This window comes from Electrophorus electricus, chromosome 7, assembly GCF_041902795.1.
Source record: "Electrophorus electricus isolate QZ-2024a chromosome 7, ASM4190279v1, whole genome shotgun sequence".
Lineage (NCBI taxonomy): Eukaryota > Metazoa > Chordata > Actinopteri > Gymnotiformes > Gymnotidae > Electrophorus > Electrophorus electricus.
In genome coordinates, this window is record NC_137503.1 from 3420089 (window position 1) to 3488428 (window position 68340).

Sequence of the window (68340 nt, forward strand, 5' to 3'; positions counted from 1 at the left end):
CGCACGGCAGGTACACACAGCACAGTAACACACGCACGCACGGCAGGTACACACAGCACAGTAACACACGCACGCACGGCAGGTACACACAGCACAGTAACATACACACACACGTAAGGCAGGTATACACAGCACAGTAACGCACGCATGGCAGGTACACACAGCACAGTAACACACACACGCACACACGGCAGGTACACACAGCACAGTAACACGCACGCACGGTAGGTACACACAGCACAGTAACACACGCACGCACGGCAGGTACACAGCACAGTAACACACACAAGCACGTACGGCAGGTACACACAGCACAGTAACACACACAAGCACGTACGGCAGGTACACACAGCACAGTAAAACGCACGCACGGCAGGTACACACAGCACAGTAACACACAGACACGTACGGCAGGTACACACAGTACAGTAAAACGCACGCACGGCAGGTACACACAGCACAGTAACACACAGACACGTACGGCAGGTACACACAGCACAGTAACACACACACGCACGTACGGCAGGTACACACAGCACAGTAACACACACAAGCACGTACGGCAGGTACACACAGCACAGTAACACACACAAGCACGTACGGCAGGTACACACAGCACAGTAAAACGCACGCACAGCAGGTACACACAGCACAGTAACACACACACGTACGGCAGGTACACACAGTACAGTAACACACACACGCACGTACGGCAGGTACACACAGCACAGTAACACACACAAGCACGTACGGCAGGTACACACAGCACAGTAAAACGCACGCACGGCAGGTACACACAGCACAGTAACACACAGACACGTACGGCAGGTACACACAGTACAGTAACACACACACGCACGTACGGCAGGTACACACAGCACAGTAACACACGCACGCACGTACGGCAGGTACACACAGCACAGTAACACATGCACGCACGTACGGCAGGTACACCACACACAGCACACATGACAGCTATGCAACATGTATAAGCAAGTCCTCCCCTGCTGGTTTCTCTCTCTCTCTCTCTCTTTCTCTATCTCTCTGTCTTTCTCTCTCTGCGTTTTCACCCATTAATCCAATCAACTACTGTTAACACCAGCTGTAAGACAGCAACACTGTTTTTTGAATTCTTTTCAAACTGGCCTGCACGTGCTGTGCTGCAGATGTGAGGCGGAGCTACAGGCTGTAGAGGCTCGCATGCAGGCGAGCTCCTCCCACTACGAGCGTCAGATCCAGACCCTCCTCAAGCAGCTGGAGGCGCTATCCGTCCCCTCTCCTCACCGTGCCGACGGCCAGCCGGGCGAGAGCAGGCCTCCTGTCTCCCCTCTACCCTCGCCCTCGTCCTCTGGCTCCTCATCTTCCTCGGCCGATGGAGGACAGCGGAGAGCAGCACTGCGTGGCACTGCGGCTCGGGAGGAGAAAGCACCTGCCTCGGGACCTGCTGGAGACCCCATCTCTGTGGTCAGCCACACACACACACACACACACACACACACACACACACACACACAGAGGGGAGAATATTCCACACATAATTAAGGTGCAGGTGTGGATGTATTCTACGTGATCATCTGCTTCCTTTTCTCCCATGTGTGTGTGCGCGTGTTCCGTAGGAGCGCTGTGCTGCCTCTCCGGATGTGTCTGTAGCTTCCCGCTTCCTGGAGGAGGAGTCGTTGCGCTCCGAGGAGCTCCTCCAGAGGCTGGACTCCCACATCCAGAGCATGAAGCAAGAGAACGCCGAGACTGTCCATAAGTACCTGGGCAAGGACAGCAGCCCCCAAAGTGCACACTGATGCGCACACACACACACACACGCACACACACAGAGGTGCCTTTTAAGACTAGTCTAAATGGATGCATTTGCATTTTATAGTACCGAGGTGAGAATGTTTTCCCAGTGTTACTGGTGGGGAAAAAAAAAAAGAAAAGATTAAAGGTCAAAGCCAAAAAGACTGAGAATCCGACTCAGGGCTCAGACTGTAACTGCAGGATGTGCAGGGACCCCTGGAGCACAATAAGGACCACCTCAGCCATGCTGTGGTTGGTGCGGTAGTGTTGGAGCCCTGTAACCTCCACACACGCAGAGCCCAGCCGCACACATCCTTCCTGCCTCTTCGTCTGTGTCTTTTGTAGTCTCCGGTCCCTTTTGTAGAGCACTTTATTAATGTTAATGCCACTCACTCCTTCTGTTTGATCCAACCTATTTTTGAGTACAGTTGACAGTCATGTGAAAGTTTAAACATGTGAACATGTGACATGTGAAGAGTTTGTTGTGATGGGAGAATAAAACAATCTTGTTTTTAAGGGCTTTGCTGTTCTGCTAGTGGGAGGGGACATGTTTATGTGGATACTTTATTCTCTGTCACTGTTGCCTTTGGAAGGGAGGCCAGCGTTCATATGAACCCAGAGACGCATGGCTGACATCAGGCACATTGTGTGTGTGTGTGTGCGCCCGCCCACATGCAATCCCACTTCAGTGCCCTTTTCTGGGTGCTCCTGGTCACGTGACCTGAGCGTCTGCCCCAGGAATGCAGAGGACGTGCCAATGCTGTCATGTCGTCCCAAACACCGCTGTCTATCATGACAGCACTCACGGTATGTTAATAGCATCCATGTGGGATCCCGCGACTGGAAACACCAGCAATCATGCGGCGTTGGCTGCTGTGCAGAGGGGAGGAGTCGTATTTCACCGCAGGAGCGATACAGGAGGGACAGGGAGGAGAAAACACTCCTACATTCAGAATGACTTACAACTGTGGAGGGAAAATGAATATTCCAGATCTAATTTGTTTTGATATGTGCCTGTTCCTTCTCTTCTTTCCCTCATTCTTCCTTGACTTGGATTACTAAACCCTGAAAGTATGTTTAGCTAGGCTTGGGTCCAAGGGTTTTTGCCATCGGTATTCTGTATCCCTAGTTACCAGAGCAGTGAGGCCAAACAAACAATGCTGAGGAATTTTGGCAGTGTGGAAGTTTACTCTTTTGCAAGCAGAAGGTGGAACGATTTTGATTTGCAGCGTTTGCGAGCCGCACGGCCAATTAAGCGATGAATCTCTGGAATGAAGGCCAACTTGACAGCAGGTCCCAACCGTGTGCCCGAACTTAGTTTATGTCGTTTCATTTCAAGGAATGTTTGAAATTTAAAAAAAAAAAAAAAAAACATGGTGAAAAGAGTGCCATTTGGTTTCAATTTAAGACGAATTGGTTGAACTATCTTCTGGAATGGCTCTTGGGTCCTAGAGTGTAGGTAGTGTGATACAGGCCTTTGGTGTGTAATATAATCTTCCCTTTTGGGATTTTCAGGGTTTCTTTTCCTCTTTTTTTTTTTCTTCTCCCCCTTCATTCCACTTTTTCATGCTATTGCCGACAGAGGGCACTGTGATGATTCCCAAATGTCTTTTCTCTGAGGCCGTGCTGCTGTTAAGCACGTGCTGTGCCTATAACACTAATCACAAACGCAGGACTTCAGAGTGCAACTTGAAAATCTGAAAGTGAAAGTCTTTGCGCTTTCAGATAGTGCTGGTGCAGACTTTGATAATCATCATCTTTGAGCGGTCTCTAATTCCAGCAGACCTGTTTCTATGGGAGGGTACCTGCTGTCATGTTTTTGTGGTAGCAGTCATTTGTTAGTGTATCTCACAGGTTTCAGCGGTTGAGACCAGACTCCTGTCCTGTACGGTTGGAGCTGTCAGTGGTCACTCTGGTCTGTTTGACATGTTCGGCAGAACCAAGCACTCGCGTGGCTGCTCCAGTGTCTTCACCTTCTTTTTCATGCTCGCCTTACGCTTTTGTTTTTTCTCGGCCGATCTCTGAGCCCATCTGGTCGGATGGATATTCCCTGCGGATTCCAGCGCTCCGACCGCTCTGGTCCGCTGCACGGGGGCCCATTGTTGTGACCGAAGGCGCCAGCCTCGTGCAGCACAAACCCACTCCCTTCCTTGGACTACGTGGATGAAAACACGCTGCCTCTCCGACAGCAGCCAAAAACAACAGACCTCTGTACTCTTTGTGCATGCGGTCTCGCCGTCGTTTGCATGGTAAAATGCAGTTATTCCACATTCAGGACAAAGGCAGTTGATATCGAGCTGGTTGTAAAACAAATACTGTCAAAGCGAAAGCGATTTAACTGTGAAGATGTGGAGGGTCTGCTTTGATTCTCAATGCAACAAGAAAGTTTTCAAGAAAGAGTGAAATTTAAAAGCAACATACCAGCATGCAAAAGTGGTATTAAGTGAGCAAACTGAGTTGCACAGAAAGCTTCCTGTTTGACAGATTATATCTGTAGTTAATCAGTGTAGCTGAGGGTTTGATGGCCAGATGCAACCCTGCTCTTTTAAGAATAGTGACTACTACTGTAATCTTTAATCTATAATCTTGAGATATACTGCAGGGGAAAAGGGAGAATTCCAGACATTTCAAACATATTCCAAACATCCCGCTAATCATTCGGCTCAGACAGGGCTATACATCTACATAAAGGAGAGGCATGTTGCTGTCTGAGAGACGGTCTTTTTTCCTGCACGAGGAACTATTTCCCTGTAACAAGCATGAGAACAGATGGGAGGCACGACGTTCGCACAGCGGAACGTCAGGGTGTAGAAGTCCTGTCAAAATCTAGGGCTGCACCCCACAGAGCAGCATGGCGCCAGAGAACGCACAACCCTGGGAAGGGAAGAGAGGTCAGAGACACACTGGGATATCGGAGGAGTTCGGCCAGAAACGAACAGGGTCTTATCACGATCCGCACATCTTCCCTCACTGTGGTGGTCCGTGGGATCTCATGCTCCAGGTTTTTCCCATTCCAGGCTTTCGCAGTGACCACCATCAGAAACTGTGACCACCAATCAGAATGTCCAGCAGTGTACCTACATACTTTTCTGGCTTTTCAGTGTTGCACTGTAAAGACTTAAAAGTGTCACATTTTTAGACAAAGTACTACAAGTCTAGGATTAAACTCCACGGTCTGTTGTAATTTCTCCATAGAAAGTTCTGAATTATAAACGAACCATGTAAACTCTATAAGTCCAAAGCACGTTTTTTTCCCCAGGTTTTTACACAGTTCCGTGTACTACATTGTTTAGAAAATGTTCATGTACACGCCTTTCACATGCCTGGCTAAACCTCTACTCCTCGTGCGGTTTCTTACTGCGATGTGGTTTTGCACTTACGTTGGTGTCTAAATAGCAGTAATATTAGTCTGCAAAGCATGGTGTCAGGCTTTGGAATTAAAACGATGGGTCATTCTCTGTTCCTGTCTTTCCTATAAATATTTTCCTCTGCCTCATCCTCTGTCAGCAGAACGCATCCGCGGCAATGGAAATACTGCAGCGTATTTGTGCTCTTGGATGGCAAGCTGACATTCCTCGGCGAGATAAGAGGGGAGGGATAAGTGCTTTCCCACGATTGTTGCTGGCGTGCACACGGCACACACGCCTGGAACGTTTGTACCATGGCTTGACTAGGCCTCTGGGGGGCAGTAGGCCTCACGCCGAGGATCTGAGCCCCACTTCCAACCGTGTGTGTGTGTGTGTGTGTGTGTGTGTGTGTGTTCATTGTTTATTCCTGCTAAATGAGGGAGCGAGTGGGGACTCCCCCCCACACACACACACACACACACACACACAGAGTCTGCTCAAGTGCTCTGCTTATTCCTCTGATGTCCAGTCCCTTTTGACCCAATGATGATTCTGTTCCCTTATCTGTCAGTCCAGGGGAAGGTCATGTATGCATCAGTTAGCAAGCTCCTTTTGTGGTAACCTCTTATCTGAGTGTTGCACGTAGCTGAGACGGACAAGATGCTTTTTGCATTTGACTGACCGTTGGTTTAACATCCACAATGTTCAAACACTTGAATTACATCTTACAATAATGGGGTGATATACTGGGCATCGTTCTCCCCCCCCCCTTTCAGATCCGATCCTAGACACAGCTCGGGTTTCCCATGGGAACTGAGTTGGTGCTTGATGCTAGCCTGTGTCGTGCAAGAAGCCTGCAGTAGCTGTGGCAATGGCTGGTGTACTATCTGATCTGAGCCTTGCAGAGGCAGGCCACGGCATGGTGGTGGTATGTGATGGGAGCGTGTAGAAGAATCGCAGAGCTTTCTCCTCATCCTCTCTTTGGCGCCCATCTGTGATGAGGTAAAGATGTGTATCGGTGTGGCTGGACAAACATTCCCCATAAGCAGTATCCTGGCTTTTCAGTCCCCCCAAAACCAGAACACCCCCCCCCCCCTTTACTTTAACGGTGTTGCTTGGGTTTTGGTACGGTTTGAAGCCAACTGTTAACTCCAAAGTCTTTCTCTCACCATTCCCCATGGCAGTGAGCCGTTTTCCTCTCCTCAGGCCATCTTGAGAATACCACAGGATGTATCTAATTTGACTGTAAGCTTTCACCAGTGGTTGGCAGAAGCCTCTGTTATGTAAAAATGTATTGTGTCCCTCTCCCTTTGAACACTAATGAAGGCAACCAATCGGAAACTAGCCTTAATTTTATTGGACTGCCCTGTGACCGCTAGCATGCTAACCCTGCTGCTCGATTGACACTCAGTCCTGCTTTTGTGTGCGCACGTTCTAATACAGAACTTTGGTTTAAACGCCAGTTTGAACCTCTGTGCTGAATGTCATAGGTTTGTGTATGAGCGTGGTGGCTTGACTTGGGAAAATGAATAGAATAGCTGGCCCCTGACCCCTACCCTGCATTGTTTTGAGCAATGACTACGGTAACAGATGAAGATTGGAGTTTGCTCATTTGTAAATCAATGGCTGCTCCTCAGGACCAGGGCTACAGGCAGCTATTCATATTCAAGCCACCTGATAACAGCTGACTGGCCTCTCTAGGATTCAAAGTCCTGCTAGATGCCTCACTGCTCTCTCTGTACCATTGTTTTAGTTTGGCAAAGGTTTTTTGCTCCAGGGAGAACTCTTCACACTAACAGGAAAACCGCATTTCAAATGAAGAGTCCATGACTTTGACCGGCCGTATGAACTTTTGAGATGCACAGACACTTTTTTTCCAGGAGGGGAAATAGTCATCGTTCCTGAATCCTTGCGCCACAAATTCCTCCTTAATAGTTAACAGACTTACTTGGCGGCCATGCCGGTTACTTGGTCCTTGTGAATGGTCTACCAGACTTTCACATGCTGCACAAACCAATCTTGTTGTGACTGACCAGCAGTCAGCAAGTGAGGGTAAGCCTGTGCAACTCTGCAAGGCTGCAGCCTTATCTTAATGAGCAAACACTAGTGTGCATTCCTCCCCGCCAAGGGCTTGTGACCCCATGCTGGATTCTTGTTCGCTCTGCACAGGAACCGTGGAAAGGAAGTGCAGCTGTATGGAGGAATGTGAAAGGGGCTGGGTCACACCGTGCCAAGCTCGGCGGGTGGAGGAAACATACACATTTGCACGGGCACATCTGATCTTTGTACATGCACAGGGGACCAGAGCCCACAGGGACAGACTACCTGTTTACATTCTTGCTTGGGGAGGGATTTACGCAAACACTATTAATGTTTTAACTTCTTAATCCTTTCTATAGCAGTAGTGCGGTGGCAGCAGTGATCAGTAGGAGTAGTGTAAAGTTGCAGCTGTACTCAGTAGTAGTAGTAGTGCAGAGTGGCAGCTGTAGTCAGGAGGAGTAGTGCAAAGTGGCAGCTGTAGTCAGTAGTAATTGTATTTGTACAGAATGGCAGCTGTAGTCAGTAGGAGTAGTGCAGAGTGGCAGCTGTAGTCAGTAGTAGTTGTATTTGTACAGAATGGCAGCTGTAGTCAGTAGGAGTAGTGCAGAGTGGCAGCTGTAGTCAGTAGGAGTAGTGCTTGTGGCAGCTGTAGTCAGTAGTTTTTGTAGTGCAGAGTGGTAGCTGTAGTCAGGAGGAGTAGTGCAGAGTGGTAGCTGTAGTCAGGAGGAGTAGTGCTTGCGGCAGCTGTAGTCAGTAGTAGTTGTATTTGTACCATGTGGCAGCTGTAGTCAGTAGGAGTAGTGCAGAGTGGCAGCTGTAGTCAGTAGTTTTTGTAGTACTTGTGGCAGCTGTAGTCAGTAGTTGTTGTAGTGAGAGTGGCAGCTGTAGTCAGTAGTTGTTGTAGTGAGAGTGGCAGCTGTAGTCAGTAGTTGTTGTAGTGCAGAGTGGCAGCTGTAGTCAGGAGGAGTAGTGCAGAGTGGTAGCTGTAGTCAGGAGGAGTAGTGCTTAGTGGCAGCTGTAGTCAGTAGTAGTATTTGTACAGAGTTGCAGCTGTAGTCAGTAGGAGTAGTGACGAGTGGCAGCTGTAGTCGGAGTAGTGCAGAGTGGCAGCTGTAGTCAGGAGGAGTAGTGCAGAGTGGTAGCTGTAGTCAGGAGGAGTAGTGCTTAGTGGCAGCTGTAGTCAGTATTAGTTGTATTTGTACAGAGTTGCAGCTGTAGTCAGTAGGAGTAGTGCAGAGTGGCAGCTGTAGTCGGATTAGTGATATGTGGCAGCTGTAGTCAGTATTTTTTGTAGTACTTGTGGCAGCTGTAGTCAGTAGTTGTAGTGCCTAGTGGCAGCTGTAGTCAGTAGTTTTTGTAGTACTTGTCTCATTAAAGTTATCCTCTTTCTTAGGCATTGTTTAAGTGGTACAGTGTAACTAAACCATACCAGTTGTTCCTAGGCAGTTTTAATGCTGATGTCTCTTTTAGTCTAATAGCTCAGTAAAACCATCGTTATGTCCATCATAAAGTGATGAGTGGCCTTGGGGGCGGGTAAGAGAGTGATCACATGCAGGAGGAGCTCCCCCAAGGAGCAGCGTCGTAAATCGGCACGGCCTCTCTGATCCCCCCCCATGGCAGACTGGCTCTCTCGGGCTCTTGCTCAGTTTCTTAGCCCCTGCTGTCTGAGAATTAGGCAGAACACAATTTCCATGCTGTGAAATAATCGCACTGGAAACTGTGGTCAGTTTAATTGTGTAATCCAGAACACGTGACCGTTAGGAGGAGACCGACCCCCTTGAAGGGTGAGCTCAGCCGATGCGGTTCACTGTATTTTGAATTGGACTACATATTGAGATGTGGAGGGGACATACACAAGGACGACACCATCGGGTCCCTGCTGGGACAACGTGTAAATGGAGAGAGACAGGAAGCATAGGACACACTGTGCCTGAGAAGTAATGGCTTGTACAGAATGCTTCAAAAGCCCTTAGGGAGATTTTCATTATAGATGGTCCATATGGTGAAGGTGGTTGTACAACAGCTTGTTAGCCATCCAAAGAAACTTTGGGGAACATCTTTATTACCTCTTATTACCTTTATTACAATTTTATTACCTCTTATTTCCAAGAGAGTTTGCAGTTTCAGCTTTAGAAATTTGAGTAAGGGTGTTTGGAACACAGACAGACATTACACAACAGAGAAGAACCAATCTCGACCCCGTGTTCATATAAGAGGGAGTGTACAGTGGGATACTTGTTCTACCAATCAAAGGTGAACAGTGCTGTTTTATGTTTGTTTTATGGTGCTGATTGCTTCTGAGAAACTGTGACTTAAATTGTTGACTTGCGGCACATCTATGTAGTAAAGTCAGTCTGTGAAGGGAAAAAAAAGATTTATGTTGGTATGGTGTTCCAAGTAGCACAAATCATATGCCAGTTGTGTTAATTTCCAGACATATGAGGTTGCCAGCTAAGGAATTCTGTTAGATACCACAAGCAAGATAAATGGAGGTTCTCATACCTCAGTCCTGGATGTTTATAAATTTCTTCATATTCTGAGCAGAGATGATTCACCGAGCACACTTCATCCTGTCTCGCCCATTTGTGAGCAGGAAATCATGGCACTTTGCCTCTGAGAAGCTCTGGGGAGAGCCAGAGGAATCCTAGGAATTTCGATCCCCAGCAGGACATCATGGAATTGCAGTGAGAATGGTAATGAGCGCTCACACGCGGGAACCAGAGCACGCAGACTCCTACCGAGAGCTTTTATTCCCTCGTCTTTATAGTGCTCCAACAGATGTGCAGAGACGTTTACGTGATGTAATCATACACCAACCAGGCTGAAGAACATGTCTAATCTCATATGGTTATATCTCATGATTTGTTGTTCTTCTGGGTAGAAGTCAGGAGGTGTATTTTCAGTTATCTTGGGCCCTTTCCCACACCCTCTTACTCCCGATCTCGCGCTTTCTTTTCCACTTCTCTCTCTCTCTCTCTCTCTCTCTCTCTACCCTCCCAAAGCAGTATTGTAGAAAAACAACAGGAGTGATCATTTGTGATATTTAGGAAATTGTTATTGTCAATGTTTCATGTTAATAATAATTAACATGAAGGAACTATCTGGCATGAATTAATACTTGAAGTCAAGATGAGAAAGGAAAAACTGAAAAGAAAGAAATTAAATGGTAAGGAGAGAAGGAAGAAATGTGTAAATATATGAAATGAATACATAGATAAATGCATATAGGTGTTCACATGGCAACACAGCAACATGTGTGTTGTGTTATGGTGGGCCATTCACTGTCCCTCATGTTATGGCAGGCAGATGTGTATTGCCCAGCTAAAGTGCTGCTGTCTTTTTAGGGCAGTTTGTCAGTTTTAGACATCTACAGTTGAGGTTTATCATCTCAAATTTAGTAAAGTAAATTTGATGAGAAACTTGTGAACGTTTCTGTGTTTCACTGAGTCTGTACTTTGTCAACGTGGTTCTATGTTTAATATCAGTCACTGTGAACAGGTAGTCTCTTTCTGTGTGTGTATGTGTGTGTGTATGTGTGTGTGTGTGTATATGTGTGTGTGTGTGTGTGTGTGCGTGAGAGAAAGAGCCCGGGCCATTGAAGGTGAGGCTTATCTGTCCGGCACTGATGCACTGCCTGAGAAATCTCCAAGCCTGCACATGACATCCGTCGCTCGCAGTCCCCTGCACCTTCCTCTCCTGCTCCCACGGTGCTGGTGGGCACCAGGCATCATCCGCATCTTCACCCTCACACCCACACTATTGCACACAAGAGGACGTCACGGGCCCGGGTTCCCCCATGAGCACTAGATGGGCAGCTCTGAGATGTTTGCTCAGTCGGCCCTGTGCTGTTTGCACTGGCTGGAGGGGGTTCACAAACTCTTGAAGAGGCGAAGCAGTATGATGAAGGGAGTCTGACGGATCCGAGCTATGGTTGCTTTCAGTCTGGCAGTGATTCTTTTTGGGGTTGAACAGAGTCTAATTACCTTACTGACATCTTTTCTTTGCCTGTCTGGAAGACACACAGCAGTGCTTCATGTTTTCCGATGCCTAAATCTGCTCCTAATGATTTTAATGCGTCCATGTTCTTCAGAGCTTTTTTACCCCACCAATTCCACTGGTCTTCCATAAGTCATTTTTCTGTAGTTCACAGTAATGTTTGTGGCGTGCACGTACACCTGAATGCACTGTGTTGGGGCTGAGCTGCCACGTCCTGGTTACTGCGCCCGTGCGTGGCATGAACCCTCTGGCCTGAAAAATTTAGCCAACGCTACGTGTTGGAGCGGAGCCCACCGCAGAGCGGCGAACACGCCGACCGCGTGTCTCCGGCCCTGTGTCTCAGCTTCCCCCTTTAGACTCCACGCCGCAGGCTTGGAATGCCGGGGAATATGCAGACGCAATTAGCGTACGTCCAGAATAGTCCGGGAGAAAGCGCCGCCCAGCAGATCGAGACTGGCCCGTGGGCGGGAGGGGATAAATTTGGCCACTCTGTAGTGGACTTGCCATCTCTGGGTGAGGACACAGCTCTCTCCTTTGTGTTCTCTTCCCTGCTGTGTGGGCCACTATTTGGGTGCCTGTTTTTACAGAGGTGGGATGGCAGGTGTCTACCGTCATATAGATCCAGCACTGGGAAACCAACTGAGGTCACCTACGCCTAAGTCTGGAGCACCTTCAGCAGCAGAGAAAGAATGTGGAAATTCAGGTTAAATTCTGCGTAGTCAAGACAGCGGGAGATTTGTATAGACATTGACAGGAATGTAGAAAACAAAATATTTTGAAAAGTACATTATAAGACATGATGGTTTGCATGCCATGGAATTTTACAGTGAGAATGTGTACTAATCGTCTATACTAAGGTAGCTGTGTACTATTGTAAGACTTCAGCATTCAATATTAGTTTATACATGCGTAGGCTACACTATTGTTTCAAGAGAAGCCATACTTTCATTTGGATACGTGGGGTGATGGCGAGACCTGACATGGTTATTGTAAAGATGGAAACAGTGGCATCGAGTTACATTGACTGTACAGTAATCCACAAAGTAACAGGAGTACAGTGTTGAACGGAATGCCTTAATGTTACGCGTTTAAGGCCGCGATATTCAGTCCAGTCCTCTGACCATACCAGGTTTTTCTTGTGTTCCACCTCCTATACCTGAATAAGGCAGAGCTTTTGATTACCAGGCTAGGGTGGGCTAGAACAGAGCAAAAACCTGGAGTTTCAGAGACCACCCAAGACAGGATTCAGTACCTGGGCTGAGTGGTATCTTACACCAAAAGGTTTTTCCAGCTTTTCTCTTTAAATGTTATATTTTTTTCATTACCTAAGGACACCTCACAATGCTGTTGCTCTACCTTTCCCTCCTTCACTGCAAGATCACTCACTATTCACTACTCTCCGGTCTAGCCAGGCCTCCGGGGTCTATGGTGGCAACCCCCCTGTTTTGCTTCTTCTGCCTGCTCCGTTTCCCGTTACTTTGTCACAACACCTGATTTACAACCAACCAATCGGCTGTTGCTTAATAAAGATTACGTCTGTGACATCCATTGTTAACATGTGCGCCGGCCGACCGTGTCACCGTGTGGCGGAATGCTTCGTATTATGACGCATTCGTCTGCTGACTAGCCAGTGGCTGGCCGCGATGCCTTTGTTATTCCCGAACGCCATGTGGTGGTGAGCTGAGTGACAGCGTGGCATGTTCTAGAGTTTCTAGTAATTGGGTTGTGGTTTTTGTGATTTTGGGGGGGGGGGGGGGGGGGGGGTTGTGAGTTCCGCTATGCTGCAAGCGCGTTTCAGATGTGCGATGGAGCAACGTCAGGCCCACAGTTCTCAGCAAGCTCCTGCATTCCACAGTGGATGTCACGGCTGAAAAAAAAAAAAAAAAGGGTGCAAAACAGAGGGAAGCAGCACTGTGTTTGCCTGGGAAGGTCGTGCTCGCACGGCTCTGTTTGCTGATAGTGATCACGACCGCAGTGGCCTGCGCGTAGGTCAAGTGCGATAGTGCATCCTGCCTACCGCCTGTAGCGTCTGTATCTCAGCCTCAGCTGTTTAATTTGAAAAGCGTTCGAAGGGATTCTGCAGTATTGGCAGGGCATGGAGATGCATGCCTGTTTGTGTACATCTTTCTCTCTCTCTCTCTCTATCTACCCTCGCTCTCCCCGGATCCCTCCTTCTCATTTTCTGCCCGCGAGCTGAGGCTGGAAAGTCCTCAGGAGTGGGCTTCATGTGATCGCAAGTAACGTCAGGGCGACGGCGAGCTTGCCATGACCCCTCCCTGCTGCTGCGGCGGAAGTGGGGGGTTCCCCCTCCCCTCCGCCAGGCCTGCTGAACAGTCCCACGTCCTCCTGCTCACCCAAATGATAATTAACCTCTTTAATGTTAGAAGGTGAGATGCCTTTTGTTCAGGAGCACTCACACTGGCGGAGTAATTACAAGGGAGAGGAAATAAAGGCGGGTTTTATGGGCTCTGAACGTCACGTTCTGTATGTGGTCGGGGCCGGCAAAGGAAAGTTGCTCTGGCTGTACTGGTGTTCGGCAGGCCACCGTTACATTTCAGAAGACCTGTGGCATGTAAAGAACTGATCCCATGTGAACGTATTCGGGACTCACGTCAGTTCGACAGGCATGCAGCACATTCCACAGCGTGTTGATCATTAACGAGCTGTTCGTCTCTTCCCCGGCATCTGGAATACAATGTGTCCCTGTGTAGGATTTTGGCTCCTGGGTGCTTGTTTTAAAAGGCATCCGTGTCGCTTCCATGATGGGGTGGGCGTGTGTGTCTGTGTGTGTTTGCCAGCGTGCACGCATGTGTGCATGTGCACGTGTGTTCTGCACTGAACGTCTATAGGGCCGGAAGTCCTTGTTCCAGACGCCTAGCTGGAAGAAGGCAGGAATCATGCTCCAAAATCCCAGGAAACATCCGTAATTTTTTTGTCTGCATTCTTTTGCGGTTGACCGGGCTCCCTCAGCCTGCGCGCCTCCTAGCAGGAAGTGCAGAACAATGGGATCAGAGTGGCAGAAACAGGCAGACAGACAGGCGGCTCAGGGCCTGAAGGGGGGGGGGGGGGGGCACCAGGCAAGGACCCCCCCGCTCCAGCTTCCGTCGACCACCACTCAGGGACCGCAAGCATGCTGGACCACTCACAGCAGAAGACAATGACTGGGTCCGCAAGTTAGCCTGTGTGTGTGTGTGTGTGTGTGTGTGTGCGCGTGTGTGTGTGTTTGTGCAGATAAAATGTGGCAGTATGGGGTCTTTTTCTGGAATCTTTCAGGAAAGGTTTGTGTGTGTTGGTACTTGTGACATATCTAACAATTCCCATAATCTCATATCGATAAACACATCATATCTATATAAAAATACTTGTTAAGAATTGATTTGTCCCTGCTCATCTTCAGTGATGTTTTTAAGGAGGCATGGTTTCTCATGTGTCTGTTACGCACCATGGTACTGAACACCCGTGCATGTTTACGTGTGCATGACGGCACTACCCTTTAACGTTGAACCAGCTAGAACAGCCAAATTCAAATGATTCACACACGCATAAGGGAACAACAAGCCACTGAAAATATAACATCATAATTTTGCATAAATACAGCATATTCCAAAAGCTCTTTGGTGAAGTGTTCCAAGCAAAGGCATATTTGTGTAACAGATGTAGAAAAAAAATCTCTATATGTATTATCCCTGTTGTTCTGTTAATTCTGTTAATCTGTCTTTTTTTTGTTTTTTTTATTATGGTATTTCTCATTTGTTTCTATGGCCAGTGGGAGTACAGGTATATTTTGTCCTTTCGGCGCACCCAGAGTTTGGTTGCATAATTATTCTGTAACACGATTTTTACCTCCGAGCCAGAGGAGGGTGAAGTTAGAGGAAATGTTTTCATTCAATTTGGTTTTAATTTCCTGAATTCCAAGGAAGAGAGTGATCCATGCAAGTGCTGAAACCAACGTTCAGTGTCCCGAGTCTTAAACTCTTCACAAAGCATAGAAAGGACCACCATGGGGACAGACACATAGACGTGCCCATCAGCCAATAAGAAAACACCCCTATAGTGCTGTACACTGGAGAAGGCAGGTGCTGGAACCATGTAAAGGGACTGCACCAAGCAGCTGGGCAGCGAGAGACGCCACCCAACCTCTCAGACCACTTCCCCCACCTGGTGTGTGTGTGTGTGTGTGTGTGTGTGTGTGTGTGTGTGTGTGTGTGTGTGTGTGTGTGTGTGTGTGTGTGTGTGTGTGTGTGTGTGTGTGTGTGTGTGTGTGTGTGTGTGTGTGTGTGTGTGTGTGAGTGAGTGAGCCCATGTGGACATACGCTATCTCTAGGCTGCAGGCTAAAAAGCATTTGTCTCATTTCAATGGTTGATGACGCGCTCAAAGCTCTCCAGTCAGTATGGCCTTGGGAGACAACTTTATCTGCTCTGGAAGTGAACGCTTAATGGGCCATCTGCTCTGTTGGGTGTGTGTGTGTCTGGTTGTGAGGGAGAGAGATGGCAGAGAAAGGAAACCCATCTTTTTTTTGTTCTCGGTTCCCTCCCACTGAGGACGATACCAAATGTTACCATTTAAAAATGATGTTTTGCTTTCCGAATCATCTCACGCCATGAAAGTTCCGAACGTCCCCTGTGTGGCTGGTCTTGTTAATACGGCGCTCTTTTGTTTGGCCTCAGATTTGATTCTGTTCCGACCCCTTCTGTTAGCTTTTTCTCCTCTAACGTTGCGAAGCTGGGGGCATTCAGAAAAAAGAAAATAAAATCACAAATGACCCTCCCTAAACCCGTCCCTGTTTCCCGCATGCCGCGCAGTGAGGTGTGCAGGCTGCAGTGGGCTCCCAGGCAGATATGCATGTTTGGAGCAAATGGTACATTCTACTGGGGCCTGGTTTACAAACTGGTCCTGTTAAAATGACATAAAGCATCCCTGGAGTGGACTAGTATGGACAAGGCAAAAGGAACAGAAATCATGTTTGTTTTCAGGTGATAAACACAATGCTATGCCAGAAAAAAAAAAAAAGGAATGAAAACAGATCAATCAGTATCCGATTTTGTCCCTTTTTCATGCCGTTTTTTTTCCGGGGGGTCGGCCCTTTCTGCTGACTTTCAGATGCGCATTATATGCATATTAGTCCCTGTCCACAACACAGACTTAAGCCCAACGCGGTGCGTTTCCATAGAGATGCCTGCATCACAATGGCCCCTTATGCTGCGGGAGAGCGGCTAAGTGTCGGTCTCTCCCGACACCTGCTCCTGCCGTAATGGCCCTGTGGAATGTGGGGTGAAAGTGAGAGCATACGGATCGCCGGTGGTGTCAACGCAGAGGGGCACAGGTGTGGCCAGGGAGGCGAATGACGCAGCTGAGTTTAGCTGGGAGGTGGTGGACATCTCTCCTCACCTCCCTCTTCACACCTGGGAACCTTTCTAGCTGATACCTTACCGTAGCCGTGAAAAATAATTGCGCCCGTAAAAATGTGTGTTTGTCTCTCTCTCTCTCTCTCTCTATCTATATATATATATATATATATTTGTTAGTGTGCTGCGTGTGTCTTTCCGCTTTGTATATAATAACTGGCACTAATATTTTAGGGTGTTTTGTCTCTGAAAGGTTGCTTGCATGATTGTATGTTGGGGGGGCTGTGAATGTGAGTGTTTTTTCTGCACATGCATCTATGAGAAATGGAGGAGGGGCTCTGTGCTTTCCTCTCATACACCATTTGGTGCTGGAGAAAGAACAGGTGCCACTTCTCCAGAAGGACCCCCCCCCCCCCAACACACACAAAGACACAGACCAGTCATCTGCCCCATATCTCATATCTCGGACGTAAAGAGACCTGAAAGACTCTCGGTCAGTAAAGGACTATTGTATGAACTTTGGTATACACTTTACAAACTTATGCATTTCTGTATGGGTCTGCACAACAAAAGAAACCGTGTACTATGTCTAAACTAAGTCACTCTTTACTTCATTCGTATGTCCAAATAGTGCAAGCTAGTTAGGCCTTCAAAGTACAGTCCTGCTCTTTACAAAGAGGGCAAACTGTGTCCTTCACAAAACAAATGAGTCCCGAGTTTACTAAACAGTACTTGATGAGGGTTTAATGTTGTCTGCAAATAGCAGTAAACAAACCCTGGAAAACTGGAATAACATCCCTCCTTAAAGATCCCGTGTTTATGGTCCAAACAAGATTTCTTTATTTTGCGAATGCTACAAACGGCGAGAACAGGGTTCTCGCTGAGTCGCAATGCTTAAGCGCAACATTGATATGGTGGAATGTCGGCGCTGCTGTGGGTAGAGAGAGGGCAAGTCCCAGCACGGCCCTTCTCTGTTCTCAGCACCCAAGTTGTTCCATTGTTGTACTGATAACACAAAAGTTTGTTTTTTTCCTTTACCTTGAGGTGGAACAGAAAACCCGAAAGAGTATTGTAACTGTCAACACACACACACACACACACACACACACACACACACACACACACACACACACACATACACATACACATACACATTTGTGTATGTGTGTATATATATATATATATATATATATATATATATATATATATATATATATATATATATATATATATATATATATATATATATATATATATATATATGGCCTAACAGCACAGTGCCTTGTGTTGACAGTAACTGTACTCTTTTAGGTTTTCTGTTCCATATTGTATTTCTTATATGTTGTACCATATTGTTTTCTCTTCCTTTTAATTATGTTTAATGAAAAGTGGATTCAACTGCTGATTCTGTCTAGTGTGTGTGCTTGGTGTGTTTTCTTGGTAAATGTCAGCAGGTAAAGTGTACTGATTGAAGTCTCGAGGCTTAGACACAAACGCTTGCTTTGTTCTTTGTGTGCACTCCGAGACACTGGCCAAAGCTCCGACTGAGTTCTTAACAGCTACGGAGAAAGCCGTAACCTGCCTTTGAAGGTGGCTGTCGGAGAGACATTTGGAGTTAATTTTAGAATTGAAAGAACAGACGTCACAAAGCAAAGGGAAATCGCTCAGCGCGGTGTGGATTGCGCACCTGGATAGTGGATACTGTTAACATTTCGGGTCCTAGTGAGCTGTTCTGTTGTTTAAAGTACACACCGGGTTACGTGAATGACACCACCTGCTGATTCACTCTTCAGCAGGTGCAGTAGGGAACTGCTGGACATCTAAACCAGTTGTGATGTCTGCATCACAAAATGCAGCTTAAACCTTCCTCGTCACGTTATTCATAGTCATGACGCCTGATGCCGACCTGGCGATAAGTGGAAAATGTGATGCTGTTTGAAACGTGAGCCGCGGAAAGGTGAGCGGACAGCTGAAAGCCTTGCTGATCACCCGGCTAGAGGCAAGGACAATGGAGGGCAGTGATGTAGAGTGTCACACACAATTACACATAACTCAGAGATGGGTGCAGCTGTCTTGTCTGCTTCTTTGTGTGTGCTGTGCAAGCAAATAAGCAAAGTGCTGTGTGTGTGTGTGTGTGTGTGTGTGTGGTGGGGGAGATTGGTTATTGAGCCACTGCAGTAACCCTCTGGCCAGGATGAATTTGGTTAGGCAAATGAGCGGTGAACTGAAAGGTCAAATGACCTGATAAGGATCTCCTCTCCTCTAGCTGCTCCGCTCAGAGCCTTGATGAGTCTTCTGACCCCTGGGTGTTCCATAACCCCTCACTGATGGGTCTGGCAGTGGATGGCCACACTGAGTGTGAAGGGACATGCGTGTGGTTTAAATATGATGGTGTTTGGAATAAATGTTTGCAAGATAAGTGGTTGCCTTAGTAGTTTTTTGTGTACAATTAATAATCAATTAATCAATAAATTGGTCCTTGCTGGAGCTGAGCCCAGGTGGCTGTGTGCCTCTCTCTTTAAAGTGCTAGATGGTTCGTTTGTTCTTGGTGCTTTGGTGAGGAATTCCCTGTGCAGGCAGGTGCTCTCTGGAGTCATTCAGGAGCACACGCTCATGTAAACATGGTTTAAGACCAGTTGTTTCACACACTCCTGACGCCACACTCATGTTTGTTGTTTGTCTCTCGCTGCCTTTCAGACCACGAGCAAAGTGTTTGTTTAAGATGAACACATTCATTTTCAACATTTTCAACTGGGACTTTAAAAAAAAAAAAACAACAAAAAAAAACTTACTGTCAGGATATACTAGAAAGTAAATGTTAGTTAATATTTTCTTCTCTGTTCTTTATTTTGTTCTGCACTAAAGCATTTCTAGTATAGATTAATTATAGCTTTTTGTCCTAGTTGTCAAAAACATGTCATCTTTGTAACTGATACTGTGCAGGAGTTGTTTCTTATGCAAATATTACTTTTCTGCACATGTATGTATATTTTCATTTAGGGTTGTTAGGTACTCGCTAGACTGTTGGGTCAAAATTCTGACAACAGACACAGCAGCGTGCACAACTGGCCCTGTGCTGTGTATGTGGGGGGGGGGGGGGGGGGGGTGCACAGACATGTTGTTTACAAAGAAAGGCTTAATTAAGGAGCAAAAAACGCAGGCACCCCCCCCCCCCCGCCACACACACACACACACCTTACTGGTGCTAATGTATGGAATGCGGCCATTTCCTCTCTCTGGAGGAACAGAAAGAGAAGCGGAACCGAGTCTCTCTCTCTCTCTCGCTGACCTTTGCTGAACTGTCTTATGTGGCACGAAGCTTTGTTCTGATGTAACCAATATCTAATTCATTTCCTATTCATTATTAAGTATTCTGGGATTTGTCATTACCAACTCGGTGCTTACAGAGAGGATCTGACCAATCTGGTCTACATATTTCTGAAGGTTGTTTCACGTTATTCTATTGCGTATGTTTCAGGAGTTGAGGTATTATTTTAGTGCCACACTACAGGGTCAGTTATACCAATTCCACTGAACAGGTGCACCAAGATTTCTCTCCAGCACAACATGGCCCAAATTCAGCACTGTATAAACAGTACAGGCCTTAGGCAAACGCATATATGTTCCATCAAGATCCAAATACTCAAACGTACCTTCCAGCTTTGCCCCATGAACGTTCCTCTTTTTTTTCGGTCTAGCCCTTTGGACAGGCTTTGTGTGCCGAGCCTGGAAGGCAGAGAGCCGAAACGGATCGGCGCATGGGTGCCACTCGCCCCAACTACACATTCACAAGCCAAGACTTGCTCTCTGCACGCTTGGCACACACCAGCCCATTTTGGGTTCGGTTCACGTTTACATGTGCAGTTCCCACATGTTCACCCGTGGAGTTCACTGGCCATCGGACGTATTCTGTTCAACTGAGAACAGGGTAATCCACCATCTGACACAGCTCCTACGTTCTGTGCTGCGACAGGATGCTCTTAAAGGGTATGTGAGAGCACGCTCTTAAAGGGTACGTGCACGCGGGCCAGGGAGGAAGCATCTAGGTACGGTAAAGTGAGAGAAAGGGGAGTTGATCTCTTGAAAGGTGCCTGTGCTCATTCTAAATGCGTCTGGGTGTGTACTGCAGGTGGAGATTATACGACAAACAAAATCACAAGAAGAAACAGGATAGGACAGTGGTCCTTCATCAGCTGCGCGCGTGCGCGTGTGCGTGTGCGTGTGTGTGTGTGAAGTGTGTCAGATTGTAGTGAGGTCGGGGCTGGAGTGTTCAGTGAGCAGATGGCAGATCTCTCCCAGTAATGTCTGCTGTAGGGTACAACAATATGTCTCTCTAAAACCGTATTAAGGAGGGGGGGACGCTGCCCTCCATGGACAGCTGGCAGGCAGCATGCCTGAAACACACATGCACACACTCTCACACACGCACACACACACATATTCAACAATGAACTGGCACAGGCCAGGGCTTAAATATTCACCAGCTGAAAGCAAACAAAGAACTTAAAATCAATTCCTTATGAGTTTTGACAGTCACTGTGTAGCATCTGTGCTCCTGTTTGAAATCTAGCAGTTGAAATTATGGGAGTTTTTTTTTCCCCCATTTGTGTTAGTTGGTTTCTCTACCAGCAAGAGAAAAACAAAGAAAGATGTAAGTAAAAGACTAAGCAAAATTTGTGAAACGTGAGGACAGATGAGTCAATGCACTGGGAACGGGGCACCACTCTAATATCGTTTTATACTTTAAAATAATAAGAAAAAGTTCGGGTGAACTTTTCTTTTTATGTTTTTTTTTTAAATGTTTTTTTATGTGGTTCTTTCATAACACGCGACGCAGAAAGTCAGTAAATCCAGCTCATGGAACTACCAAAGAAAAGGCGAAGCGCCCGCCGTTCTCATCCGCCTCCGCACTCCTCACGCAGCATAATCATTAATTGCATGAAACCGACAGCTGTTTACAGAAGATTCCCCGTCCACACGGGCAGGACGCGGCAGCGCTCGTCCTGCGCCCCCTCCCCCGTTCCCTCCGCGCTCAGCAGTCCCGCGTTTGATCCCCGGGGGACCCGGAGCCTCGCGCATTCCGCGCATTCCGCGCGCGACGAACAATCGGCCCCCGGTCGTTTATCAGCGGCGCCCGCCCCTCGGCGCGCACTCCGTCGTGGGAGCTCTCCGGGCGCACTTACGCGTCCTCGGCCAAGCGCACATGGGAATATAAACGCCCGTGCGGCGTTATTGGGATTACAAGAGACGTGCGATCCGTCATGCGACTTTGATTTGGTGAGTTTAAAGATTTCTCACCAAATCGTCGGGATGAAGGAAGTTTTTTTTCTGTTGCGGGTGGTGTGTGTGTGTTTGTGTGTGTATGTATGTGTGTGTGTGTGTATATATATATATATATATATATATATATATATATATATATATATATATATATATATATATATATATATATATAAATAAATATAAATATATAAATCTCTCTACCCCGTGAGTGTGCGAGGATCCCGGCTAATGTAAGGGCTGTGGAAGAAACCAACCTCCACTTTCTCGCGTATTTCCTACAACATCTGGATCGGGACGTGCTTGCGTACATGCCAGTATAAAGACATGCGCTGCGTTGTGACTCAGAGCCGAATCCTCTGTGTGTACATTCTCCAGCCACTGTCGTGTAATCGGTGGGTTACTGGTGGAACATTTGAGTGGGTTTTTCGTGTAAATAGTACGCTACTGACTTTAGCATTTCACTGGAAAAGTTACGAGAGGACGAGCCAATGGAAGCGCGCTCGCAAACCCAGGAAACAAGTGACGCAAGTAATGGTGTAACCGTACTCATCCTTCAGTCGTTTCCTCCGGTCCGCAGCGGGGGAAGGTTACGTTTCGAGGCGTAAGCGGTCGCTCGGTGTAATGTGGCACGGTCTCGGACTCGGATGGTATGTGCATACGCTTCGTGCGGGGTCTCGCGGAATGCAAGAGGGGGGGGGGGGGGGGGGGCTCGTGTAGCACAGTTCCAGCGGGGTACTTACAGGCTGACGTGGTGTTGCCACGAGCAGAGGCGCGGAGCGGAGAGGCATGTGAAGTGAGGGAGGGGATCCACCGAGCGGGCTATTTGCTGCTTCTGGAGCAATTTAATGTTTCAACTGATGCATTCGATTTAACTAGGATTTTTTTTTTAAACATCCAACAAAACTGCCTATACGTTACCGCATGCAAATTATTATTGTTGTCGTTGTTATGTTAGGCTGATTTGTTGTTTTTTAACCACTGTAATTTCAGGTCCAACAGTCAAGACAGAAGATTTCTCGTTATATAAAGCATCGTTTTTAATTGGCTATTGTGCTTCAGCGTTGTCCTGAGATGAGAACCGCGGAGGATTCCTCAGGCACGGTTCTTCACCGGCTCATCCAGGAGCAGCTACGCTATGGGAACCCCACAGACGCACGCACCCTCCTGGCCATCCAGCAGCAAGCCTTGCGCGGAGGCAGCAGCGGGTGGGTCACAGGCAGTCCCCGCTCCTCCCTGGAGAGCCTCACCCAGGAGGAGTCACAGTTCCTCCAGATGTCCACAAGGCAGGAGCCCCAGGGCCAGGAGCACCAGGGCGACTGCCCGCACTCTGAGAGCCCCGTGTGTCATCTCTACCAGCTCCACACGGAAGAGCTCCCCACCTACGAGGAGGCGAAGGCTCACTCGCAGTACTTGGCCTCCCAGAGGGGTCATGCTGGACAGCAGCAGGGTGACCCGGAGACACCCGAGCTCGAGCAGGACCCTGGCACGTGGGACCTGAAGCGCGAGCACGCCCGGTCGCTGAGCGAGCGCTTAATGCAGCTCTCGCTGGAGAGGAACTCTGTCCACGACAGCGCGCCCATGACTTCCTCGCACAGCTACCCCCAGCTGTCTGGGGGCCACGCAGGCGCGGCCGCGCACGGAGGGTCCGAGCAGCGCGGGCCACCCCCGGAGTACCCCTTCGCCGTCAAAGCCCCGGGATACATGCTGAGTCATTCGCAGGAAAACGGACACTATATCAAAGAGGTCCCTCTAGCTCTCTACTCCCAGCTTCACAGGTAACGACTTCAGACGACCAGCTGCATGCAGCTTCAGCAAAGCAGAATAAAACCTGACCGGCTCCACATTTGTGTCTGCACTAGGTATGTTCCGGCCCAGCCGCAGGCGGCTCGACACAACACCCTACCTGCACTGCCCCCTGCTGGACAGGAGGTCATAGTCGGTGGTTACAGCATCCCCGCTCCTAATCCTCAGATCGAGCAGCTGATGAAGGAAAATGACAGGCTGAAGAGGGAAGTGGAGAGCTACAGCGAGAAAGCGGCCAGGCTGCAGAAGGTAAACGCCGTCGTTTCGTCACGTCTTAAAAGAGGAATTCAGAACTACACACGCAGACGTTGAACAGGCACTTATCCATAGGGGCTCCCCTGTGTCCTGAGATTAGACAGAGTGCGGATGAAAGAAATCGTAGAGTGCTAGTCACTTCCAAACGCTGCATTCCGAAGAGATTAACTCGCTAGCCGTGTAGGAATGTGTGCGGTGGAAGGGATCACAAGGATTCTGATTTCACTTGAGAAGCCTTCTTTTTCAGTAACTGACCCAAAATTTCCTAGAAATCTATTGGGCGTTTGAAACCATATTGAATTTGCCCCGGTCTGAACTGCCCAGTGTTTTCCTGTAACTTAATAATGTCAGTGCTGAAAAGCTGGAATGTCACATCTTTAGCTTGGTCTCTGCTTTTGCAGGTTATATAAGGCTATATTTGGTTATATAAGGTTATATTTGGTTATATAAGGTTCCCATCGTACATTCACTGAAATCTTGCATCGTCTTTCACAAAAGTTCGCAAACCAAACGAACTTGCCTGTGTCTCATGCAAGGCTCCTAAACGTCCATAGTTTGCTTCTGAAAAGAGGGTTGCCCGTGAACATTGAGGACTCTATAGATCAGGCATCCCTCCGTTGGATCAATAGGCCGTAAATTGAAGCGGGAAGGAGGAGGCTCCCCCCGGGATCCACTCCGGCCTCTTTTGTCTGCCAGCTGGAGCCAAAGCCTCAGTTCATCCCAGTGGCTGTGAGAGTAGCCAGGGGCCCCTGAACACCCCACAGCTGATGGGCAGGCCTCGCAGCTGTGGATTCCCCTGACTCAATGGCCTCTTTCACTTTCGTCCCCCCCACACACACCCCCCCACCTTCAAGCACAGACCCATTTGGAATCCGGTGTCTTTTCACTGTGTTTAGACAGCGGGTCAAATCCGAGCGGAGGCGTAAGTTATGCACCTCTTTCCTTTTCCCTTTGTCGCCCTTAACAGTCCCGAGTGAACGGTAAAATCAGTTATCCCCCCCCCGTTTTTTTCCACAAATGTCCGGGTACATGCAGTGTACAGTCTGGTCTCTCTCAACACGTCCTGTTCCTTTGTTCCCCTGGCTTGCCTCTGGCATCCTGCCATGCGGAGAGATGAATGCACAAACACCTGGGACCTATAAGTGTTCTTTCTGGAATGTTGATTCAATTCCCAGTCCCCAAAGAGCTCTGTGAGAGAGTAATTCACTTGTGGGCAGGCACAATGAGAAGCTCCGCCAAGCACATTCTTCCGCGTCTCCGTTTCTCACCGATCCTGGCCCGGTCGGCTTTTAGGCGGAACGCTTCGGGCTTCCTTTGAGCTCATTCAGGTGCCTACTGAGGAATTCCTGTGATCGAATATGGGCAAAAAAATAATTTTTTTTACAAAAGACTTATTTTCTTTCCACAGCTGGAGAAGGAGATTCAGAGGATATCGGAGGCTTACGAGACCCTTATGAAGGGATCTGCAAAGAGAGAGACCCTGGAGAAAACCATGCGGAGCAAGCTCGAATCGGAAATCAAGAGACTTCATGACTTCAACCGAGACCTTAGGGGTGAGTGTGGTCTTGTAGATTACCATATTCCAGCTAATCTGGCTCATTTTAATACACAAGGTCTCGAATTACGATGCTGGCCACGTCAAAACCACGGTTTCCACGAATTCTCATTTCCACCACTTCTGTATCTAATGCTAGATCGCCTGGAAACAGCTAATAAACAGAGAGCAGTCATGGAAGAGCAAGACCATAGCAAGCAAGCATTCGCCAAACTGGCGGAGCAGAGTAAGTAACACCCCCCCCCCCCCCCCCCCCCGCTTCAGTTTACTCAAGCGATCTCTCTCCCAGTTGCCGAACCCGACGTCCTGGCTCTTATGTCTTTTTTAGTTTGTTTGTTTTTTTATCTTCATCAAACATTGCTCCAGCATCACCGCACTGCGTGCTTGTGATGATTGTGATTCCTGAGACCGCTCTTGTTTTGACATATCGCATTAGTAAGCGGTTTGTTAGCATTACAAAGTCAGCTCTCCTGTGAGAAATGACGTTGGCATGTCGGGTCCGGCGTGAGTAGCTGCTTACTGGTGCTAGGTGCGGCCCAGCCACTCTCTTCTGCTGAGAGAGAACCGCTTGTGGAACTTAAGCACAAGCCATTATTAACAGCTTTGGTAAATGTGGTCTGAGTTCCTGGAATATTTTCAGGTATTTTGGGCTATTCCATGCTTGAGGAATGTCGTCCCCCATAGCCCCCCCCCAGGCTCAGTGGAAGGATCCATGGGCATCCTCTACTGCAAGTCAGAGACACCCATTTCAGACCAAGCCCCCTGGCTTCCTGACTTTCCTTCTTTGGGTATGGTGGTGTTGAAGTATGCAGAGACTGTAATGAAGTAAACAGGTTTTGTGCAATACCAGGAGAGGTATTCTGTTGCTTTTGGCACTGGCACCACCGAAGGGCTTCTACTATTGTACTAAAGCTGTTTGATTCAGCCCTCTTTGAATTACAGCTCTCTCGCAAGAATGTTAATTTGGACCTCGCATTGGAAACTAATCTGCTCCGAGTGAACCTTACCTTGTTGCATAATAGAATTAACTCTCCATCAAGCACCTTAGGTGTTTGTCTTACAGGCACCTTGGCTCCATTTGGGTAAATAGAGTGTCCAAGTGTTGCGAAATGACAGACACACACACACACACATACACTCACAAATCAACTATTAGCTCAGGACATCATGTGATTCAACACCTCATATCTTAAAGCAGTATGTATGTTAAACTGCATGACCTTCAGGAGGTATTTGTTTACCACTTTGTCCGAAGGCATTCCAGAGTTCCGATGGATATAAAGACGTGCCTGTGTGCGTAAGTGGATAAGAGGACATCCGCATTCCATTCCTGTGTGCCGTGTAGGGTTGGATAAGCCACACTTCAGCGCAGAGGAGGGTCGGAGTGCTAATGTCTCCCGTTTTTTTTCTAATTAGCTATGTATTTGGACCTGAAAACGAGCCGGCATGGGTGAAGTGTGTCCTGACATGTTGTAATCACTGACTAAAGTTGCGAGGTTGGTTCCCTAAATTGTCAGATAGCTCAGTAGTTGCTCTGGCAGTCTGGGAATTTCAGCCAAAATTGCCGGATCCTCCGTCAAAGGACAGAGATGATTGTGCCACTCCTGCTCCAGCTCATGCAGGTGTGTGTAAACTGAGCAGTCCTCTGTTGTTCCAGACTCCCGTGGGAAGATTGTCTTGTGGGAATCCGTTAGAATGACGCCAAGGCATTAGGACTGCTCCGGGGCATTGTGAGAATCTGTTAGAATGACTCGGAGGCGCGGGGAACACGCAGGATGCGCCCTAGACCTGGCTGTTCGTTTTTCGGCTCTGCTAATGTCTGTGCTCAGAGTCCCTGTGCTCGGAGTTCACTGTACCATGACTGCACAGTCAAGAGTAAGCAGACAGACGCCAGAAAACAACACAGTGCTCCCACGCTGTGTCACCATTCACGCTGTGAAAATACCGCGACTCTCACTGTTGCTGCTGGATGTTGTGATACTTCGAAGTTCAGCTTCACTGGTAATGTTTTTCGAACCAAGTGTCATATTTTCTTTCTCTCTCTCTCCATTTCTCTCTCTCTGTCTCTCTGCGCAGATGAGGAGCATCAGCAGGCGCGAGAGCATCTGGAGGGCGAGCTGAAGCGTCTGAGGGCCTCCGCGGAGGACTGGTGCCGGCGGCGAGAAGCCCTGGAGCAGGCCTTGGTGTCAGCCCAGGCACGGAACAGGCAGCTGGAGGAGGATCTGTGCAAGAAGCGGGCCTACGTGGCGAAGGTGGAGAAGCTGCAGAGTGCCCTCACCCAGTTGCAGGCCGCCTGCGAAAAGAGAGAAGCCCTGGAGCTGAGGCTCCGCACCCGGCTTGAGCAAGAGCTGAAGAGCCTGAGGACGCAGCAGGTACGGCCCGCCTCCGCCTCCCCGCCGGTGTGCGCCAGGCGTGGGCGCCAGCCGTCCTGCTGAGACCGGACGGTTATATTCGTCTCCACTGAACTTCTTTGTTTCTTCTACCCGCTTCAGTGGCAGTGTCAGGGGCAGCAGGTGGGCGGAGCCTCCTTGCCCACCCAGAGCATGTCCCCCTTGCAGCAGAGGCTGAGGGAGAGGGAGGAGCGGATCTTGGCCCTGGAGGCCGACATCACCCGCTGGGAGCAGAAGTACCTGGAGGAGAGCACCATGCGACAGTTTGCCATGGACGCGGCGGCTACCGCTGCCGCCCAGAGGTGAGGGGAGGGATGGCAGCGGGGAGGGGAGCCTCAGGGGACAGCAGACGGGAGCGTAGGCGTTTTAACTCGCCGCTCCTGGGAGGTTTTAACCTTCGGATTTTCTGCGTTCCAGAGACACGACCATCATCAAGCATTCACCGGGGCACTCGCCCGATAACAGTTTCAACGAAGACCTGCCGTCATCCAGCCACAGGCATCGGGAGATGGAGAACAGGTCTGTCGCATGCGTAAAGATGCTCTGGGGGGGACTGTTTGCCTGGAACATCTGCTAGATCTGTTGGAGTAGTACGCCACTGCCAGGACTTGGAGTACGTGTGTTAAACATGTGCTGTGTGTTCGGGTGGGTTTTTTTGTAGGATCCGGGCCCTCTACGCCAAACTGCTGGAGAAAGACGCCGTGATCAAAGTCCTGCAACAGCGTTCGCGGAAGGAGCAGGGTCGCCCAGAGCCTGTCAGACTCCGGCCCGCCCGGTCCGTGCCCTCCATCAGCGCTGCGTCCGTCGTCGTTCGGCCTAAAGGTGAGGAGTCAGGGGGTCGCGCGGAACAAGCTCAGAAACCTGACAACTGGTGCCTTCTTCAGCTATGTAAAGTCTTCAGCACGGAAAGAATGTGCTCATCCAAAATAATGCCACAGAGACTGCCGGCAGACGGCCTCAAATAGGCCTGGTCTTGGGAATCGGAATGCGTTTTCATCTCCCTCTTCTGGAATAGCACCTCCGGAATAGACTGAGGGTATCTGCAGGGGAGCAGATGTGTGCGTGGCTGGGTGGGAGGGGGGAGACGACATTTCTCGGGGCCAGGAAATAAAAAGTGCTTCCTTTTTCTGTCTGTGTTGGCAGGGAAGAGCCTCTCAGATGACCAGACGGCAGCCACGCCCCTGTTCTCTGCCGCGTGCTTGCCTCCCCAGGCCCCGAACCGCGACCGCAGCACCCAGTGCGATGAGCCTTCAGACGAGACAAGTGCCGAGCCTGAGCCTGCCGCTGGGCCAGCTGCTCCGGAACGCGGTCCCGTGCCCAGCTCTGGTGTGTATTTCACACTCACACGCAACCTGTTTCCTAAAAGCTCTGGAGCGAGGACAGTGATAAAATGATATGTTCGCCCTTGGACCATAAACGGCTTGGGGACGGTCCTCCAGGGTTTGATTAACTTAGGTGCAGGTTTAGTCTACACGTCGCCGCCTAGGGGATGTGGGGGTGCCCTCAGACCCCACAGAGTCGAGCCTCTGAGCGCCACGTGTTTATGCATTTTTGGTGACGTTCCTGGCCTCTTTGTCTTTGTGCAGACGCTACTGCTGAACTGCTGCAGACCCAGACTCCTCCGAGCACAGACAGGAGCACCAACGGCGGCGCCAACGACCTGGTGGAAATTCTCATTTAGAGACCGCGAGACCCCGGTAACACCTCCCTAGTGCCCCGGAACGCCCCTCGGGCCTGTGATGCGCGCAGGGTTCGCTGGGCAAGATCTCATCTCTAACGCTGCTCAAGAGGACGGTGACCCATGGAGCCCCTCTCTTCCAGCTAGGCAAAATGAAAGCGGGAGAAGAAGCCGTGGAGTTCTGCCAGTGCAGAGAGGAGAGCTCAGCTCTCATTACCGTCTCTCTACACTTAAAAAAACGATAAGACTGTGGTGCGACTGCTGGTAACTCCCAGCCAGCCTCACACGTGCGCAGCCACCTGAGTCCAAGGTACTTGCAGTACCCTCCAGAACTCCAAGAGGATGCTACCCTACGGCATAAGAATATGTAAAACAGTATATAAATTTATATAAATATGTAACATTTTTATCTTGACATTTATATTTATGATAATGCTGCTGAACTAAGTGCGAGTGTTGTATGGCAGAAGGAAGGGGAGGACAGTTGGATGTTCATCACTGTCAAACTCCTCTTCTACTCTTTCGCCGCGTCTGCACATCAGATTTGTCCGGAAAGGGTGGCATTCGTGTGATGACGTGGCGTACCGCTCGGTGCAAGAATATGTCCTGCATTCCTGGATGGAACGCAGACGTTGCAGCCGCTTCGGTCTCGCTGGGCATAGGAGCCCACGTGCTGTCACAACCGCGTGACCCTGAAACGTCCCCAAGAAAGGACGGCGGGACTAGTCCGCAAAGCCAGCCGCTGTGAATCCTGCCAGGCCTGGGATTACGCCGTTTACCAGAATAGTTAGGTGAATGCCACCTGACTGGGCTCTGGCACTCCCATTGACTAAATTAACATTACAGTTGGTGTTCTTATTATAATTGGCCGCCGGTCAGCTTCCTCTCCCTGTTTTAAGCAGAGGAATCAGACGCCTCTTTTAGCGGACGTAGGCCTGCCTGCTACATACTTGCCTCTTTTAGTGACACTTAAGAGAAGTGTCAGCCTTGGAAGAGACAGGGGCTGATGTTTCGAATGCCTTGCTTATCGCTCTGTGCCGGTATGCCTCTGCGGCCTTCACTGCCGAGCTGGGGACAAAGCTCTCCGCTCGCCCCGCAGTGGAATGCTCCGGCTCGGTGCGAGAGGCTGACCCCTGGCCTGATGGGAATTGCTGCCGTACGGGCTACTGTTATCTTTCTGGGGCTAGGTATTTCCACGACGCTCTGGTAGCTGGTTCTGCCATGAACATCCAAGTCACAGGGTAGTTACACACAGCACCATGGAAACATCTAACCACATTTGGCAATGTTTTATGATTCTATTAGTTCTAATAATAATAATAATAATAATAATAATAATAAACTTTCCAGCACCTTCACTGCAGTTCAAAGTGGTAGTCCAGTGTGTTATGTGTCTTACTGTCTTACATTCACAAGTGACTTACATTTCTGTGGTCAAAAAACTGGCAGAGAAAGAAAGGGTGGAATTGAACCACCTCTACCTTATTTTGCATAAAGCCACGTTCTTGGAACGATCACTCTGGAACGTCCACTCTGGAACGATCACTCTAGACTGGAAGTGTGAGTAGTCAGTATTGCGCCATGTTCTTGTCTATCGGTGAACACTGTTTCTGCCCTTCCTCCTCCTGCACAAGTTATTTGCTGGTCAATGATTTGTCGAGAAGTCATATGCCTTTTAGAAAGCTTATTTTTGCTCTCTACTGAACTGTTTACAGAAAGGACTGTTTGAAAAGAAAAGACATTAATATATTTTCTATATTATTGTGCCTTCGTGGAATCTAGTGACGAACATAATGCCAAAGATTTGCATTGCAAATAAGTTATATAAAGAAAATTTGAGTTTAAGTGTAAATGCCTTTCTCTGGTTGACCCATACTAGGATATTGCTGTGAACTTGTGGAATTGTTTTTGTATGCCTTTAACATTTCATTAATTGAATAAAACTTTAATATATATCTTTTCAAAAACGTGGTGTTGCTTGATTTATGTTCTCTATTTCAACAAAACATAAGAGCTGTCTTGCTTGGAATGTCATGCCAGTAGTCTCTGAAAAGGTAAACGCTCACATCAGGGGGGGGTGTCTGTTGTTGCAGTCTGAGCCACTGACATTTTTGACATGTGCAAGTCTGTACAAACTCCTCTAAATCTCTCCTTTGACGTGAATGGTATCTTTCGTTGCACTCAGAGGATGGCAGCCTTCTTCACTGCAACGCAGCAGTTTTGCCACCTGCTTGACTGCTGGCAGGCGAGTGCACTGGGAATGTGTTACTGCACTGGGAATGTGTTACAGAGCACTGGGAATGTGTTACTCCAGCATCGTGCTCGTGCACCTGGTCGGTGTTCCGCTCTGCTTCTGCCACTGCAACTCTGCAACATAATGACATTTTGGGGAGTGACATCACATGATAGTTGCTGAAAGACATTAGTTAATTCAATCACATAAATTAAATAGAAAAATGAAATGAAAAGCAGCTGAAACACCACTCTTTATAGTTATGAATTTAATTTCCTTAACCATAAGCAAAATTGGCTTAAAAACATAAAACATAAGATGTATTTTAGGGACACATCTGTATAGTACTGAAGAATGCTATCAAAATTTCAGATGTCAGATTAATAAGTAAACAAGCCATCAGTTTAGTTCTATATAGCATTATATGAAAAGTACCACTATAGTAAACAGCATATTGTTATAGATAGTTCCCAACACATCCATAAGTTGTCTCACTATGACACAGCTCAGCTTGTCTCTGGAGAAACTCACATCTCATGTGCCTTCAAGACATGAATTTGGTACTGTTGCTCAAAAAAGGATTTTGTGCGTTTACAAGTTAAAACCGACACAAAGTCAGGTACTTCAGTGGCAAAGAAATATCTGCAACTGATCCCTAAACTGGTGCAGTAAAATGCAAATTCCACTCCTTCCAGGAGGAATGTTTCATATATGTTAACAATGACGCGTGAACGTTTATTTTGGCTTTTTCCTTTCTTTCCATTTTTTGGGTGAACTACTTCTCAGGCTGTGCTAAAGGATTACTTCACGGCTGCTTTTTATGATAGTTGAAACTGCTTCAGTTATTAATGACTAAAAATCTGTCTGGAATGGTCTCACCTTTCCTCCCTTTTTGACTTCTGACAGTGTCATTAATCTCTTGAGAACTCTTAACTCCCAGACTCACGGGGCACATTTTTAAAATAGTCTGCTCAAGAATTCTGACAGTCAGTTCCCAACGTGGTAAGCGAGCAAGGCTGGTGCGTGTCTCGGCTTGACGTTCATAGACAGATCAGGAGCGTACGGTGCATGTGTGTGTGATGCGATTTCACAGCGGAACATATGCGATATAACCATGGTAAGGGTTGTTAGTATAATAACACAGCAGACACCATATTAGGCAAGTGCCCCGAGAGTGTGGTTATCACATGCCATTTCCCTCAGAATATTTTGCCTTCCATTGTGCTTCTCTCGATAGGTGCGGGATGGCATTCCTTAAATGTTTTGCAAGGTTTTTTTGGCGGGACCGGTGGGTTGACCTGTGACGAGCGGGTGCGACCTTCCTCAGCTCTGATCAGGGTGAGGTGGGGGTGCAGGGGACAGCAGGAATGTCACACTCTGTCCTCCACACGGGGAACAAGGTGGTCCCAGCACGCCTTCAAGGCCAGTCAGCACCCTGCCAAGGTCTGCCCTCGCTGTGCCTAGCCGCACTTTTTCCGTAACGGAGCGGCTTTGGGGCCTTAGTCATATATCAGCTGACTCGGATTTCGGCGCTTGCATATTTGAGGTGCATGGATGACCAGTTTAACAACTATTGTGTCCAGACTCAAAGCTCCATTCCTACTATGTGAGGGATTTCTGGTTTTGTTCCAGGTAAGAGGTTGCATGTGTTATGCCGCTGACTGGTAATTTAACAATAACATCTGTGTGTGTGTGTGTGTGTGTGTGCGTGTGTGTGTGTGTGTGTGTGTGTGTGTGTGTGCGTGTGTGTGTGTGTGCGTGAGTCACAAGATCCAAGTCTTCTCTGTAGGGAATCTTATTTCTGGCACCCTGCTGGTTTTAGCACGCTACGTTTCCCCTTCAACAGCTGAAGAATGGGTTGAGACTGAGTGCATTCCAGAAATGGCTGTAGTTTTCCAGGGAAAAGTAAAAACAACACTGGTAGTTCTACATTAAAGAGAAACACACCCCTCTCACTACAGGACTGCTCAGATTAATTTGTGTTTGGCCTAGAATTGCTTCAAACCAAAGGGAATAGGAAGCTAAGAACATTGTGCCTTTAATATTTAGATCATGTAATTAGAGGTGTTTGTGTAAGTGAACATAGTTGTATTCTCAGAAAAATCACTGAGAGAGTTAAGCACAGACCTGTAATATTGACATTTGCGCTCGTTTTTGGTCCAAGATTTCAGTGAGAAATATTTGAAAAAGTAATTCAGTCAAGTGCTGTGTTTTTCTTAGATTTCCATGGAGATTCCAAAACTTCCTGCTTGGAGTCTTCTTGGAATGCATCTACCCCTCCCCCTGTTCCTATTTCTTCTTTGCACATAAATAGGGTCACAACCCTCCCATTTAGGCTCCATTCTGCTGAACAGTCCTTCCTGTCCTTGGTCATTTGTCCTGCACCTATTGTCCGTCTGCCTGTCTGACAATAAATCTTTACTGCCTTCATCTGTCTGTCTAAAGGTACTAAATATACAAGCGTCCCATTGACAACCCACGTAGCTACCACACGGTTTCAGAACCCGAAAGAGGCGCCGTACGAAGTGAGCAAATTTCTTCTCAAAACATTCGAGTGGTTGGAAACCGATTATGGTGTGGCATGTGCGCGCTGAAAGCAGGTCCCTGCTGTGACTGGCTACAGACCAGAGTGACTCCCTGCCGTCTGCAGCTGTGGCGTTTCTCCCTCTGAGCCGCCGAGTGAAAGCCTTCACACTGTCTCGCTGCACAGACGCACCTCTTTCTCCAGGTGAGTGCCGACAAGGTAGCAACAGGAAGTGACCCTGACCAGACCTGTGGCGGCGGGTTCGCAAGAGGGCCAAGCTGCCGTTTGTAGCAGAGAGCGACGGCACTCGGCCCGCCCACACCGCTCAGGCATGGGGGCACATGTAACAGACAAACTAGTTACACAGTCACAAAGCATTTACATAACAGATGACCTAGATCCAAGCGTCTATCAGGAGAGCTCACGGTAGTACTAGCCTTATCTTAGGTAAAGCGCAGTCAACAACACAGTACAATACGATGCCATTGTGGTCAAACCCACTGGCCACTTGACAGAAAAGCTTGCTATAAATAAATGCCTGTACAAATACAGTAGAGTGTGTACAATGTTAACAGGAAAGGGCACAGACAGAAGTATTCATTACCACAACAAGCACTTTAACGTCACGATGAGCTTTGTTTCACATTTCTACACATTTTGATTGTGAGTTCTTTTGCAATGCATGTCGGAATTGGAGACGAAGACGTGACATAAGTCACATTTCTGTATTATAACTTTTTTTTTTAACCATGCATAGGAAATCTAATCAGAAGTGTCCTTTGCAATATAGCGGACTCCCGTGAGGCCAGTTCAACATGCGACCTGACTAGCCAGACATGCGTGTAATCACAGTTGCTGTGTTGTTGATCTGCTGTTGTGGAAACAGGCAGGTTAGCTCAGACATCCAGCCAGGTGTTACTTGCCAGGTGAGGTAATGTGCTAAAACAGAGAATACAGATCCCTGTAGCTCTGTAGCTTCATTAGTAATGAGCAAGAGGCGAGGGCCCATGGGTACTGCTGAGTGACGCAAAAGATGTGTAGACTTAGAAATAAAAGGTCCTCAGATGACCCAGTGAGATCCAGCAACAAGCTCAGAGATGTTGTATATCACAGTGCCAGTGGGAATGACGTTACACAGTTTAACAACCAGCTATTAAATTACGGAATCTTTCTGTTTCTGGCTTTTACATTTTTTTAAAAAAAGATGCTCTGTTCACCATTTACTCGATGACGCGTTTCCCGGGATCCGCAGTGAGTGCAGAGGTCCCACAGACACCGTTGTGAATCTGCATTATCCCTGTGGCACAGAGGAATTTTCCCAATGTCCAATTCACAAGGGCTCTGTTAAAACCAAACGCTAACAGGTGAAAGAAGGCATGCAGCCACATAGAGAGAGAGAGAGTCAGACAACATCATTCCTGTTGTTTGAAGCCTCATACAGGCCTCACATGGACAAAGGCCCATGTGTGGGACAGAAGCATGTGTGGCATGTCGACATGCGTTTTCCTCAGCGCGTGGAGAACCTCACTAAATGCTGATGGATATTTACATATTTTGCTGCTCTTTTGTGCTGGGAGGAGTTTGAAATATGTTGTTTTCTTTTGTCCACAGCACACCTTAAATGCCCTGAGGCCCTACAAGAATCTGAAATATTTTTAAAGGATGAGGCGCTAGGAGGCATAAAGGTTAGGCTTCAGTCACAGCATATTTCCCAGCATATTTCCCGTGGAATCCTGCCAAAAACCGACAGATCAGCAGTTTTCTCCTCCTGGTAGCAATGTGCAAGGTACCATCTGAACGTTGCATCACAACAGAAATCTGTTTCGATTTCTGTGCAGGTTTGCCGCATTTGCGTCTGGTTCCCGTGGCGATCGTTGTCCTTGTCAGTGCCTTCGTTTGGAAGATGCATTCTTAACCCTGAACGACGGTGGGACACAGAGTAATGAATGACGTAAGTTCGGTGAAACCTGGGGGCGTCCACAGCGCAGCCGACTCCTCACCCTTTCCTACACTCCCAGGCTTATGGGTTTTCTCCTTTAGTACACAAATCGCTTTTGCGATCTCAGCGGGGGCTGATCTGTAATTACTGCTGACACTGCGGCCTGCCGCTTTCTCCCGGAGGAGCTGTTGGGACTTCCGGCGCGCATCGAGCAACAGTCCCTCTCCTTCAACAGGGAGAGTCGTGCATTCACAGATAAACTGCTGTCTGTGAGTGTAACCTTCCCGTAGACAAAAAAAGAAGAAAAAAACTTTATCCATCACCCCTCTCGCTGATGCTTTTTCTACAGGAGGTGAAGGCTGCCAGTTTTTAGAGTGAACACAGGAATGTCCGACTGGGAAAAAAAGATGAAAAACAACACCCTCGAGTCTGTGGCTCAGAGGTACCTATCTGTACAAGTGGTGGTTTTGGCCTCATAACTGTTGGCCATGTACACTCTAATTAATCTTATTTGTTGAGTATAAATAACTGACTGTATGTCTTGTTGGAATCCTCATAAAATACTTCAAACAAAGCTCTGAATGGTTTAATCAATGATGATTTGATAAATAGTTAAAACCTGTAAAAAAGGTCTTGATAATCATTATATAACACAGTGCCACCAAGATAGGATGCTGATTTCACAGTGCAGTTCAGCTTTTTTTTTATTGTTTTGGGAATACCCAGGACTACTTTAGGAAAATCCGATAAGGAAGCCTTCAGTTGCTACACATATTCTCAGTCACAGCTGCACACAACTATGCATTGCATTGTTAGCAGTTTTATGGATTATACATTTATACATTATTTTATGGCCACTTATCAGGTTTGGTCCTGCAAACAGAACTTGTTATTTCCACAGTAAATGGCTATTTACAACCCTTTATCACCGTGATAGAGCGCTATGAGGTGAGCAGCTCTCTGCTGTTCACAATATGAAGCGTACCGCACAAGCAAACTCAAGGGCATGGCTCTCAAAGGAATGTTTCAAAGCACATTCTGATGCTATCGTCTTCATCTCCAATTCCGACAAGCATTGCAAAAGAACTCACAATCAAAATGTGTAGCAAGCACCTGACTGGGTAATGTTTTATGATATGGTGTGTTAGGGATGGAGTGTGACATAAATAAGGCACTGGCACACCAGAAAAATACCTACAACTTCTATGATCACATGTCAACCCGAAGCTGCCAAGTAGCCCCGCATGATGTAATGCTCCCAAAGACATGTGAGAGCAACCTGATGCTAAAGCCGTGCGCTTATTATCAGTGCTCGGAGACTTTCAGATCCAAAATGGTCTGTCATGTGTATAACCCCGACCTGTGCTCACCATGCTGCCTGATTTTTAGTGAAAGAGAAATGACTGCTTTTTCTTAACATATATGGTGTGACTATATGTAAGACTATACATAAATCTCTCCTGGGGCCACAGTTTTACACTTTCTAGGTTTTAGTTCTTTGATTTGGTTCATGGCAGGGAACCATAGTGTGTATATGTAATTGTGAGGCTTAGTTAAAGTTTTTAACTTTCCTGCCTGTTCAGCCACTCCTGTACTGCACAAATGTTACTCCGTACTTGCAACCTCTCGCCGGTCTCGTTTAAAATATGATACACAAATTCATTGCCACAGAGCAAAACCCATAAGGCTTTGGAACACGTATTTCTATCTGATAAAACCAAGGCATTTGGTATGCTTGACAAAAAGTGGATAATGAATTAGGCAGAGATGACTTACCCCAGCTAAGATATGCAAGCTTCTCTGGTATACAGATGTAGGGAAATTAACTATACTGACTTTTGGCAGAAATATGGAGGAATGTCTTGTGTAAATATTGGCGGAGGCCTTTGGATGTGATGTGGACCGGAGCCAGACAGGAAGCTCGGAACATTCGTTCTCCTGCTACCAATTTTAATGGACAATCACCCTTTTTTTAAAAACAGTGGGACCAGAACCAACACAGGTCAAATATAACAAAACATCAAGTGAGCAAATGTTAACAGAAGTTGTTTTATGATTGGATCAACTTGTGAGTGATTTTTAAGAATATAAGATTTTCTTCATAGCAAAACTGAGTTTGTTCATTTGAACTTGGCCTCGTAGAAGTGAGTAACGCTACACCTGACTTTTGGCCAAGTAGGACACAGCTCTTCCTAAGTTCGCCACTTTTTGGCCCTTGGTTCTGGAATGCAGAAGTGAGCTGCAAAGACACAATGATGTCTGGGGTATTCAGCTCTATGGGCTTTGTGTCTGTTACAATGTGCCATATGCATATGGTATGGTAGGAGAGGACAACAGTGGAAAACAAATAAAGATTTGAATTACTGAATACACACACACACACACACACACACACACACACACACACACACACACACACACACACACACACACACACACACACAAATTCTTCCTAACTGGAGTGTAGCAAGTGCGCGAGGTTAAATCGGGCTGACCAGTAGCTTAATTCTGCCATCTAGTGGTGCGAAAAGACATGTGACTTTTGTTAGTTATTGCTTACCGCCATACAATTTAATACCCCACTTATGTAAATCACATAACATTTCACAATTTACTCAATAGATAAGTGGAAAAATAATACAGAGTCCCTCGAGTAGCATATATGTAATATTTGCAGTTGTTTAATAAAATAATTACTGCAGGAACCCAATAACATTTTAACCATGCTCTTTGGCAAATTTAGTGAACTCGGAGTGCAACTTTTATTTTGAAACGTAGCTTTCCTTTCCAGCTCATCCAGTTTGTTAATTGTTCATTGCTGCTCGTTTCACACTGGCGTTACAGTTATGGAGCGGGACTGACCGCAGATCCACGGTAGCGTTTGTCATCTTTGTTTTTTATGTATTATTCGAGCTCTCCAGAGAAACGCAAACCTGCGCTGCGAGATAGAAGCCAGTGCCTGTAAAAACAAAAACAAAAAAAACACGACGGTCTGCCGTTATCACATTTGTAAAGTGTTTAATTGTGAATAACGTGCCACAGCTAAACTAAGCTAGCGCAGCTAACGGGCTGGAATAGTGGGCTTTTGTTTTGCTTGTCTCATACTGATCTAATCACCAACTAATTACACATGCAAACGCGTTTCTGTGTGTTGAGACTGAATGTACCTCGCCTAGTCAGATATTACAGTGTCCTAAAACGGTCAGATATGTATTGCCGGCTAGCGTTAGCTAGCCTGTCATCCCTGATTCTGCGGACAAAACTCGGCCGGCAGGCTATACTTTGCTAAGCTGGTATTTTTAAAGCCGTGACTGGCCTTTGGCGTTTGAGGAGACGTTGCTCTGGTCTGCCAGCTAAGGAGCTGCAGATTGGGGTTAAATAACTAGATGGCAAACCTCTTCGTCCGGCTCATCCGTGGTCTCTAACTCTCCAGGTTTTTGACGGAAGATGAGTTCTCAGCAATTTTCTAGGCCGCCGTTGCCTCCTTCAGGTTCGTCATCTGGAACCAACAACAACCTCTTACCAGGAGGCCAACCCGGTAGGTGCATTTTTCTGAACCCCCCCCCCCCCCCGTTTCATTTAAAATAAAGTGGAATTACAGCTGAATATTAACAGCTTTAAACGCCTTCCTGCAGGTGGAGAAGAAGTCAGTAACAGGGAGTTGGACCACCTTCAGGATCCTGGGTGTAGCGGCCCTGCTGGCGGAGGGCCATTACCTGACAAGCAGGAGACGATGGTGGTCAGGCCTTATCCTCAAGTGCAGGCTCCAGCCCTCCCTCAGCATGTGCCTACCCAGCCCAGCCCCACGGTCGCTGTGGCTCCTCCACCAGCACACCTGGCTGACGGAGCCGTGAAGGTGTTGTTTCATTGCCGTGGTACACAAGTGCATCACGGCTGAACGCCTTCTGACATGGGTGCACTTGCTCTGCCGTTTTAAACAAAAATGTCGTGAAAATATTTGGGATTTGGATCAGCATTTGGTGCTATTTTTCCAGGCTGGCTTGAAGTCTGCAGTGCCCAGTCGACTTATCGCCCCAGCTCCAGCTGTGAGTCCAGGGCACTTACCCGGTCCAGCGAAAGTGCCTGGTCATATTACCGCAACTCTGGAGAGCAGTATGGCGCCAGCCTCCATCCCTGTGGCTGCTATCAGCAGTCAGCAGGTAGGGCCGCTGTGTTCTGTGGCATGTCCTGGTATTTGAACGCATCAGGATTCTGTAGAAGACATGAGTCAGAACGCTTTTTTCTTCTTCTGCTTCAGGGACAAAGTAATTTGCACCACCTCATCATCAGGAGCAGTCCGCCAGCACTGCAGATTGGAGCTCCCACCGCGCCGCCTCACCCGTTCACCTCCCACCTGCCCCGAGGTCAGCTTAAAGCGCCTGGGGGTTAGCCCAGACGCACTGTGGCAGTCAACTCCTGAAGGAGAGGGCAGTTTGTTGGAGACCACGATAAATGTCTTTCCACAAATACAGCCTTTGATTTGAAGCAAAATACAAAACATCGAAGATGGACTCCATTAAGAGGGCATTTCTAAGTGACTTGTGTGGCAACATGCCTAGAGACTTGGTTGGTTATAACACTCGTGTGTGTGTGTGTGTGTGTGTGTGTGTGTGTGTGTGTGTGTGTGTGTGTGTGTTTGATCGTTCAGGTGCTGCTGCTGCAGCTGTCATGTCGAGCACCAAAGGCCCAACGGTTCTGCGACCAGCATGTGGCACAAGCGCCCCACCCGGCCAGCCTACGGCTGTGCAGCACATCATCCATCAGCCCATTCAGGTACGCTCAGACCCCCCTCTACTGGGGTTGGTGCCGATCTGCTGTGGGAGACCAAGGTTCAAGTTCTAGCTCCATGCTGTGCCCATAAGAGTTCTTGGGCAAGACTCCTAACACGACTGAAATTATAAGTTGCTCTGGATAAGGGCTTCTGCTATTTGCTTAAAATATAAATGTAATATACTGTTCGTTTAGGTTACACACCTGTTTGTATTTGGGCTGTGCTGGTTAGATTTAATAGGGCATGGTCTATAGTTGCCTTCGACACATGAGGAGAATTTTTGTTTGAGTTCTGCCTTATTAAAAGTTGACGTGGTGTATCCGTGGTTTTTTCACTGGCACGGCTGTGGGTACAGTCTCGCCCTGGTGCCTCCAACCCCCCAGCAGTCCTGCCCGCAGTGGTTGGCTCTGTTTCGGCAGCGAGGACGCAGTCACCCATCGTTAGCCCTCCCGTCACTCCCGCTCCGGAGATGGTGCACGGGTAGGGTCTTCTATTACTTTCCAATCCCAGGCGGTTTGGTGTTTAAAAATGTGACCGCATCAGCGTGCATAACGTGCTTGGAGTCGGGTAAGAACGCGGTCGGCCTTTGTAACCGCGCTGCTATTTGTGTTGCCAGGCGACCGGGCCATACCATCCACCCTCCTCCGGCTACCATCGGTATCCAGAGGCCTCCAGCTCCAAGGGACGCGGCCCCGCGAGTCACACTGCCCCCCCACCCAACCATGGGAGCGCAGAAAGCCCAGCCACCACACAACATGCCCCAGGTCAGTGCGCTTTAACGCCAGTTTCCTTTATAGTAGTCGTCTCTCAGAAAAGATCAGATTTGTTAGAATATCACATATTAAATGGATAGAACCGTTTTCTTACTCCTTTTTCCAGAAGGCTATTTTTAGTACTGTGACCCCTGTTGCTGCAGCAACTGTTGCCCCCATTCTGTCTACCAACACCGTCGCATCAGCCACCACGACAGGTAGGGTTTGGAAATCCTCTCCGTGAGCAAACGCACACTTGCCCCTTTAAGAGTGTCCCACGGTTCTGATGCCGTGTTCTCGTTACAGCGGGCCCCACTCCCCACACCCAGGTGACCAGCAGTACTATTGTCACCATGACGATGGCCTCTCACATCTCGCATACCACAGCTGTGACCAGCTCGGCAATTCCCGTTGGTAAGCACTTGGCACTTCTGTAATGAACCATCAGACCAGCATTCCGCTGCTGATTGGTCAGGGAGCCGCTTATCAGTAGAGCAGCGTTCGGCCTCTGATTGGTCAGAGAGCTTTCAATCCGCTGAAGGCTGTGCACGAGTTTCAGATGTGTCGGTTTCTTCTTTTACTTCCTGGTTTTGTCTGGAAACTTGAGTCTGTCTTCATTTATCTGTCTTGAAAAACCATTTCGCTAAGAAAAGGTGCGAGCAGATAATGTCAAGACACCAAGTGGCTTCTGCAACTCACTGTAGAAGAGTCATTGCTGGATTGGCTCATAACGTGGTGGCATGTCCTGTGTGCAGCTAAAGTTGTTCCCCAGCCCAGCGCTCACACTTCCCCGCGCATACAGTCTGAATTCTCCGCCGAGAGGACCAGTCTGATACCCATCTCGAGCCACCGCTCCTCGCCGAACCCAGTCACCATGGAGACCCGCAGTGACAACAGGTGATCTTTGAAGGCAGCAAAGTTCACGTGGTTCAGATGTTTTTCTTTTCGTTGAGCCCAGTCCCAAACGGCACCCTAAGCCTTGTGGTGCTCCTCAAAGTCTGCAAAGTGGGCGTGTCCCCAGCATGCAGACCTGTGATGCGCAAGTCCTGTGGCACAAGCTGTGTTGTACCTCACAGTATCCCGGAATTAACAATGTTACTGTTTTTCCTTGCTTAACAACTCATAAAAAAATTGTAGAAAATTGCATTTCTCTACTCAACTCGCATTTGAATATTTTCTTCTCTCATGATGCTCTGACTACTCATTACAAAACCACCCACTCTGATTGATCCTCACCTGTATCACTGTGGTCCTCACTGAAGGCTGCAGTAGTGGCTCGTAGAGGGTGCTCGTAAGCACCCAACTTATCCCCAAAATGAGAGAAGGGACCCGCTACAGCCTGGCGTTCTCGCGTGCGCACGCGCGTTTGTGGACTGCCGGACCACGAGTGCACCACTCGGGACTGTTCCTTAGTCAATGTGGAAACATCGGTCTAGGACAGAGTCTGCTCACAGGAGCTTGAACCCTTCTCTCTCTCTCTGTCTGTCTCTCTCTCTCTCTCTCTCTTCATGTGCGCAGGCCATCTTTGCCGGTCCAGTTCCAGTACTTCTTACCCACTTATTCATCATCTGCCTACCCGCTGACGCACACCTACACCCCCATCACCAGCTCAGTGCCCGCCATCCGGCCCTACCCAGGTAAGCGTCATTCCATTGGCTGTTCCGCTGTCGCTGTTATCTTAGCTTAGCAGACACGTAATCTCGCCAACTTCCTGATGCCCTCTGTCTTCATGGTGCTTGTACAGGATGCGCAATAAAGGGAATTTTTCCCATGGTTGTTCACATCTACACAAGGAGCAGATGTATCTGCCCTGTTAGTGTTTCGCTTGCTGTTTATTCACGCTCTTGTGTGCAGTGTGTTTGGCAGATCTAACGGAGATTGTAATGTTACTTTTGCGTTGTACTGTTTTATTATATTTTTTCTCTTTCTCCTTCATTTCTTTCATTTTTCCCTCTTTTCTGTCCATGCACAGCCCAGACGCCGAGCTCGGCACTTCCGGCTCAGGCCGGAGTGGGCGTGGCCACCGCTGTACATCTGAATCCCATGCAGCTGATGACCGTAGACCGCATCGGCCTGCAGTCCACTCAGATCAGCACCCAGAACATCCAACCTGCCCAAGGCATTCAGCCTGCTCCAATCGGAGTGCAGCATGCCACCGCACCAATCAGCACACAGGGCATCCAGCAGGCACCAGTCGCTGCACCGCAGCTACAGCCGGAGGCCAAACCATCAGGTAAAGGTAAACAACTGTGTAACAGCATAAACAACCGGACTGAGTTCAAATAAAATGTTTTTTTGCTGTTCAGCAGGTGTGGTTCTGGCTGAGAGCACAGCGTTTGTGACCAACCCCATGGGCAGTACCTTCAGTGCTACTCAGGCCGTCACCACAGTCGTGCAGACACACCCCCAGGGGGCGGGGACAGGCGCGCCCGCCCTAGTCTCCTCCCCCAGACCCAGCATCCTGCGTAAAAAGCCCGTGAGCGAGGGGTGAGTGGACCTTCTGACTGTGTTCAGATCCGTGGTTTTCTCTTGGCAGAAAAGTCTTGAAAATATTTATCCATACGTGCACAAGGTATTCTAGCCAAGTATAGAAAACTTTCAACTTTCAAGCCAGACATCCATAAAGAGGCAGTTGTATGGAACATGTGGTAGCAGAACAGTAACAGACACCCCCACCCCAAGTAGTTTTCATATTCTGTAAAAGAATTGCATGATGAGGTAGCTTGGTGTGGTTTTGGGGTGTATTTCTGGGTCTGTATGTGAGTGCGGTTTTGGGGTGTATATCTGGGTCTGTATGTGAGTGCGGTTTTGGGGTGTATTTCTAGGGCTGTGCGTAAAAGTCTGATCCCAGTGCAGCCGAGTGAGCCCTGTTCTGGGAGAGTGGATAGTGGCGTAAGACTGGTGGGATCCCCACGCCCTGCGGGGTAAGCCCTGCCTGACCGCCCTTATTTGGAACACTGTCCGAGGAAAGCAGGACAGTTCCCAGGACTTCTGTCTTCTGCATGCGTGTGATGTTCTCACACCCCATGAATGCTTTTATATGTAATAAAAACTACCAAATGGCGTAACGTGGTTCCTTTTTTTTTTTTCCCCCCCTCGGATAGAGTCAAGCCCAAATCTGACGTCCATATTGCCATGACTCCTGTAATGGCTGCTGTGGAGGCCCTGCCCACACACAGTGGAGATCAGCAGCCCCTCCCAACTCCTGGCCAACACCTATCACAGGCGATTCCCGCTTTGCTGGCCCCTCCCATTCCCACGCCCCCTTCCCAACCCGCGGCAGTTCTGTCTGCTCTCCCCGCGGCCGTGGCAGTCTCTCCCCCTGCACCGGCGTCTATGGCCAATGCCGTCGCCTCCCCTACCCAGCCAGCGGCCAGTAGCACGGCGGCGCTCACGTCTGCCCTGCCGGACATCAAAGTCAAACAAGAGGCGGAGTCTATGGACACGTCACAAGCAGGTGGGTAACTGCACGTTTCCGTCGGATTGCGGTCACACTGATGACAACCTGCTCAGTTGTGAGCTGCAGTCCTGGTGAACAAGTTCTCCGCACCACATTTTGCAGTCCTACAAAAGAAAACAAAATCGGGTGAAAATATCTAATAACTAATTGGTTAATAAAATCAGTAAGTGGAAAGACGATGCATTACCAGTAATGTTTATCATATATTGTTGTTGTTGTTGTTGTTGTTATATATAAAAAATAATTATTAACAGAAATGACTAGAATAAAACTAGAAACCAGTGCTGCTTATTGATGCGATTGTCAAACCCGTGTGTCTCTGTCCCTGCCTTGACAGCTCCAGCCTCAGGCCTGTCCTCCGGGGCCCCGGGCCCCGCCGTGCCTGCCCAAGCCGGGGACCTCCTGCCTGGGGCATCTCCGCGCAAGAAGCCCCGCAAACAGCAGCATGTCATCTCCACGGAGGAGAGCGAAATGATGGAGACCAACAGCACGGATGAGGAGAGGTCCGGCAGCAGACCCCCGGGGGGGAAGGACATCCGGCACGAGTCTCCTCCCAGGGAGTATGTGGGTGAGTGGCCCCACCTACCACTAACTGTACCCAGACACGCTCGAGTGTGTTCTGTCCACTCAGCTGGCCAGTGCCACGGTTACAGAGCCCATTCATTGCAGTCTCGGGATTGATTTCGCAAGCAGTTCTTTTATTTAGGTTTTTAACTGTTGCTTGCAATTGTTGCTTCATTTTCAAGTCTCCATAATTTTTGCCAACTTTTTATTCGCCCAGTTATCCATGGAACTGGTCAGCTCCAAAACACAAGGCTATTTGGTGTTTGAAGTCTATGATCCTTTGATGCTTGTTGGTCATTTCCTGAGTGTTGCAGGTTTCAGTCATGTGTATTCCCCCCTGTGCCCTCCAGACGAGGAGGGGGTCCGCTATCTGCCCGTGAGACCCAAACCCCCAATCACTCTCCTACGGCACTACCGCAACCCCTGGAAAGCTGCCTACCACCACTTCCAGAGGTACAGCGACATCCGGGTCAAAGGTCAGTGCTCTTTACTCTTTTTTTTTTTTTTTTTCTTCCATGACCTCATTGGCCTGCTTGCCTTCATTATCGCAGTGTAACCAGGAATGGCACAGATGTTGTTTTTAATTATCACGCCATTTTAAATGTGGGCTGTTCTCAGAACTGTGTTTGATTAGTGTGTGTTTAAAAGTTCACATGGTCTACTGCTAGAGTCCCCATAAAGCCTCAGGGCAGCGCAGACGCGGGTTCAGTATGTAATGTGTGTGCACGTGACGGCCCACTGGAGTGGTTTTGCCTGTCCAAGAGCAAAGTGTGGCATGTTTTTTGGCTTTTAGTTTTTGAACTCGTAACATTTTTTATATCAAAATTAGCATCGCTAATATTTTTCAAGTGACATTTTCTGGGTGAGGTTGTGCCGGTGTGTGTCCTCTACGCTGTGCTGTCTGTGTTGATACCTGATTATCAGCTAACTTTGTATTGCCCTGCTTGTCCTGTGTCCAACTTGGTCTTACCGTGTTCCGTCCCATCCCGCAGAGGAGAAGAAGAGTTCCCTCCAGGACGTGGCCAGTCAGAGGGGCGTCGCCTGCCGCGTTCAGGGTTGGAAGGTGCACCTCTGCGCCGCCCAGCTCATGCAGTTGGTGAGTGGCCCGCCGCATCCCGCGAAGCCCCGGCAGCGTGCTGGGACGGTCCGCGGCGCTCGTTCGGGGGAACCAGATCGGAAGCCGGGTTTACGGAAGCTGTAACGCCAACGCGGTGTTTTCCGCTGCCTCCGCAGACCAGCCTGGAGCGTGACGTGTACAGCCGCCTCACCACCCTGCAGGAAGGACTCATCCCCAAGAAGAAGCCAGGCGGCGACGACGACCTGCACCGCATCGACGAGCTCATCCAGGTGGGGACGTGGGCCACGCGGCCCAAGACACCCCGGGGCCCTGCAGCTTTTCGGAATGTCCACCTACATATTCCTCTATTCCGACTTCTTTGCTATAAAACGCTTAGCCTGTTACATGGGAAGCGTAACGCGAACGTTTTCTGAAAATATCAGAGGGATCTTATCAGTTCACGATTTCCGTTTCAGTGGTGCCATCAGTTAGCCAGGATAGTAAATATAAGTAATTTAACCAGCAGAGGGGAATTCACTCTGACACTCATTAACTTGGACACATTATTTCTCAAGGCTGGAAAATTCATTATAATAAATCAGAAGCCACTTGCGAATGACGATCCAATTGTCAGAAAATTTAAATAATTTTAAATTCATTACCCCACAGATACTCCCAATATAAACTTTAATAGGCCTAGTTTTTTCTGATGCACCCCTATATTTGTGTGTGTGTGTGTGTGTGTGTGTGTGTGTGTGTGTGTGTGTGTGTGTGTGTGTGTGTGTGTGTGTGCTGCAGGGTAACATGCAGCGTTGTAAGCTGGTGATGGACCAGGTGACTGAGGCAAGAGACACCATGATGAAGGTCCTGGACCATAAAGACAGAGTCCTCAAGTTACTTAATAAAAACGGAACTGCCAGGAAAAGCTCCAAGCTAAAACGCAAGGAGCGTCCCTAGATGTGATTGTGTGCTGTTTCTCTCTCGTGCGCACTCTTTTGTCTCTCTCTCTCTCTCTCTCTCTCTCTCTCTCTCTCTCTCTCTCTCTCTCTCTCTCTCTCATATATAATGCTTGCACCAAGTTAAGGTTAAATGGTGAAGTATTTGCATCAGTTTTCAGGTTGCTATGCACAATCACCAGTCATTTCTTTTTTCTGAGCAGAGAAGGCAGGTTCTAAACCTTCGGCCTCTCCGATACACCAAGCTGAACGCGGACATAGTTTGTTTGCCCAGTGGAGCTGCTGCTTATTGACGACTAATATTGTCTCTTTGAGACATGGGGGCAGCATTAAAGTCCCCGTTAACCCACTGGTTCATGGCTTTGTTCTAGTTTCATAAGAATTCTTTTAAAGTCACATTTTTCTAAGTGTTTTACTTGCATTACGTTTTCATTTTGTAGTACTAGTGGACTAGTATTTGCCACAGAGGTCCTTACAAACGTGCTCTCTGGAGGTTTGCTTGTGCGTCGCGTCACAACATGGAAACGGGCGTTCCAAGTGCCCACAGATGCACAAGACCACAGTTCATCAGCACTCTCGTCTTTAGTGCCTTCTAGCATGAGTCTAACTGGAATTTATGCATATTTGCAGTTAACGCTCTAAGGAGGTTGTTTTCGCATCCGTTTCGAAGACATCGGACGCAAATTTTGTACGTCCACGGTTCATATTTGATGATGAATTTCTGCTCAACCATTACAGCGTCTCCTCAGTCCCCATCCGTCATGTACATGGATTTGTCACTTGCTACGCCGATGTAATTGGATGCACTGAAGAAACAAATGTTTAAGAGCAGTTAATGGTGGTATATAAAGATATTGTGTAAGAAGAAAGTGTTAATAGTTATGTTCCAACCTCAGAATATGATTCATGTGTAAATGGCTTGTTGTTCACAGTAAGTCCCTGTGCTCGCCGAGATCTTATGTGCGTCCTGTGTAAGTGGTCCTTTACAGGTTGTAAGTGAATGTTGTAACTGCTGTTGAGTATTTTGGGCTTTTGTACATTGTATCTTTTGATTCTCTGTATACTGTGCACACTATTGCAGTAAACAAAACCTATGTGCAATTGGAGCTGTGAAATGTATATATATATTTTTTTTACGTCGGAGGAGGGTTGACACCTAATTTGATGTTTTTGATTTTCCTTAGATTTTATAGTCCTAAAGCTCCATTTTCCAGAGTGCTAGTCTGATATAAAATGATAACAGTTCACTTTCTTTTGCAACTTTGTCGTATATCCAAAATCAAATGTACAGTAGCGTGAAAAATTTCACAGCAAAAATCATATTTAGAATGGAATGTATGCACTCCTTTTTGAGGATGGCTAACACCTTTACCTGTTTCTGTCTGATGGTGGCTGATGGGAGCAAAGCTTGAGTCCATGGCTTTTCCTCCTAAAACACATTGGCAACATTTGTCAGCTGCTCTTATCCGGCAACCTGCTTCCTTAGGAATCTACCCCGTGACCACGGTGGTGTTTGTATCACGTTACCTGATCTGCTACGTGAGCTACAGCAAAAAAAAAAAAAAAAATGAAGAATGTCTGAAGTTGTAGGGATGCTAAAAGCAAGTTGTTGTGTTTCGCACCTTCATTTACAAAAACGGTCAAACAACGAAAATAAGCCAGTATGCTTACCTGAATATCTTACTGTTCACTGAAGTCATTTGTAGTTTAATATTGTTTGCAATTTATTCTGTTTGGCATAAAATAAGTGAGAAATTGCTTGGTTGATGTGTTATTTTCATACGACTGTTTCAACCCAGCATTATCCAAGAGCTTCACCCTGATCAGTGGTAGGTGTCCCGGAGGAGCCGTGAAGTAGCGAGTAATCCGAAGGTGTTTTCCGGCTTGCTGGGATGGATGGCGCGGACTGACCTTTGCCTGATACTCAGCCCGTCATGACCTGTAGGATGGAGCAGGGAATGGGTCATGGCTCTGGGGTGGAGTGCTGGGGCGTCATTCGTGTGTCTGTGTGTTCTAGGAAAGCGGACCGAGCTGGCCCTGGTAAGGGATGGTCTGTTCTTACTGCCAGTGTTGCTTCCTTAGTAAAATGTAGGCCACTTGACAAGTGGATGGGTGCACTTTATCTTATTTCATATACATTACTTGGCCAGTGTGACTTGAGCACTTTTTTTCTTTATCACACACTGTCTTCCACTGCCCACTTCTCATGAGTGTACCATGACGTCACACACTTTTCCACTGCCCACTTCTCATGAGTGTACCATGACGTCACACACTTTTCCACTGCCCACTTCTCATGAGTGTACCATGACGTCACACACTTTTCCACTGCCCACTTCTCATGAGTGTACCATGACGTCACACACTTTTCCACTGCCCACTTCTCATGAGTGTACCATGACGTCACACACTTTTCCACTGCCCACTTCTCATGAGTGTACCATGACGTCACACACTTTTCCACTGCCCACTTCTCATGAGTGTACCATGACGTCACACACTTTTCCACTGCCCACTTCTCATGAGTGTACCATGACGTCGCACACTTTTCCACTGCCCACTTCTCATGAGTGTACCATGACGTCGCACACTTTTCCACTGCCCACTTCTCATGAGTGTACCATGACGTCACACACTTTTCCACTGCCCACTTCTCATGAGTGTACCATGACGTCGCACACTTTTCCACTGCCCACGTCATGAGAATGTACCATGACGTCTCACACTTTTCCACTGCCCACGTCATGAGAATGTACCATGACGTCGCACACTTTTCCACTGCCCACGTCATGAGAGTGTACCATGACGTCACACACTTTTCCACTGCCCACGTCATGAGTGTACCATGACGTCGCACACTTTTCCACTGCCCACGTCATGAGAGTGTACCATGACGTCGCACACTTTTCCACTGCCCACGTCATGAGAGTGTACCATGACGTCGCACACTTTTCCACTGCCCACGTCATGAGAGTGTACCATGACCTCGCACGACATCTTCCAGTTCCCACCTCTCGTTAGAAGTGTACAGTGACCTCGCACGCCGTCTTCCGCTGCCCCTAAAATCTAGCAGGACCCCCTTGATAGTTATATGCTGGTTTCAGTGTTTTAGATGCACTGCACTTTTCCTACATTTCCCAAGGTCAGCACAAATGGGGTCCAACCTACTGCCATGAAAGGAAAGTAACTGGAAAATTGTGGTTGGTCGGATTTGCTCTGGTTTTTGTACGTGATTTCTCTTCCCTTTTTATCTTTCTTGCCGCTTTTGCTGTGGTTCTGGGTACCAGTCCCACGGAACCCCCATTTTCACCCACACATTTTGTGTTCACTCAGATCTCTCACACAGGAAATGCCCTTCAGTAGCTGTCAGCTCTCTTGTTGAAGGGGAAAATGGAGGAATTTGAAATGGGTTAAGTCCCCAGTCTCAAACTGCATCTGTATTAAAGAACATGGGTATTTGGATGTTTGGATCCTAATGCTTTCATAAGAATGCATTTCTAGGTCAGCAAAAATAGAATTGGGATAGTTCCCATTTGCATCTTTGACTTTGAATGTCACCAGTTGTTTAAAGCAACGATTTTGTCTGAAAGGGGCATGATGGCATTAAATGTTTGAGATCTGTAACAATGTTTTGGGACTCTATTACTTCATGTCCATAAGACTTAATTTTGAATTTGGTACACATTCTAAGATGTCTGGAAATTGTATTGACTATTCTTATGGAGTCACTGATTGCATATACAGTGCCCCAATCGTTCGCATTTCAAATATTCAGGCATGGTGTAGGGGGTAGCTTTGTGCCACGCGTTACCTTTTTGTTCCTGTCTACATTAGTACTGCTAAAAATACACCTACCCCATGTTTTCTGTCTGTGTACATACTGTTATTGTGTGAAATGTTTGTCCTACCCATTTGTTTTTTGTTTTTCTTGCACGTTTTTCACATTTCTGGCGATTGTTTATTCCGTCGTGAGAGTTTATTTACTTTCGCTTCTTTTAAAAGGCCGTTGTCGGTGACAGCAATTTCCCAGCATGATTCCACCCCCTGTGTTCTGTTTACGCACGAGCTCTTTATAGCCTAATTAGCCCCAGTCCCACCCCAGTGTGCACACTCAACCATTAAGGTCCAAAGGTTTAACGTTTTCACTATCATGTCATCTGTACCGTAATCAGTTTCCCGTAAAAATGCACATTCACCCGCCACTCCATTATAAACACCTACCCTGCACCTGTACTTACTGGCCATGTTAGTGGGTGTACCTGGTCTTACTGGCCGCATTACTGGGTGCACTGGGCAGGTGGACCGTTCTCAGCATGGCATTAACACTGCCATGGTAGTGGCATGGTTATAATTGTTGAGTTAGCACAAAGCCTGCTGGGAGTTTTACATGTCGGCGTCGTGGCTGGGCTGGCCCTAACGTATCTGTCCAGCAGATGTCCTGTGGTCAGATACTGACCACTGATCCTGGGCTAGAGGTTGGCTCTCAGGAGCCAGGTAGAGGAACACACGTACTCTACGACCACGCAGAACCCAGAGAAGTTGAGAAGTGTTATATAGAGGAGGGTCTTTTTGCCGTCCTTGTGACCGCGTAGGTAGGCTGTGTTCATAAAGCGCAAAGTCAAAGTGTCATAAACGGCTGGCTGGCGTGCGTGTGCGGGGGGGGGGGAAACGCCCCAAGAGATCAACACTTGCTACTCGGAGGAAGTGGAGCAAGAGGCCAGCGACGACGAGGACAAGACCCTCACGTTTTCCTCGTGTTTTATCCCCCTACAGAGAATACAGGTGAAGGCAAACAACCAGCTTCTCGTGTAAACTGGCAAATAGGAGGTTGATCGATTACTGTGACCGATATATATAACTAAGTGTGGACTAAGGTGGTGTAGATAACACTGATCTATAAGAACTAGAATGAGTTTTAATTCCAGTGATGTTTGTGTTGGTAGAGGTTATGATTGTGTCGATCATGAATACGTGGCCACACGGTAAGCTTCCAGGCCTGTGGAAAGCATCCGTCACGGAGAACACGTCGTGATGGATGCCTTTTGCCTGATGTACTGTACAGCAGGCTTCCGAATAACAAGTGTTTGTCTTTAAATTAAAAGCTTTTAAAGGTTTCGTTCGTGATAGTCTGGGGCTGGGAAGGACTCAGTCATGGTGGTGTTAAGAAAGGTATGTTCTTTAAAAAATGTCATTTTTGATATAAAATGAACATGAAAATTGCTTAAAAAAACCCCCCAAAGAACATAATTTTGCTCTACGTAATTAAAGGGGACTTGTTCAATAACTGAAGTTTATGTGGGATGATGCAGGGCGATTACGTCTGGGTGGACTCCAGCACTGGGGTGGCCATCGGGGCTGAGGTCCGACTTACAGACACGGGCCAGCTTCAGCTCCTGGATGACGAGGGAAAGGTATAGCGGCTTCCGTCGGGCCCTCGCTGCTCAGCTATGTCAGACCAATGGTGTGTTCTGAGTTCCATTCATGTTGTAATTCTCAGGAGCACCCGATCAAAGCAAAGGATGGCTCTCGGAAGCCTATGCATCCCACATCTGTCAATGGCGTGGATGACATGATCCGACTGGGGGACCTTAACGAGGCCGGCCTGCTCAGGAACCTCCTGGTCCGCCACCGAGAGGGAATCATCTATGTGAGTTGGGATTCGGTAAAGCCTTTCGGCAGAGCCGTTTAGCTCTGTAAATGAACAATCGGTGCTTTTAAACGACTCTGGTATGCACAGGCTTCATTTAAAAGTCCATCTGAGCTTTGTCAGTTGCCTGCTTGGCTCAGACTTTGCCCTCTAGTTAATAGCAGGATTGTTTATCTCCATAGGAACGAACAGGCCTCTGTTTAATGAGAGAATCACACTTTGGCGACGTCAGAGTATCTGCAGCACATCTGTGTGCGCGTGGTCACTAGTCCTGTTTCTTTCAATAAAGTTTGATTATTTCCCTACAAATAAGGCAGTGCCACAATGACCTCATTGGAGTGCGCTTTCTTCTACTTGTCCAAGACTCACCCAAGACTGACCAACTGCATTCATGGTCAAAGTATTTTAGACTGCAACTTGTTAAATACACACACTGGCAGAATAACAGTGGAAATGTATTTTAACCCTCGAATGTAATAAGATACCGTTGATATTAAATTAATAGACCTGTGATATTAAATTTGCACTTCTTGTAACCCAAAATAATGTCTCTAGGAGACTATATAAAGCTTTTTGTTGCCACTGGTCAATGTGCCTTACTCCTCTCTCTCTGTCTGTCTGTCTGTCTGTCGCGTTCTCTCTCTCTTTCTCTCTCTGTCTATGTCTTTCTCTTAGACATACACAGGGTCCATTCTGGTGGCAGTGAATCCATACCAGCTTCTCCCACTCTACACTCCAGAGCACGTGCAGCAGTACACTGACCGGCGGTTGGGCGAGCTGCCACCGCACGTGTTCGCCATCGCGGACAGCTGCTTCTACAACATGCGTCGCAACCACAAGGACCAGTGCTGCATCATCAGGTCAGCCCATCACAGTCCCATCTTCACGCTTGGCACTCCACAGACCCAACAGCCCCAGGGCACTGGAGAGACCGTGGCCCGGTTTCGTGCAGGTTTTCCTAACCCAGTACATTGTGGAATGTGTGCATGTTTTGTCCGTATTAGTGGGGAGTCCGGGGCAGGGAAGACCGAGAGCACGAAACTGATGCTGCAGTTCCTGGCAGCAGTGAGTGGGCAGCGCTCCTGGATCGAGCAACAGATCCTGGAGGCCAACCCTATCCTGGAAGGTAGTTCCGTCAACGTTGACCACTCGGTTTGGCACAGCAGTGGTCAATACCCTGGATGGCTTTCAATGCCATCCAGAGTGTTTCAGGCTTACTATTTGTGTTTGTTACATTTGTTTCATGTAAAGGTATGTCAATAGTGGTGCAAACTAACTTTGGTGTTTGTCCGTGCTAATTAGCCTTTGGTAATGCAAAGACCATACGCAACGATAACTCCAGCCGCTTTGGGAAGTACGTTGACATCCACTTCTGCAAGGCAGGAACCATAGAAGGTGCCCGCATTGAACAGTACCTCCTGGAGAAATCCCGCGTCTGCCGACAGGTAGAACTTCACACGTTGACAAAAAATACTGAAGCATGACCAAGGGGAGGCACTTGATATAATGGCATCAAACGAAGAAATGATTAAATTATGTTTTTAAAAAAAAATTGATTCAGGCTAAAGAAGAGAGAAACTACCACATCTTCTACTACATGCTGATAGGCATGCCAGCTGAACAGAAGAAAATCTTGTCCTTGGGCAATGCTGTTGAGTACAACTACTTGACCATGGTACAGAGTAATGCTTATTCAGTTACTAATGCATCTAATACACGACTATCATCTGTTTTCGTAAGCAGCCGCTGGTGGTTGTGATGTGTTGTTATATCAGGGTAACTGCACTTCCTGCGATGGGCGGGACGACATAATGGAATACGCCCACTTCCGCTCAGCCATGAAGATCCTGACCTTCACTGAGAACGACTCCTGGGAGATCCACAAGCTTCTTGCTGCCATCCTCCACCTCGGCAATGTGGACTTTGAAGGTGACGAGGCTCACCGGAGACCCTGCTCATGGGTAAGCCAGAACAAGCCTTGGAGGGCGTCAATATTCAGGGTTTCTGTCTCTTTCTTCTTTCCGAAGCTACCATTTCCAATAACCTCGAGGGCTGTGACATTCGCACGTCTGCTCATTTCAGTATGGCTGCCCAGTTGTTGCAGGTAACACAATAACAGTCATTAAATATAATGAAAATAGCACATTTTTAAACTTGACAAAACAAACATGTCTCTGCTGTCTCTTTGCAGGTGGAGACAAAGACTTTTGACGTCAGTTTAACGCAGAGGTCTTTCCTGACTAACCGAGAGAGTGTGTCCAAACCTCTGAGCTCAGTGCAAGCAGTTGACGGCAGGGACGCTTTTGTCAAGGTAACTGCACCCTGTAAGATCAGGAAGAAATAAGAGATCACGACATAATTCTCCACACTTAGTCCTTTTTGTTGTTGTTGTTGTTGTTGTTAGCCTAAACTGTAGCGTTTCAGCAGTGCTGAGTGTCAGGGCGATCACTCCTTACAGGCCATATACGGGAGACTGTTTGTGTGGATTGTGAAGAAGATAAATGCAGCCATTTACAAGCCTCTGTCTGAGGCCTCTGCCCAAACCCGCCACTCCATTGGTTTGCTAGATATCTTTGGCTTCGAGGACTTCAAGCAAAACAGGTGACTGACAGAAAATAAGAACAGAAATGAGTTGGCTTCACCCTGTTTTGGACGTGGACGCATTTGGTTTTTGACTTTCCTGCTGTGGCTCTTCTCTGCAGTTTTGAGCAGCTCTGCATTAACTTTGCCAACGAGCAGTTGCAGCAGTTTTTCGTGAAGCACATCTTCAAGCTGGAGCAGGAGGAGTACGCGCGCGAGAGCATCGTGTGGACGCGCATCGACTACTGCGACAACCAGGGCACTCTCGACGTGCTTGCCAACAGATCCCTCAATATTCTCTCCCTTATCGATGAGGAGAGTCGCTTCCCAAAGGTGAAGGCACACCTGGGTTGATGTTTACAGTGCAGGCACTGGGCTAAAACCATACAATCATTATCAGCTTCACTAGTCACTTGGAAATCACGTGTAATTGATTATGTTAAACTATGTTGTCATTAAACAGAAGCTGCTTTAAAATTGGTGAATTGGGCATAGAAAATGAACTATTTACACGACGCTATACTGATGTGATTAGTATTGAAATGACGGTATAATACGTGTTCCCATTTTTAACGTCAGGGTACAGATACCACGTTACTGAACAAGATGGACAAGGTGCATGGGAAGACGAAAATCTACATCCCTCCTAAGAACAACCATGACACGCAATTTGGCATCCAGCATTTCGCCGGGTCCGTCTTTTACGACTCTAAAGGTACAAGGGAGTAGGACAGTGTGTATGCACTTTCTTTTGATATATTTACATCCCGCCTGAGGACCGCAAGACCGCAAAATGACATGACCCATCTCATTTCTCAGGCTTCCTGGAAAAAAACAGAGATGCCCTGAGCTCCGACCTCATCCAGCTGGTGGAAACCTCAACCAACAAGCTCCTCAAGCTGATCTTCCAGAGTGACATCTCCGCCGACGAGACGAAGAGCAGCGTCAACCCCAAAATGGTCATCACGCCCAAAAACTCTTTGCGGGTAAGAATCGGTCAAGATATTTTTTTTTGCTTTCCTTGAGTAAGACAAGGTGTGGTGCATGTGTAAAGATTTCAGTGTTGTGCGATTTTAACTAAGGGCTGCCAGATGACAGCCAAAACAGATTCATTAAGTGCGACCGCCTCTGCTCGCAGAGAAGATGCGCGGTAACACTCTCCCTTTGCGGATAAGACAGCCTAACTCTGCAGCATTTCAAAACGAGCAGGATGAAAGTACCAATGAACTCACCCTCTCCTGCTCCTCCCCACTCCCTCAGCAAATAACAGACACCAAGAAGCAAGTTCCCACTTTGTGTGGCCAGTTTCGTCAGTCGCTGGACTCGCTGATGAAAACCTTGGCTGCATGCCAACCTTATTTCATACGTTGCATCAAACCTAATGACTTCAAGAAGCCAATGGTAAAATCATCCAGCCAACCATATTTGCATATAAACCAATGACTTACCCCTTTTTCTGCTTATGTAGAAAATCATTTCTTTCTCAGCTATGCTTTGGTATCTGAAATGAAAACTCTGTCTCTCTGTGATCCAGCTGTTTGACAGGGAGCTGTGTATGCGTCAGCTGCGCTACTCAGGAATGTTGGAGACCATCCGTATCAGGAAGGCCGGCTATCCCATCCGACACACCTTTCAGGAGTTTCTGGACCGATATCGCGTCTTGCTCGACTCCACCATATGTGACCCAAAAAATGTGAGGGATATGACCTGTAGAGCCCCGCACAGGAACCTAGAGGTTCTCTAGAATTAGCGCCTGATATGAAAAACAGTATGGATTCAAAATGTTCTGTATTTTACATATCACCATTAATGTGTATGGATTGCTATATTTATTTTCTTTTGCCAGGAGAATGCCAAGGCGTGCAGTGAAAATATTTGTCAGAATGTGTTGAGTGCTGGGGATGACTGGAAGATCGGCAAAACCAAGGTGTTTCTGAAGGTGAGCTTACTTAGCACAGGCTGTCTACCTCGGACTGTTCATACTGAATTTCAGAACTTCTTTTTCAAGCTGTTGATCCTTGTTGTAGGATTTCCATGACACCATGTTAGAGCTGAAGAGAGACAAGGCTTTGAATGAGAAGGCGCTTCTGATTCAGAAAGTCCTTCGAGGATACAAGCACAGGTAAATGACACACAAGGCTTTCAGAAAATAACTTTTTTTTTTTTTTTTTGCGCAATTGGCCTGAAGTTGTCTTGCTGCCATTGTTGTGCTTACAGGAAGCAGTTCCTGAAACAAAGATCTGCGGCCCTGGTCGTGCAGAAATACTGGCGTGGACACGCAGGCAGAAAACTCTACCGAGTGGTGGGTTATCACCACGTACAGAACCTCAGGGCTGAACGCTTTCTCAGACGCTTCTAAACACGATGCCTCAGTTTGCACAGGTGTGCGAGCATGCGGTGACCTAGCTGTCCTTTGTGTGCAGGTCCAGTTGGGCTTTGCACGCTTGCAGGCCACGGTGCGCTCTCGTCAGCTGGCCCGCACGTACGAGCTGGAGCGCAAGGCTGCCCTGCTGCTCCAGACGCAGATCCACGGCTATCTGGCTAGAGAAGAGTGGAAGAGGAAGAGGACTGCGATCATCCTCTTGCAAGCTCACGTGCGAGGCATGCATGCCCGGACGGCCGTCAAGAAGATGAAAAGAGACGTGCGCTGTTTGCTTTGTTCTTTACGTTCAATTCACTGTTTTGCATTCAACTGCTCTACTTTGCCAATTAGTATTGTAGAATATATGCAGTCATTTTTGTTCGTAAAAAAAATCAGTCCCGTTTCACTCGGTTGGTATTCCCAATGGCTGTTGGTGTCGAGCTGTTGTTTTGTGTCATGCCGCGCTGTTTTAGTTATTTGCTCCTCACTATGGCTCATTGTGTCTCTGTCCTGTGAGGGAGGCTTGTGTGCGCTCAGATTCAGTTTCATGTTTGGCAGGAGTTTCTGTCGCTGAAAGATCGCCGGGCAGAGGAGATGGCTGCTCTGGAACGACAGAGGAAGCTAGAAGAAGTCCTCCGTCAGAAGAGAGAACAAGAGGCCGCCGAACAGTCGGAGGCCATTACTGATCAGGAAATGGTGGACACCATCTTTGGTTTTCTGCCCAGCCTAGTTGGAGGGCAAGAGGGTCAGGCGCCTAAGGGCTTTGAGGTTAGAAAGCAATATTTTTAGGTTAATTGTTTTGTGACCTTTATTGAAAAATTTGCAGAATTTCTTCAGGGCTATAGTGTTGTCATTTTTATGGATTAAGTATTCTTTAAAGACAGAGCATTTTAATCTTGGTTCTTCTCAGGATCTGGAGGGGACGAGAACTGTGCTAGAGGAAGTAGACCTGGATGATGCCCCTATGATGGAAGAGCTTCCCGAGGAAGACTATGATGATTTAGACGAGTACTCCTTCACCAAGTTTGCATCCATGTACTTCCAGGGTGCTGCTACGCCCGCGCACGTCCGCCAGAGACTGCGCCAGCCGCTGCTGTACCACGAAGACGAGAATGACGTGCTGGTAATTCAGGCCGTTGGTTTGTGTGGTTTTGGAGTGCTACTGGACAGTGGCTTAGCATTAACGTTACAAACGCTGGCGTTGAATTGAGCCGCAGCCTCTGTTTCCAGGCTTCTTTAACAGTGTGGTGGATCATTCTGAGGTTCATGGGAGATCTCCCTGAGCCAAAGGCTCAGCAGATCCGGCGGAGTGGGTCCGCCTTTGCTGATCATTCCCTGCAGAAGGACGTGGCTTCCAGGCAGGACCGACGCCTCAGTCATATGGTGGGGCTAGACCAGGTAAGGCTACACTCTAGTTCGAAGCAGGGCAGCATACACACTTGTCTTTAGGACAAATATGTTTCAGTAATGCCTCTGTATGTTGATCTCTAGATTTTCTATGCACTGTTAGATTAATAGAGGTAAATAATTTTTGTAGGATTGTGAGGTTTAGGTTTGTTTGTAGATAACTAATTTGTCATGGACATAATTCCTTTTTTCAGAGAATGTTGAGAAGCAAAAGGAAGGATTCCACAGTCCCAGACCAGATCACTCAGAACAGAAAGTCTTCAACATTTTCAGATCTGCTGTCACGAAACAGGAAGGCGTCAACTGCCCCAGAGGAAGTCCTGCTCAACCGGAAAGGTTCAGCCATACCTTCAGAGGGCCCCAAGAACAGGAAGTCCTCTACTTTCACTGATCTACTGACCCGGAACAGAAAGACCTCCACAATCCCTGAAGAAGGTTCATCAAATAGAAGGACTTCCAGAAAACCATCAACTATTGAAGAAGAGGTAGAATAGAGATGGCCGATTTAATTAATATCTAAATCCTTTATGCTTGCCTTTATCTATATTTCTTTCCAAACAATTAAAATCCAAAACATTTAAAATAAAACACAAAGAATTTAAAATCTGGAAATATAACTATCCAAAAAAAAAAAAAAAAAAAATATATATATATATATATTTATATAATCATAACCCGTTTATTTTTTGCGTAAATAGCCAGAGGATGGCACTCAGATTTCCAAACCTCCAACTGTGCAAACAATTAGTGAAGAAGAAGAGATCATGATTGGAGAAGGACCCACCCTGGACCGTCCACTCTCATCCCTTGAAAAACTGCACATCATTGTAGGATATGCCATAGTCCGGCGTGACCTCAGGTGGGTGCGGTGATGTTGGAAATCGGTAGGAAACAATCCAAACTTATAAAGATCACTTTTCCATGCATACCGAATAACGCGGCATGCAAATAAGGAATTTTTAAGACTCACCTGTACAGGCGCAGCATGCTGAGAGGTTAGTTTCATTTCCCTCAGGGATGAGATCTATTGTCAGATCTGTAAGCAGCTCCAGGAGAACGGCAATCGAAGCAGCTTTTTCCGAGGCTGGATCCTCCTCTCTCTGTGTCTGGGCATTTTCCCACCCACGGATCGCTTCATCAAAGTAAGCCTGGCACATCCTTCTCCTTGTTGCGGTGAGTAAACCGCCCTCGCCTGCCCAGACACTAAAGTCGGTTTCTCCTACTACCAGTACCTGAAAAGCTTCATCCGTCTCGGCCCAGTTGGGTATGCGCCATACTGTGCAGAACGACTACGTCGCACCGTGGCCAATGGCGTTCGAGGAGAACCCCCAAGCTGGCTTGAGCTACAGGTGAACATATTCTCATTGAATGTATTTTGCGTAAAACCTTATGATCCTACTTAATTCTACTTCTAATGGCATAGATTTGATTTTTGCAAATGATGTTTTTCCTTAAATATGTCGTGTGTAATCGTAGGCCACCAAGACCAAGAAAGCCATGGCCATCTCTGTGACTCTTATGGATGGGAGAACTATCAGTCTGCCTGTGGACTCTGCATCTACTTCTAAAGAAATATGCCAAGTCCTTTCACAGAAAGTTAAACTACAGGACACTTTTGGCTTCTCTCTATATATGGCTGTGTATGACAAGGTATGCTGTTTCTCGCCCTTAGGCTTCATGCAAGCGGTATAACATTTTTTATAGCATCACACTGGTCAGACCTTGTACTATACGGTAGCTAGACAATAACACTGAAGAAAAAATGTTAAAACAATTCATGCAGTACATCTTGGAAGTAATAAGCAATAAATACTTTATTTTGGGAGTTGTTTTTTGTTTTGTTTTTTTACAAAGAGCATATTTTTAAATATCTTAAAATGTTAAGCATGGATAACTATCTATATTTTGTGAGTTTTGTTAGCAAGACTTGGTGATGCATACCAAATAGCTTATGCTGGTCTCTCTAGGTGTGGTCTCTCGGGAACGGACATGAACATGTGATGGATGCCATCTCACAGTGTGAACAGGAAGTGAGACGCAAGGGCGGGCTGGAGCAGCACGCTCCCTGGCGCCTCTACTTCCGCAAGGAGATCTTCACTCCCTGGCATGACTGCGGCCAGGACAGTGTTAGCACGGACCTCATCTACAGACAGGTCGTCCGTGGCCTGAAGTTCGGGGAGTACAAGTGTGAGAAGGTAAGTTGGCGCGTTTCGCCGGTGTTGGCCAGTGTGTGGGTGTCGTGCATCACCGTCTGTGAAGAACTTTTGATTTTTGCCAAACAAATACAGACTGCCGAGAGTTCTAGCACATGTAGGGCAGGGACTAGCTGCTGTGTGTTACCGTCTGTCAGGAGGATGACGTCGTCCAGCTTGCCGCGAAGCATTTCTTCATCCAGTATGGCTCGGACAGCAGTGCGGAGAATGCCAAGAGTGTGGTCAAGGATTGTGTTAACTCCAAACTACTGGAAGCCAAATCAGAGGCCACATGGCTTCAGATGGTCATCGAGGCACATGTGGAGGTGAGGCTGATGTCGGCGACCGCTCACTGTCTGACAACATCGATGACAGGTGTTGAAATGACGAAGGAAGTCGAATGTGAACTCACATGGACAGTAGATTCTTAGGTTTTATCCTTTCTGTCTGTCTGTCAGGGTCCGTATATAGACTCAAAGACCACAGCCAATCAGGTTAAAGCGGAAGTTGTGGAATATGCTCGTCAGAAGTGGCCCGTGTTCTTCTCAAGGTTCTTTGAGGTTATGAGGGTTTCAGGTATAGTCCACATGCAAAGCACTGAAGCAAACAACTTTGCATGCATATTTTCGTAAAAACGATCTACTTCTCCGGAAGTGTAGTTAATAAAGTGCAACTCAGGTCGGTGTTTTTATTGTTAAACGCCACCAGGTCCTTCTCTACCCAAGAACAAGTTCATTGTGGCTATCAACTGGACTGGAATAACATTCCTGGATGAACGAGAGCGGAAGCTTCTAGAACTCTGCTACCCCATGGTGACTGGGGTGAACACGATGAGGTATTATGCTGACCTGGAAATCTGAAACAGTTGTCTAGCCTCCGACACCAAGTGTGATGACAGTTGAGTTTGTCCCTTGCCCTGATTTGCTGGTTGGCTTTTCTCCTTCTTGCTGTAGAGATGGGAAGTCCTTTGGCCAGTCTGTTTGTCTGTTGACACTGAAAGGAGACTTCATACTGAACGCGGTCATGGCTGGAAGCATTGTTGATCTGGTAGCACTGTTCTTGGCAGGCCTAACGGAGCGCTCCCAGTATGCCGTGGCCATGCAGGAGGTGAACAGGCAAGGTCAGCCTGGTCTCACACTTCCCACAGATTCTATAGAATCAGCCCTTTTTTACTCCTATGTGAATGTAATGGAGGACAACTGATTAAATTCCTACATAGTCCTTATTCACTTGTTTTTTAAACAGTGGAGGTGCACATTTGTTTTTAGGGAGTATACACAGTAAGTTAATTTGTCTAGATGTTGTTTAGGTGTCTTTGATTTTCCCAAATTGCTGTCTTTGTCAAAAATAGGTATAGTATGTACTGGAAGGTATAAATTATGTTGGGTTTGAGGTCTGACCTAGCTGTGTGGTCAATATTGCAAAATTGGCTAATTTGCCATGGTTCCACATATTTCTCTGCTCTTATTGTCACCATAACAGAATTTCCAAGCATTAATAGCATGTACTTTGTTCATTGCATCTTACTGGCATAACATCTCTGAATTTATGTACTCCGTATGATCTTCTTTTTCAGACGACCCTACTTTCCTTAGCTTCAAAAAAGGAGAGCTTATTCTCCTCATTAAAGACAATGACTTTTCTCCCAACCATGGCTGGGTGAAGGGTCAAAATGAGCGAACCGGTCAGAAGGGGGCGATACCAATGGATGGCATCTTGATCTTGCCCACTCTCACCAAACCCACCAATGAGGTCTTGGTAAGGAGTATTGCGTATGAGTGAGCATACAGGCTTGGATGTACACCTTTAGCTCTGATGTCGTCACTTCCTTTGTGATGACTGCTTCCTGTAACAGGAAGATTCATAGAATGAGCAGGTCGTGAATTCCCGGCATGTGCACGCTGACCTGAGCCTGTGATTGCTTTGTTTGTTCAGAGTCTGATTAGCTTGTCCCCAGATCAGCGGAAGACCATGGTTAACAACACACTCAGAGGATCAGCCATGGAAAAAGTGGCTCCTGCAACACTCAAGGAGTTCTCCATTGAGTACTTTAGGTAACTCCAGAAACCACCAACTATAACTAGCTTCATTCACCCTTAATGATTGTTCACTATTTTTGCTCATGGTTTTATAAATTAATATTGAACACTGAATTTTAATCTTCAACAATATGCAAAAATATGAAACAAGGGGGTTTGGTGTTTGAACCATGACTCTTTATTCCAACCCAGTTATTTTGGTAGTTACTTCAGGAATAATCATGGCCATATAAGAATTTTTTGATTGTCTGCTGTTCCCAAGACCTGCCACAAAGGATGTAAACAGGCAGGTGATCTCTAAAAACGCGGCGCCTGAAAGGTTGTGGGCCAACTCCAGAGAGCCCCTCAGGCAGCCCCTGCTGAAGAGACTGCTGGGTAATCCAGAACTCAGTCACCAGGCCTGCCAGTCTTTCACCGATATCCTTTTATGATTGGACAGACGTGTTTTAGACGCGAAATACGCAATGCATTGTACATTTTATAAGAGCCAACTTTGTGGACATGCCTTTGAGCTAAAGCGATAATAAGAATACTTTTGGTAAGAATATCAAAATAATCCATTTAAACAGTGGCTACACATCCTTTACTGCTCTGCTGCGTACCTATCCTGAAGTACATGGGTGATTACCCCACCAGACAGATTCAGAGCCCTGTGGAGCTCACTGACAAGATCTTTGGCCCTGCCACTCAGAGTGAGGAACTGCGGGATGAGATCTACAGCCAGATCATGAAGCAAATGACATGCAATAACAACCGGTAAAGGGCATCATTAGATGACCATGCTAAACACTAGTATGGCCAGTTGTGATGCAACACACTTTTCATATTTCTTTTTAACATTTTTTTTAAAGTGCTAAATTTCCATAATCCCTTGTATATTTCATTTATGAAAGGACAGTTGCACAAGGTAATTCAATAGCTGTCACAACTGCTCTGGCATTCTTTGTGAAGGACTCTTTGACCCTTCGACTGGTCCAAGTGTGCAGACTGCATCTTGTGTTTTGGCTCTCTCAGGTACAGCATGGAGCAGGCCTGGCAGCTGTTTTGGCTGTGCTGTGGCCTCTTCCCGCCCAGTAATTCTCTGCTGAAGCACACGCAGCGATTTCTGGAGTCCCGTCGGCGAGAGCCACTGGCCTCTGACTGCCTGCACAGACTGCAGGCAGTGCTGAGGTACACAAATCTTCCGATCACATTAACTTCAAGACAGCAGCTCCTCAAATTGTCATTTTGGGACAAAAAGGCAGAGTGACTTACTGTCCGACAAAGTGTATAGACAGATTTGAACATGGTAGAGGAAAAATGGAAACAAGATATGAAACAGATATGTTAAGGCCTTGCGATATGTCGTTTGCTCACCATTGACCTTGATGTGGTTGTAAACGGAGACACATGTGGCTTTCCGGAGCTGAACTTAGGCAGTCTGACCTTTAGAGTGAGGCGCACCGTAAAAGCCAGGGCCAGATCCCTGTTCACCTTTTGCTCATTTAAGCACTATAATACGTTTAAAATAGAAAACCCAACACGTGATGATGATGATGATGATTTCTTTTTATGATTATGATTTTTGTGCTTATGATGCTAATTTCATTTTATCAAAGGCTGTAGCACTCTTGAACACGTCACCTTTTAACATAGTAACACACCTCCCTGTGCCAAACTCGTATAAGTGCCAGGAAAATATCAGTGTGTCATGACTGATAAAATAGCAAGGACCAGAAATGCCAGAGCCGGCATCCGCTTGAGGCGGTGCCCAGTGCGGCTGTCCAGTCCTGGGAATCATGTTGAGCCTGGCCAATGTGCTTCCGAAAATTACGGGCCATAGATTTGACATTGCTTATATATTTTTTGATAGAACCCGATGTGTGTTGCATGGTAGATATGGCACCGATCCGATATCACGAAGAAATTGTTTGAAGGAGAGAAATTTTGAAAGATAACCAATCTGATAGTATCACAAATCCAGCCTGAAAATAGCACGCATGTGATGAGAGCCAGGGTCATTTTAGCTGGACTGCTTTGAGCACAGTTTATACATCGCTGTAAAGTTGAACTGTAGCGTTTTCTTCTCATTAACAGTTGCCAACTATTGCGTTCAAATGCAACTATCCTTGGCCTCACGCAGGTGTTATTTCTGTCATTTTGGTAACCCACTGTGGGGAACAGGTCACTTGCTTTCTAGTGAGAGCATTTAAACGAGACAGAATAGCATTTTATCACTGTGCACTGCCGTGCCCGAGGGAATGGTCATCTGTTTATTAATGCGTTCTTTAAAACAAACAAACAAACGCTGTTTCCAGTTTGTCCGTGAAATGAAGGAAGTGAAGGGTGTGGGAAAGGAGAAAGAGAATCAGAAACCAACTAGCGTTAGTTTAATGCTAGACTTGACATTTTCAGAATCACCCTGCACAGCTGCTTGTACACAGTGCACACACAAACACACACACACAGTCATAATCATAGTGTGTGCATAGTGTGTGAGTGTGCGTGTGTGTGAGTGTGTGTGAGTGTGCGTGTGTGTGAGTGTGTGTGTGTGTGTGTGTGTGTGTATTGAGGGTGAGTACAGTAAAGATGCAAACCAAGAAGGCGATGACCTAGACAATAAATATCATCACACTGACTGTAAGGCAATGGAAGGAATATTGGGTGACATTCAAAAATATCGATATTCTATATCGGAATTGGATCAGCACCAGAAAACCTGGTATTGTCCTCCACTCATGATTTAAAGACTGCACAGTGTTTATGTTCCTTCTCCACCAGAATGGAACCACGGAAGCTCCCCCCGCACCAGGTGGAGGTGGATGCCATTCAGCAGAACAGCACACAGATCTTCCACAAAATCCATTTCCCTAATAACATGGAGGAGGTGAGCCCACAAGCTGTAGTCTTCACATAAACTAATGATCATAACATCAGCACTGCGACTAACATGCAGCACACTGGAATTCAGAAATGCAGAGAACCAGAGATGCGGGCGAGCACACTTTGTTTATGGGATTCCGTTTGCTTGTTGGGTTGTTTTTTAATGTTCTTAAGTTTGTTTTCTCTCTTTTATGGTCAGGTGTTTAAAGTCGCAACTAACACTAAAATCAGAGACCTGGTCCGAACCATTGCCACTAAACTCCAGCTGGTGTCCGAAGATGGTTTCAGCATCTTTGTCAAAACTCCGGACAAGGTACCAGTGCAACCAGTAGTGACTGTGCATTTCACCAGTGCAGTACACATGTCAAGTTCAGGTTTAACATCTACCTCAAATGCTTACTGCCAGGTGGCTTCCACTGTCTTTCTTTCAGGTTCTGAGTCTAAATGAGGTGGACTACTTCTTTGACAGTCTGAGACAGATTACCGACTGGTCCCAGAAAATTAAGATGGCGAAGGATGGTAAATTCTTGGCAGTTGGCTATGGGATATCGTGATTTGTCTTCAGAGGGTCATCCTTATTTCTTTATTATGCATTGTTTTTAGTTTATTGCATTTGTTGTTTTTTTTTGTTTTTTTACAAATTGAAATCAATCTTCAGGGAACCATTTGCACGTGTTTTATAAACCACCAGTTAATAAGAAGCAAGCAAATCTGGATCTTTTTGCAGTGCAAAGTGATTTGAAATGTGTAATGACTCCGAGTAAAATCACAGTAAACTGTAAAGCTCGTCATTACAGTAACGCATACGATCTGGGCTTACATGGCTTTGTTCGCACTGCAGGAGGACCAGTGAATGTGCCCTACACGGTGTTTTTCATGAGGAAGCTGTGGTTCAATGTAGCCCCTGGCAGGGATCCGGAAGCTGACCGCGTCTTCCATTTCCCACAGGTGCTCCTCCCGAACCCGACTCGTCACCTGGGGAGCTGAGCGTTCCCGTTAGCCGTGATCTAACTCTGGTTTTCTGTCCGTCCAGGAGTTGCCCAAGTACCTGCGTGGGTATCACCGTTGTTCCAGGGAAGACGCGGTGCACCTGGCCGCTCTGCTCTTCAGGATGAAGGTGGACGATGATAAGAGCCAGTTTGTCATGATCACCAAGATGCTGAAAGAACTGGTACCCAATGACCAGCTGAAAGTCATGTCAGCTGATGACTGGAAAAAGGTAAAAAAATATATATTTTTTTCTTTGGCACTCACAAAACGGTAAATAACAAACACTTTTATTGGCCGGTGCATGTCAGGTACAGGAATCTTTGGTGTGATGGAAACTGCTCAACACAGTACAGCCCTGACGAGTCATGCGTGCACTGACGTTACCCACAGCTGTGGAATAAATGCACAAGGCTTAATATTTCCTGTTATTTTGAGATCTCATTATGCTGAGTGTTTGGCCCCTACATTTCCAGATGTTTCTTTCATATGTGTCTTCACCTCAGGCCTGACTGGACCTGGAG

At 47.3% G+C, this 68340-nt stretch overlaps 4 protein-coding genes and 2 long non-coding RNA genes across 24 annotated transcripts in view; 5 read left to right on the top strand and 1 right to left on the bottom strand.

The window, feature by feature from the left end:
* cep63 (centrosomal protein 63) overlaps positions 1 to 2307 on the top strand; it is a 9895-nt gene extending 7588 nt beyond the window's left edge. For all 11 annotated transcript variants that reach the window (XM_081718162.1, XM_081718164.1, XM_081718165.1 and 8 more), the window contains 2 exons: positions 1167 to 1464; positions 1617 to 2307. In XM_081718162.1, coding sequence (XP_081574288.1) covers positions 1167 to 1464; positions 1617 to 1796 — 478 coding nt within the window. In that variant the 3' untranslated portion in view covers positions 1797 to 2307. The remainder of the gene's footprint in view (positions 1 to 1166; positions 1465 to 1616) is intronic.
* Positions 2308 to 8451: 6144 nt separating this feature from the next.
* On the bottom strand, positions 8452 to 23841 carry LOC118241031 (uncharacterized). The gene is made up of 3 exons (XR_004775800.2): positions 23707 to 23841; positions 9681 to 11844; positions 8452 to 9532 (listed from the first exon to the last, which is right to left on the bottom strand). It is a non-coding gene; the product is annotated as an uncharacterized LOC118241031 (long non-coding RNA).
* On the top strand, positions 21495 to 31451 carry amotl2a (angiomotin like 2a). 5 transcript variants are annotated; one of them, XM_027007705.3, is made up of 11 exons: positions 21497 to 21797; positions 22794 to 23578; positions 23663 to 23855; positions 25270 to 25414; positions 25556 to 25642; positions 27493 to 27788; positions 27909 to 28108; positions 28224 to 28325; positions 28468 to 28628; positions 28950 to 29132; positions 29393 to 31451. In XM_027007705.3, the coding sequence occupies exons 2-11, from the start codon at positions 22875 to 22877 to the stop codon at positions 29485 to 29487; spliced, it is 2166 nt and encodes a 721-aa protein (XP_026863506.2). In that variant the 5' UTR covers positions 21497 to 21797; positions 22794 to 22874; the 3' UTR covers positions 29488 to 31451. The 5 variants fall into 5 exon arrangements, with proteins under 5 accessions (XP_081573761.1, XP_026863506.2, XP_026863508.2 ...); XM_027007707.3 differs by lacking the exon at positions 21497 to 21797 and adding an exon at positions 22228 to 22450; XM_027007708.3 differs by lacking the exon at positions 21497 to 21797 and adding an exon at positions 22577 to 22596.
* A 1508-nt stretch (positions 31452 to 32959) lies between these two features.
* On the top strand, positions 32960 to 36748 carry LOC113575926 (uncharacterized). 2 transcript variants are annotated; one of them, XR_004775830.2, is made up of 5 exons: positions 32960 to 33349; positions 34163 to 34445; positions 35853 to 35926; positions 36080 to 36192; positions 36282 to 36748. It is a non-coding gene; the product is annotated as an uncharacterized LOC113575926 (long non-coding RNA). The 2 variants fall into 2 exon arrangements; XR_003410454.3 differs by having other exon boundaries at positions 33068 to 33349; positions 36080 to 36748.
* Positions 36749 to 38989: 2241 nt separating this feature from the next.
* Positions 38990 to 48987, top strand: sap130a (Sin3A-associated protein a). 4 transcript variants are annotated; one of them, XM_035524578.2, is made up of 21 exons: positions 38990 to 39054; positions 39614 to 39718; positions 39816 to 40036; positions 40176 to 40340; positions 40439 to 40544; positions 40829 to 40953; positions 41307 to 41431; positions 41568 to 41715; positions 41831 to 41921; positions 42010 to 42117; positions 42459 to 42600; positions 43222 to 43340; positions 43676 to 43936; positions 44010 to 44190; positions 44529 to 44627; positions 44808 to 45160; positions 45501 to 45731; positions 46078 to 46203; positions 46720 to 46823; positions 46961 to 47074; positions 47583 to 48987. In XM_035524578.2, exons 2-21 carry the CDS (start codon positions 39628 to 39630, stop codon positions 47739 to 47741), a joined length of 3069 nt encoding a protein of 1022 aa, XP_035380471.1. In that variant the 5' UTR covers positions 38990 to 39054; positions 39614 to 39627; the 3' UTR covers positions 47742 to 48987. The 4 variants fall into 4 exon arrangements, with proteins under 4 accessions (XP_035380471.1, XP_035380472.1, XP_081574298.1 ...); XM_035524579.2 differs by having other exon boundaries at positions 44013 to 44190; XM_081718171.1 differs by lacking the exon at positions 38990 to 39054 and adding an exon at positions 39066 to 39170.
* Positions 48988 to 52856: 3869 nt separating this feature from the next.
* The window catches only part of myo7ba (myosin VIIBa), a 17326-nt gene continuing 1842 nt past the window's right edge, over positions 52857 to 68340 (top strand). The window contains exons 1-43 of the mRNA XM_081717842.1: positions 52857 to 52909; positions 53050 to 53151; positions 53238 to 53387; positions 54063 to 54247; positions 54392 to 54513; positions 54690 to 54832; positions 54949 to 55062; positions 55163 to 55316; positions 55415 to 55491; positions 55579 to 55698; positions 55846 to 55988; positions 56090 to 56300; positions 56547 to 56682; positions 56787 to 56953; positions 57228 to 57368; positions 57502 to 57660; positions 57814 to 57906; positions 57995 to 58089; positions 58185 to 58269; positions 58391 to 58609; positions 58888 to 59097; positions 59240 to 59452; positions 59560 to 59727; positions 59931 to 60221; positions 60435 to 60595; positions 60752 to 60878; positions 60966 to 61085; positions 61213 to 61386; positions 61704 to 61931; positions 62087 to 62254; positions 62387 to 62504; positions 62637 to 62763; positions 62882 to 63048; positions 63505 to 63686; positions 63864 to 63982; positions 64230 to 64384; positions 64570 to 64723; positions 64982 to 65137; positions 66728 to 66833; positions 67029 to 67142; positions 67261 to 67348; positions 67671 to 67777; positions 67863 to 68048. Of these exons, the coding sequence (XP_081573968.1) occupies positions 52892 to 52909; positions 53050 to 53151; positions 53238 to 53387; positions 54063 to 54247; positions 54392 to 54513; positions 54690 to 54832; positions 54949 to 55062; positions 55163 to 55316; positions 55415 to 55491; positions 55579 to 55698; positions 55846 to 55988; positions 56090 to 56300; positions 56547 to 56682; positions 56787 to 56953; positions 57228 to 57368; positions 57502 to 57660; positions 57814 to 57906; positions 57995 to 58089; positions 58185 to 58269; positions 58391 to 58609; positions 58888 to 59097; positions 59240 to 59452; positions 59560 to 59727; positions 59931 to 60221; positions 60435 to 60595; positions 60752 to 60878; positions 60966 to 61085; positions 61213 to 61386; positions 61704 to 61931; positions 62087 to 62254; positions 62387 to 62504; positions 62637 to 62763; positions 62882 to 63048; positions 63505 to 63686; positions 63864 to 63982; positions 64230 to 64384; positions 64570 to 64723; positions 64982 to 65137; positions 66728 to 66833; positions 67029 to 67142; positions 67261 to 67348; positions 67671 to 67777; positions 67863 to 68048 (6273 nt within the window). The 5' untranslated portion in view covers positions 52857 to 52891. The remainder of the gene's footprint in view (positions 52910 to 53049; positions 53152 to 53237; positions 53388 to 54062; positions 54248 to 54391; positions 54514 to 54689; positions 54833 to 54948; positions 55063 to 55162; positions 55317 to 55414; positions 55492 to 55578; positions 55699 to 55845; positions 55989 to 56089; positions 56301 to 56546; positions 56683 to 56786; positions 56954 to 57227; positions 57369 to 57501; positions 57661 to 57813; positions 57907 to 57994; positions 58090 to 58184; positions 58270 to 58390; positions 58610 to 58887; positions 59098 to 59239; positions 59453 to 59559; positions 59728 to 59930; positions 60222 to 60434; positions 60596 to 60751; positions 60879 to 60965; positions 61086 to 61212; positions 61387 to 61703; positions 61932 to 62086; positions 62255 to 62386; positions 62505 to 62636; positions 62764 to 62881; positions 63049 to 63504; positions 63687 to 63863; positions 63983 to 64229; positions 64385 to 64569; positions 64724 to 64981; positions 65138 to 66727; positions 66834 to 67028; positions 67143 to 67260; positions 67349 to 67670; positions 67778 to 67862; positions 68049 to 68340) is intronic.

Bases quoted from the DNA above. Each gene is read 5' to 3' on its own strand.
- amotl2a (XM_027007705.3), top strand. From the start codon at position 22,875: ATGAGAACCGCGGAGGATTCCTCAGGCACGGTTCTTCACCGGCTCATC. The intron at 23,856-25,269 runs GTAAACGCCGTC...TTCTTTCCACAG, and splicing joins AAGCGGCCAGGCTGCAGAAG to CTGGAGAAGGAGATTCAGAG. The intron at 28,629-28,949 runs GTGAGGAGTCAG...CTGTGTTGGCAG, and splicing joins CGTCGTCGTTCGGCCTAAAG to GGAAGAGCCTCTCAGATGAC.
- sap130a (XM_035524578.2), top strand. From the start codon at position 39,628: ATGAGTTCTCAGCAATTTTCTAGGCCGCCGTTGCCTCCTTCAGGTTCG. The intron at 41,922-42,009 runs GTAGGGTTTGGA...TTCTCGTTACAG, and splicing joins CGCATCAGCCACCACGACAG to CGGGCCCCACTCCCCACACC. The intron at 42,118-42,458 runs GTAAGCACTTGG...TCCTGTGTGCAG, and splicing joins CAGCTCGGCAATTCCCGTTG to CTAAAGTTGTTCCCCAGCCC.